Source organism: Sarcophilus harrisii, chromosome 4 (genome assembly GCF_902635505.1).
Source record: "Sarcophilus harrisii chromosome 4, mSarHar1.11, whole genome shotgun sequence".
NCBI lineage: Eukaryota > Metazoa > Chordata > Mammalia > Dasyuromorphia > Dasyuridae > Sarcophilus > Sarcophilus harrisii.
The window spans coordinates 325502550-325567022 of record NC_045429.1 but is presented as its reverse complement, the minus strand read 5'-3'; the positions used below and the strand labels follow the sequence as shown (position 1 = coordinate 325567022).

Below are 64473 nucleotides of genomic sequence, written 5' to 3'. Positions count from 1 at the left end.
CAAAGGAGAGATGATTGCTATTTATATTCAATCTGAGTCAGTCTAGACCCAAACAATGACCAAATGGAACTTGGCCTAGGATTTATTGGTGGCCAGTGAAAATCAGATTGGTTTGTGAATATTCTCAATATTCAATTTGGGAACATTATTTGGGAATACTATTGGAAATATGACAGTATGTCATACTACATTTTTATAATTCCTCGAAGCCTATCATGATGCTTGTACATTAGCACTTAATATGCAATGAATTATCCTTCACTAAAGCCATAACAAATTCTGAATCCTACCTGGGTATAGCCAATAGTCAATAGGTAATGTTTAAAACCAAAATAAATTCAGTAATGCTTTTTAAATAAGGGAGTAGGTGAGCTAGCCTGCTCTCTTATAACATCTACAAACTTTCAAAAATTGTAATACACATTTGTTTAAAGCATATTGTTTATTCAATCTACCAGATTTTGAGTTATTTATTATGCAAAATGGCTATTTAGATAGGGTATTGATACTCACTAGCTTGTATGATCCTGGGCAAATTACTTGATCTCTTTCTTTATGAGATAATTGTACCTACCTCCTAGCATTAAGGCTCAGGATTGGGACAAAATGACACTCAGACTATCCCATATGGGACAAAAAGGAAGTTTACCTGGAAAAGATACTCAGCAAAGATATAACATTGCTTCAGAAAGATATAATGCCCCTTTCTTATCTCCACACAGAAATGGATCTGGTCAGAATGATGTGTTGATTCATATGCCCACGGGACATTCATCAAGTTAGATGGGATTCCTTGTAGGCTAGATTTTTTTTTTCATTCCTTAAATTAATGCCTTGTCAATAGTTCAAATACCTTCTGGGGTAGCTTCTCTGCCTTTTATGGGAAAACTAGCCCAATCTACATGACAAGGACCCTAATAGAAATTATTTCTACGATATCAATCTTGACTCTATATTTAACCTATTCAGCTCCTGAATTGTGCCCCCTTGTCTTATTATCTTTCATTCCTTGACAAACTCCAACTCTGAATTATTCTCAGCATCTTCCTCCTCTGTTCCTAATTATGTATTTGCTAAATGGAGCTAAAAAAAAATTGCTCAACTTTCTCTCACCCCACAGAATTAATCAGTTGCCAAATCTTGTTTCTACCTCTATAAATTCTCTTGTATCCTTCTCCTTCTCCCTACTCACACAGCCATCGCCCTATTTCAGGTTATTGTTACTTCTCCTATGGACTATTCTAATAGCCTTTTAATTGGTCTCCTTGTCTCAGGTCCCCACTCTACTCCGTCTGCCAAACCTATACTCATATCCACATCCAAATGATTTTACTTATATGCAGATCTGACTGCATCACTCCTCTCCTCAGTAAACTCCAGTGACTACTCTTGCCTCCAAGATATAAATTCCTATGTTTAATTTTTAAAGTCTTTTCCAACCTGGATTCAACAAATATTTCTAGCCTCATTGTATTTTACTCCTTTTCCTTCACTCTATAACCTGTCCTGTGTTTCTTACACATGATTCTCAGTTTACTCATCTCTATGAACTAGCTATCCACTTACTTCTACATGAAGCCTTTCTTGATTCCCCTATAACTGCTAATGTTCTGTCCTCTAAATATCTCAGTTTTGCTACCTTATATTCATTTTGTATTTATTTTCTATTGCATTTTGTGGTATGGTTGGTATGTTTTCAATGCCATTTTCTTCTTTTTTTCTCTCTTCCTTGTTTAGCTTGTTCACACATGCTGTCAAGTTGGGGTACCTAGAAGGGGTGCTACAGATTACTCTCAGGATCCTAAGAGTAACCCTGGTGGGGGAAGCTATATTTCTACTATTCACAACTATAGCTATTGAACTCTCTTTCCTATACCTCATTCTGCATTTCACATTTAACAAACCAGGCAAGATGACACCATTAACTTTTATCTTCAATTTAGGAAATATTTCTGATTAAGCAAGAATAATGAAATTATAACCTTTCTCCCATAAACTTAGGACATACTTGCTCATCACTTCATCTAGCATTTGTGCAGGAGATGGGGTAGAGTCTTATAGAATCTTAGCAAGAAGGCATGTGCTCTCACAGAGCAACTCTCATTGATGGACAGAGACTGTTGATGTCCTTCAGATACATTCTCTATGATAATTCACTTATGGAGTAAGGCTGTTTTTCTTCTGGGCCTTGTCATTTTTTTCCTGAGACAAGCTAGGCTGCTTTCCTGTGGACCATTCTTCTTCTGGACTGCCAAAGGAATACTAAGCCTTTTCAGTAAAAGAGAAACACCAAATCTGAAATTTGCAGAGCCTTTCCTATTCGTTCTCTTGGTTGGGCTCTGAGGAGTCTTTTTTTCTCAAGTAATAGTTGATCATATCATCATAGAACTTGAGATTGGAAGGGAACTCCTAGGCCATCTATTCCATTCTAATATACGAGGGGATTTCCATTATAATATAATTGGTTGAAGATTTTCAAAAAGGTAGAGCCAATTTCCTCTTAAAGCAGTTCATTCACCTTTTGGATTGTTATTCAGTCATTTTTCAGTTGTATCTGACTCTTCGTGATTCCATTTGGGGTTTTCTTGTCAAAGAAACTGGAGGGGTTTGCCATTTTCTTTTTCATCTCATTTTACAAGGTAGACAAAGGCAAACAGAGTTGAATGACTTGCTCAGGATCATACAACTAAGAACCATGGGCCAGATTTGAACTCAGAAAGTTGAGTCTTCCTGACTCTGGACTGGGTAGTGCTCTGTGCAACATAGCTGCCCTACCCCTTAGCAGTTCATCCTAATTGTTATGAAGTTTTCCCTAAAAGAAGGAAATCTCTTTCCTGAAAGAGGAAGTTGGTGGCCTAGTGGGTAGAGCACTGAGTGGGATCAGAAAGATCCAAGTTCAAATTTGGCCTTAGACCCTGAGAAGTTTTATTTAATCCCTGATTTCCTTAATTTCCTCAAGATAATAATAGTACCTACTCCCAGAATTGTAAAGATCAACTGAAATAATATTTTAAAGCATTTAGAACAGGGTCTGGCACATTTTGGGGGCTTAATCAATGCTCATTCCCTCTTCCTCCCTTTCTGATTTTGAGCCTGAAATTTTTTATTGGCAATTTTTATCCATTGCTCCTAGCTCTTCCTTCTGGGGACAAAGACAGCAACACATTTAATTGCTTTTCACATACCTAAAAACTTATTTTTTCCCAGGTTAAATATGCCGTATTCTTTCAACCATTCTTATTTGTGATACACTTGAAGCCCTTTACCATCCTTGTTGGTTTTTTTTGTTTGTTTGTTTTGTTTTTTTGTAATTTAATGAACTAATCAATGAACATTAAGTACCTACTATGTACTAGTCACTATTAATGTCTTTTTTAAATCATGGAGTTCAGAGCTAAAGTATTCAAGATGAGATTAGATAAGAACTGAGTACTGTGGGACTGTTATCTCTGCCCCTCAACATAGTCCAAGATGACATTAACTTTTTGGATTGCTAGGTCACATTGCTGACTCATATTGAGCTTGTGGGGTATCAGGTGTGTTCAGGAAAGACCAGTACCTCTGTGGTGAGGGCTGCTAAGCCCTTTACAAAGCTGTTTTCTATCTTTGGTGATTCACCTAATGATCCACTTAACTCTCACCTATGGTTCTAAGAAGCTATAGCAAACAAAGCATATCCCAGAAAACCATTTTGGCACTTGGATTAAATCAGGTTGAGGGTAACCCGGGGATCTCAGACCCTATGGTGAATTAGGGGGATGTCTAACACAAGCATGTGAAGACTTTCCTTAGATGGAATGAGTGGATGAGAACAATTTATTCCAACGTCCATGAAGGCAGGGGAATCAGATGTTATGGAGTGCTTAGAACTTGGTTAGACATCGAAGACTCCAAGTTCCTCCACTGAACCTCCAGTCATCATCGGTCATCTTGACTCTATCCTGCCACTGAACAGTGGTGCTTTGGAAGAGAGAGCGAGGCTGCCAACTTTGTGCATTTCTGTCTCACTTAAATCCAATTTATGCAAGAATCAAAAGCTATCACCATAGTCCATTAAAACTTGTAGTCCTTTAAAACCCATGGGTATTTTTCATAACTACTGTTATCTAATCATCGTCTCCTCCACCTTATACTTAGGAAGTTACTTTCTTCTAACCAATTGTAAGATTTTACATTTAAACCTATTGAATTTCATCTTACTAAATTAAGTCCAGTACTCTTGCCCATATCATCTATTGTGTTTAGCTATCCCATCCAGCTTTATGTCATTTGAAAATGTGAGCACAAACATCTTATCCTTTTAGCTGTCTTTAGAGAGGGCAATGAAGGCAAAGGTGCAAAGATAAAAGATATTTTTCTCTAGTCAGCTCCTCCAAACAGCAAAGCTTTTCCTCTAGTTATTTTCTCCAAGAAACAAAGCTTTCCTTCAGTCAGTTCTTCCAGGGTCCATAGTGAAGTTTCTCAGGATGCCATTAGGTCAAACTTTAAGGACCCTTCTCAGACTCAGTTTGACCAGCTTTTCTACTCCAAAACAGTGTATCCTGTGAAGTGAACCACCTATTATCTTATGACTCTAAGTCAAAATTCACATTTCCATCAAGCACACACAAGTAAGCAATATTTGTAGTGACTATTGTCCCATTGAGGGCAGTTGGGTGGGGAAGTGGATGGAGTGCTAGGCCTGGAGTCAGGAAGATTCATCTTCCTGAGTTCATATCTGGCCTCAGATATTTACTGTGTGATCCGGGGCAAGTCACTTCACCTTGTTTGCCTCAATTTCCTCATCTGTCAAAAAAATGAGTGGGAGAAAAAAATGGCAAATCATTCCAACATCTTTGCCAAGAAAACCCTAAATGTGATCATGAAGAGTTGGACACGACTGAAAAAGTGACTGAACAGCAATGAAGTTATCTCCCTTGATGGAATATAAAGCATTTGAGAGGACAGATTGCTTCCTTTTGGGTTTTTTTTTTTTGCTTGCTTTTTGTATCTACAGTGCCTAGCATAGGAATTTACACACACTAGGTGCTTAATGCAGACCTGGTGATTAAATGATTGAGATATTGCTTCTTTGTAATAACTATCCTATTCTGTAGGCAGAGAACCATTGACTTAATTAGCAGAGCAAGGAGAGGCCTAACTCAGTCCAGCAATTCAGTCATTGGGTCAGAAAGTAATGAGACACTGGTAGACTATGAAATGAAATAAAAATGACTTTGCTAATAATAAAAAGAAAAAAAAGAGACATGGTTCCTAAGGTTAAACATGATAGTAATTCAGATAAAAAGGCTACTCCCTTTTGTCTCTGCATTTACTATGGCAAGCCACTATATTCTGCCAAAAAAGCAGTCCAATTTGGCAAATGGGAAGTCTGCTAAAATCTCTCAATACCTCATAAATTGGGCCCTTTATCTCTTAGATGTCAAGGAAGCCAAATCAATGATCATCCTAAGAATGGTCTCCCTATCTCCTAGTCTACATAAACTAGGTGACAATCTTTTATATATATATATATATATATATATATATATATATATAGTACTTCTTCAAGTCCTTTCAACTATTTTGTGACTGGCTCTAGTTTCCCATCTGATATTGTTTTAGATTTAGGCCCATCTCAAATGGGTATTAGTAATTTAAAGGAATTTTGCAAACAGATAGAAGCTGTGGAAATGCAGGATAACATTGTCATGTGCCTGTTCTGAATAGAAAACTTCTGTAAGTCCTTTGAATAATGATCATTTTGAGTATAAGTAGCAGCATGTTATGTATACACAGCTCTGCCATTAGTTTACTATTAGGCAAGTCATTTAAACTTTCTTCACCTCAATTTCCTTATCTATAAAATAGGATCACTAATACGTATTCTAGTTATTTCCAACATATTGGCAACTTATTTGCAATTTATGGTCCTAGACAGTTATTTGAGGCACTGAAAAACTAGGTGACAACTTCATTCCTAGAGTAAGTATGTGTCAGAGAAGGTGTGAGAATTGCAGGTTTTCCTTACTCTAAGCCCAGCCCTCTATGAAATATCCCATCAGAAAAATATGCATCAGATATAACTCCTTATTTTATGTAAATCCATATTTTTAATAATGGGCTTCATAACTGAAAACTTTAGGGAAAACCAAGATAAATATAATGCTGAAGAAGACTTTAGAAAATTGTCATTCCCTATATTAATCTTTTTCTCTCTTTCAGGTGAAGGAAAAGTGGATTTTAAAAAGTTTGTTAAAACTCTGATGAGTGAACGCTTGTTAGGCAAAAGAAAATGTAAGTAAAACCATGCTTTCTTCTTCTTTGTAAACCATACATTTCTTTTTTTTTTTTTTTTTTTTTAATTTAATAGCCTTTAATTTACAGGATATATACATGGGTAACTTTACAGCATTAACAATTGCCAAACCTCTTGTTCCAATTTTTCACCTCTTACCCCCCCACCCCCTCCCCTAGATGGCAGGATGACCAGTAGATGTTAAATATATTAAAATATAAATTAGATACACAATAAGTATACATGACCAAAACGTTATTTTGCTGTACAAAAAGAATCAGACTCTGAAATATTGTACAATTAGCTTGTGAAGGAAATCAAAAATGCAGGTGTGCATAAATATAGGGATTGGGAATTCAATGTAATGGTTTTTAGTCATCTCCCAGAGTTCTTTTTCTGGGTATAGCTAGTTCAGTTCATTACTGCTCCATTAGAAATGATTTGGTTGATCTCGTTGCTGAGGATGGCCTGATCCATCAGAACTGGTCATCATCTAGTATTGTTGTTGAAGTATATAATGATCTCCTGGTCCTGCTCATTTCACTCAGCATCAGTTCGTGTAAGTCTCTCCAGGCCTTTCTGAAATCATCCTGTTGGTCATTTCTTACAGAACAGTAATATTCCATAATTTTCATATACCACAATTTATTCAGCCATTCTCCAACTGATGGACATCCGTTCAGTTTCCAGTTTCTAGCCACTACAAAAAGGGCTGCCACAAACATTCGTGCACATACAGGTCCCTTTCCCTTCTTTATAATCTCTTTGGGATATAATCCCAGTAGTAACACTGCTGGATCAAAGGGTATGCACAGTTTGATAACTTTTTGAGCATAGTTCCAAACTACTCTCCAAAATGTAAACCATACATTTCAAAATCAAGACACATAATTATAAAAAGATGTAAGGATATATTCAAAGATTATGTCAATATGGTCTTTAAGCAAACAAACCAAAAAAAAAATCAACAAAAATCTTTGAGATAATTTGACCCTTGTTCTTCTCTAACTCTTAAGTCCTTAATCCTCGAATTCATTTCAAATTGTAAGAAATTAAAACATACACCTGTTAATTCTTCTACCTCCTAGCCATTTGTGGTTGAAACTGCAAAGTAAAGAACAGGAGAGAACAGGGTATTAAGAAATAAAGTGTGCTCATCAGTGTTAATTGGATAGACTGGAATCTGTTTTAAGGTTGAGAATCTAATGCCATCTAGTGGGGAAATAGCTTCGGTTTTCCAGTATGAAGGAACGCCTATAATGTGGAAATGGGATTAGACTGGCTCTGTTTGGAGGCAGATTGGAGAACTAGACTGAGTGGGTAGAAGTTTGTGGAAAGTAGTATTTGGTTAAATATAAAGAAGAATTTCCCAACATTTAGAGTTCTCTGGAAATGAAATGTGTTGCTTTTTGAAATAGGAAGTATGTCATTGAAGGAAATCAAGTAGACGGTAGACCCGCAACCTGCCATGGATATTGGAGTCAGAGGATCTGGGTTCTAATACTGTCTCTGCCATAATTATAAGTAAATCACTTAACTTTCCTGTGAAGTTTCCTCATCTGTTAAATGAGGTAGTTGGTCTAATTGAAATAGATTTCTCATTATTCTACATCTATGATACTGTGTTATTCAGAAGATTGATTAATTAGGTGGGTATGGAGTTAGACTAGATGACCTTTACCAATTCCAGAATCCTATGACATTGATAATGATATTGATATTCATAGATTCTGAAAGCATTGATAGGACTTTTAAGTTTCAGGCTTGTCTCTAAATTATTCTACAATTAGGTTTCTGGTCTCATAATTTTTTATGAGATAAGTTTTTGAAAAGTGTTTAAAATGAGATTATCAAAATCTTCATATCACATTAAGAGAAGATTGCATTTTTAGACTTTCAATTCGGCATCCTCTTTTATTTTTCTGGCACATGACCTTTCATCTCTCAATTCCAAGCATTTTGATTTTCACTGGCTTGGAATACAGGAGCAATTAGGTATATTCTTAGAGGAAAGGCACTAAGTATCTATACATACATACATATACATATATGTACATATAAATATATCCTGTAGTATATATAGCTATTAATATGCAAATATTATAATATAATAAATATATATAATATTATATTATTATATTATATTTATATATTATATATATTATTATATTATATCTCCCTCCCCACCTCTATCCTAAAGAAGGCTACAATTAAGTGAGGAGTTACATGTGTGTATGTATATACATATATATCTACATATACATATATATATATAATATATATAAATATATATTATATATAATATAATATAATAAATATATAAATATGTATATATTTAATATAATATATAATCATATATATAACATAAAATACATATATTTAGTACTCTGTGCGTACAGTTTATACATAGTTCTTTGCCTGTCATTTTCCATATTAGATTGTGAGCACTTTGAGATCAAGCCACCCCCTCCCCTAGACATCAAGTAATCCATCATATGTTAAATATGTGCAATTCTTCTATAGATATTTCCACAATGATCATACTACATAAGAAAAATCAGATCAAAAAAGAAAAAAATGAAAAAGAAAACAAAAAAGCAAGCAAATAACAACAAAAACCGGTGAAAACACTATGTTATGATCTACACTCAGTTCCCACAGTCCCACTCTCTGGGTTAGATGGCTCTCTCTGTCACAAGACTATTGGAATTGGCCTGAATCACCTCACTATTGAAAAGAGCCATGTCCATCAGAGTTGATCATCACATAATCTTGTTGTTGCTATGTATAATGTTCTCTTGGTTTTACTTACTTCACTTAGCATCACTTTCTGTAAGTCTCTCCAGGCCTTTTTGAAATCATCTTTCTAATTATTTCTTATAGAACAATAAATATTCCATAACATTCATATATCATAACTTTTATCCAGCCATTCTCCAACTGATGGGATCCACTCAGTTTTCAATTCTTTGCCACTACAAAAAGGCTGCTACAAACATAAAATCTTTTTATTCTACATAATTTAGAGATTGTGAGATCTAATATGAGTGAAATATACTAAAAATTATTTTTAAATTTTTATGTATCACTGCTATGTCTGAGTGATCATGGACAACAATATGGTATATAATGCTTTAATTCTAGTTAACTTTATTGGTTGAGTTCTTCAGTGATATTTTAAGGTCCATATTTATAGAATGAAAATTTATCATATCAATTTAGGCTTATCTCCAGTTGTCCTGATCTATATCTGGCCACTGGACCCAGATGGCCCCAGAAAAGAAGTGAGGTTGGTGACTTTGCATAGCCCTTCCTCATTTGAATCCAATTCACTTGAATACTATGCATCACTTTTCTGAATTCATGGTCCTCTTGGAGAATGAAAGACAAACAACAACCCCCAGGAAAGACAGTGAGCTGGTGATGTACACCACCAGATCATATTTTTCAAAATATTTTTGTATATGCTAAATTATTATAGTTAGCTTTGATGTATTACACAATCTCTAGTGTTTCCTTTTATAATTCAATTTGAATCATTAAGTCAAAGCTCAGTAAGACTTATTCCTTCTTTATTTTTTAGTGACAATGACCTGATACTTAATTACCATCATAATTCCTTCCCTTTCTACAAACAGATCCTCATGACTTTGTCATTTGTTTAATGCTGCTTTATTAACATATTGTTGGTTGAATTCATAAGGATGTCATCCAGAAAAGTCATTTTAATTCCATTTTTGGATCTTAGCCATTTTATACATGTACATGTTATTAGCTTTACTCTTACTTGGTTAGGTGATATTTGCTTGTCTCAAAAGTGTTTGTCTAAATTTTTGTCCTGTTCATCATGTTCTCTAATAACATCTGTCAATTCTCTTCCTCCTTTCTGAAGAGGTACTCTCAGAAGTGACAGTACTATTGACAAAAGAAATAAAGGAACCCAGTGTTAAACCTTTGCTTTTAACTAAGATCCATTTCCAATTTTGTTATGATATAATGTAGATACATAATGAAAGTGTATTTGATCCAATTCATGTACACTTACTTTATTGGATAGTACAATTCACATCAAAGTATTTCCAACAAGTAGCTTACTTATATTTGTAACTTGTTTTAATGTCTTACCTCTTAGTGGTACCAGAAAACTATTCATTATATAACTTTTCATATCAAACTGATCATAATTATAACTTTGAGTAGGCCCAGCCTGTAAATCTATGATGCTCTATCTGTTTCTTAGATTCATGGGAATAGTTTTTTTTTTTTCACCCTGATTAGGATACTAATCCAATAACTGATTTTGTCATAAAACTAATCAATGGTTTGTCAGAATAGGTTGTTGAAGGTCTTATGGTACTCTGAGGGAATATAGAGATTCTGACATACCATCATGGATGATAGCTTGGGATTTCAGGGTGATATTATTATCACCAAATTTATTCTCATTATTTCTAAAGAGATTTAGATTGAATTAGTCTTGGAACAAACCCTCTTATCTCAATTATTTTTTATATTTAGTTTAATTTATGCTCTATGGACCATTGCCCAGTGAGATAAAATAATTTCTTTTTATAATTTATTAAAAGCACTAAAAACTTAGCCTCTTGAGGCTCACTGTAAGTATGCTCTGTACAACTTCAAGAGCAGACAGGCCAATATTATTACTGTTGTTGTTGTTATTTCCCCAGACAGTATGCTAATCATATTGTCCTTTGAGCAAGGGACTATTTCTAAAGCTGAACTGTTTGTGAATAAGTCAGATCTATACAGCTTGGTTAATTTGGACCTGAGATCTGACTATTTTATGTGTCCCATTATTTTGAGATCATCTTAAAAATGAGAAGAGCAGAATGGGTATTCCAGCTTTCTTGATGCATGTAAATCTACCATTAAAGCACAATTCATTAGATAGGCTGAATGTTTTGGCATTGTCAGATTTGGCCATACTTATTACAGACTCAGACTGATATATAGTGAAAGCTGATTTATCAAAAGTTCCATTAGTTGACAAGGCATTTATGTATATCTATAATATATTTGTTACAATAATGGCCTTGAACTACAAAATTCCTGAAGTGTCTTCTGAATAATTTAAAAAAGGATAAAATTCAATTCAGTATAATCTTAATAGATTATACTATACTTAATCTCATTAGAGCCTATTTATTTGAAAAATGGTACTTTATAAATGGAAAAGTGATTAACTCCAATGGAAAATATTGCCAAATAGAAATAAATGACTGATGACGACTTAAATGCATTAAGTTTTTGGATCAACATAATGAACCTTTTTTTCTCTCTAAATCCATAGCAACAGAAGAAAGTCTTAAAAAAGTAGAAACATTCAAGGGCAACAAGGTCCCAGTGAATGATTTATGGGTCCCTCTGCACACATTAGATCCTGATTTAACAGAAGAGAAATTCCAACAGGCACTGAAGACAGTGCCAGTAGATGGTTGGTATTTTAAATATAAAGTCAATCAGTAAACAATTACTAGATACTTATTATGTGTTGTGTATAGAATTACTATGAGAAAAGAACATGGAGTACTGGACAGCAGAGCTTCAAAGATCTTTCCTCTCTTGGCAGATTCAGGGCTAAATTCTATCAAAATTGTAATTTTTTAGCCCAGTTCAATGAGAAGAGCTAGAAATTCCCTGATCAGATTCACTCCTTTTTGGAGGGACCAGTTTCACCCCTTTCCCTTCCCCCCAAATCTAAGAGTTAAGCTGCAAGCCAGAATCATAAGTCAAGTGCAGTGTAAAGCCAGGGTGCCAGGTACAGCCAATGGAGCTGTAGCTAAAGTGATGAACAGAAGTCTTGAGTTCAAATATTGTCTCAAGACACTAAGTTGTTTGATGATGTTCTTTTGTAAAATGGGGTGAATAATAACATCTACCTCACTTGTGAGGATCAAATAATCCTCACAATGAAATAACATAAAGCACTTTGTGAACCTTAATGTACTATATAAATTACAGCTATTATTATTATTTCCTTATTACATCTGACTCATTATGTTTCTGATCTTGTCTTAGGTTGACTTTGTTCTCTGTTGTTCTTAACTTTAACTTGGGATTTTGTTTCTTATCTTCTGTATATCTGTTACCCCTGTTTACAATCCCAGATTGGTACCTTGATTCCATCTTTAATCAGAAGGACTTGGCATGAAAGGATCTGAGTTCCTTTCTTCTGATTGTGGAATGAAGGAGATAAAATATTCAGAATAATAACTGATGATTTTGAATTGAACAATTAATGGGCTTAAACAGGTTCAACAAATCAAGAACAGAAATAGAATCAAAGAATCAAAGAGCTGGAAACAATCTCTAAAGGTCATGTGATCTAACCTCCCTAGCCTCTTTAGACAGGTGAAAGGCTAAACCAAAATTGATGATTGTTTCTCTTATTTAAAAACGAAACAAAACCCGATAGACAAGAATCACTATTAGGCATATAATCAATTAAACACACAAAGTAAAATATAATCAATGAAAACATACCAAAGTAAGGAATACAATCTATTTAACCAAATACATTAGTGTAACAAACAAGGAGAGAGAGAGGATGCTTTTATTTTGTATTTCTTTCTAGACATGTCTGAAATGCTATCTTTTTCATTCCCACCCTTTCTCCTCTTTCTCCTCTTTGTCCTCCTCATTATTTTCTTCCCCCTTCTATTTTCTTTCCCTCCCTGTTTTTTTCTCTTCAAAAATATTTTTATCAAGATGAATACGGTTCTAGTTCTAATGACTTCACTTTCTATCACTTCATATAGGTCTTTCCATATTTATTCTTTTGCTTTACATTCATCATTTTTGATCATAATGTGCAATATAAAATTTAGCTAAGGTATAATTGTTTGGTAGATAGGGGTTTCCCTCATTTTTCTATTACAAAACAAGTATCTGTGAATAGTATATATATATATATACTATTCACAGATACACAGATATATATATATATATACATATACATATACATATATATATATACACACACATATACATATTTACAAATAGTCTTTTTTCATAATGCTATTTTGGGATAAATTTTGGAAATGGAAATTGTTGACCCAAAATATGGATATACAGAGTAGGTGCTTAATAAATGCTTGTTGGCATTTGTTTCTTTATGATTTTTTTGTGATTATTATAGTACATTGTCATATTGCTTTTCAAAATGCTTGCATCAGTTATAGTCCTATGAACATTATTTTAAGGGTGCCTATGGTCTACCCGCAATAATTTTTTTTCCAGTTTTTGTCATCATAAGGGGAGATACCTTAAAATTGTTTTGATTTACATTTCCTTGATTATTAGAGAGTTTTTCTTTCTATTAAAGCAAGGGGATTTCATTGCTTCCCTTGCCCAATGAATTAAAACATTTCTACTCAGGAAACTTCTAGGATTATCACAGGCCACTCCAGGATTCATGTGTTTCTGTGAGCTGATCTCCAAATCTCACTTCAATATTATAGTTCACTTTGGTTGGAGAATGAATCTTTTATTACCTAGTCTCACATGACATATTTTGATACAGTCATCCCACAAAAACAGATAATATATGAAAAGTACTTTGCAAGCATTATATAAATGTTAGTTATTAGTAGTAATAGTATTCTTTGATAATATAAACTTTGAAAAAAGTAATCTGGTTTTGCAGATCAACTTAGTTGCTCATTAATGACAGAGAAACTAGTATAATAATGCATAATGTCTTTATTATACCACTGATCTTTATTTATTAAGACTATTTAAAAAATATTTTGTACCCAAATATTTTACCTTGCAGAAAATAAAAATGTAGATTTTGACAAGTTCTATAAGGCTCTAGAAGATACAAGACAACAAGCACAGGAAACAATAGGTAAGAAATGTACTATGATTGATGAAAATTTGCTTTTATTGTTTAGAAACTTGGAATATATTATGGAGCCAACATTCTCAATAAACTCATCTTAGGAATGCAAATGGATATACAACAACAGAATTTGTGCTTGGCTAATGATTGGAAGTCTTGACTTGGAATCTAAGGGTCTTTTGCAATGAAAATAAGAAAGTCCTTTCTCCAGAAAAGATATGTATTTAGAAATGAATTAGTTTTGGAAACAGTTAGCTCACATGGGTACATCTTTTGTATTCTCAGACCTTGTTTTTCTGATTTTCCAGGGGTGAAGACCCTGCATATTCTTAAGTCTTAAGATTAGAATCCTATCCTGTGGCTCAGTATTTGGCATTATTTCCCATAATACTCTGAACTGCTTCTTTCAGAAACCTATCCCTTTTAATGATTTCTTTAAGAAAGCACAGGAATAGTCAACTGTGAACTTTTAATTTCCTGTTTTTATATGACAAGAAAGTATAACCATAGACAAAAGGACCTTACAGAAGGCCTGCTTGTTTCTTAGTAAGGAAGTTATAAATGGTCAATTGGCTAAAGAGAGAGTGTGTAGATGTTTAGTTTGGACAAGAAAAGATTAAGTTGGGGTTGCAGCAGTTTTTCCCAGGTATTTGATCCTCATGTTGAAGTAGGATTGGACTTGTTTTTCTTGGACTTAGGGAGAAAAACTAAGAACTAATAGACATTTCAAAGGCTGGCTTATATATAGTATGAGGAAAAACTCTGTAGTGATTACAGCTACCTAGATATAGAATAGACTACCTTGGAAGACTTGGTTTTTCCTCCCTGAAGTTTTTCAAGCAATTAGCTTGGTATAAACATTTGTCAGGATTATTACAGAGGGGTTTTCTAATTGGATAATCTTTTGAGATACCTTTCAACTCTTAAAAATCTATGGTTCTATGAAACTATTATTGTGCTAATTGTATTGAGTGACATTGTCATTAATGCACAAGACTAATTGATCATTTTGGATTGGGAAACAAAAAATGATATCCTGAAGGAATGGCTATGATCTATGACCTCTAATTTAAAACAGGCAAACTTTTCATAGATCAGGTTAAAAGGAAAGCTCTGAAATTTGGGCCATTGCTGGAACAGAGGACAAGTTTGGGTAAATGACATGGGGATGGATGTTATGAAGGAATGATGAAATTTGTCAGTCTAGGGTCAGCTGGAGAGAACTGGCTACCTATAATCAGAAATCTGGAGAAGGGCATGCCAAAAAGTGATGGAAATGCTGAAGAAGGAAATGGGAGGTTACAAAACTTCTCTTATCTGAATCATTTTGTCCAGGATAAGTTCTATTAACAGGCCTTAAACATATCTTTAGTCAATTAAACACCAATAGAATGATATAGGGAGTGATTGAGCTAAATATCCTACAAGGTCAAATCAAAGACATTTCAGATGCATCTGAAGTTATCTCAAGGGTTGGATAAATTGTTTACTTGAGGATATTTTTAGGTCTTGTGTTCCATACTCTTGCCTATATTCATAAAATATCTTAGTTTAGGTTTGAATTTAATCTGTTTCTTTTTGGCAAGATGAAGGCAAACAAAGGCTTTGAACTTTTTACATTGAAAGAATAAGAATTTACTACTATTGGTACATTTTTATCAGTAGAGGAAATGCTGGTAGAACCTTGGTAATAAATTAGTATGGGTTCCTGAATAATGTAGAGTAAATTCATGGCTAGTTTGATCTTCTTGCTATGCCTTCTTTCTTACCATGCCTACATAATGTGATAATTAGCTACAGAGTGCCATTTATTTATTAGCCCAGTATTACGAGAAGTATCTTCCCCCTTGTTTTTTTTTTTAAGTAAATTTAAGTTACTCTGCCAAATAATTACCATTTGTTTGTTTCTAGAACCATCTGAGAGAATCCTTGCCTTAAGTATGATCACAGATGACAAGGTAGCTAAGAAGGACTTGGATTATGTCTTGAAGAACATGGGGATTGATTTGCCTAAAGAACAGTTGGAAAAATTACTTACATCTACAGGTATTTTATTTTCACAATGTGTAATTTTATTTTATGGGTGCTTTTAATTTTTATATCACTAATCCCCTGATATAACCCTCCCCTTACTTCTTTCCTAGCATTGAAAACTCCTGTGACTGAGACAATTAAGCAAAAATAACTTGAGACCTTCTCTGACACTATATGCCTCCACAGTCCCACATCTCTTTGTTGAAGGGAGAGAGGTGTATTTCATTCATTATCTTTTCCCCAAGACCAACATTGGTTATTATAATTACTTATAGTTTGGGTTTTGTATTTTTTTGATTCACATGATTGGAATCATTGTGCATAATCTTCTCCTGGTTTTACTTAATTTATATTGCTTTATCCAGTTGTTGTTCCTTTATTTCTCTGAATCCTCAGAGTTCTTATTTTTTAGGAATGGGGATTGGAATTGGATCTGTGATTTCATTGATCTAAGGAACTCTTAGGTAAGGGAACTTCCCTTATTAAATAAAGCAAGTTGGGATTTCCTTTGGAACTATTGACTGTAGAGGACTGTCCGAAAGGTTGGGGACTCAAGTAAATTGCCCACATAACCAGCATGAGTCAGAGGCAAGATGTGGGCCCAGCTGGCTCATCAAACATGCTGTAATTTTTAACTTAGTTCTTTAGAAATTTTTTGGGAATTTCCCTTTGAGTGAGGGCCTCTTTTCTTAGTTGAACTGACTTATATCACTCCTAATGGGAGTTCTGTATATTGTCTGACAAGGGTTTGTTCTTTTTCTTTTTTGTTTCTCCTTGAAGAAACAGTAAGAAAAGATGTCTCTCTTTCCACAGCTTTCATGTCAATTATCCCCCTCATAGACACACACCATTGAGTCAGCATTCTCTTCACAATGGAGTTGAGAGGATTTTTGTTTTTTTAATTTTTAATGTACATGCTTCTGCTTGAAGCCAGGGTTATTAACTTTTAAAGGAAACTGCTGGGTAAGGAAACTTCTGGCACTTTTTTAGAGTTCTAGAGTCTTGAGAAGCTAAATGACTTGACCAGTACAATATAACCAATGTGTGTCATTGCCAGCTCTTGCTGATTTCAGGGCTGACATTCTCTCCACTACTCCAAGGAAAATCTTCCAATAGCTAAATTAGTGATAACTTAGAACTGAAGCAAAATAATAGTTTAGCAGTTTTGCTGTGTAATAGTCTGTTGACCTCATTCACTCAACTTTAAAATTTCTATTTGCTTGTAATAAAGATCAGGAATGGTATGCCTACTTTCTGGGGTTGTTGGGATAGCAATAAAATGAATTTCAAACACTCAATAAATATACAAAGTCCCAGAGAAATGAAAAAACTAATTAAACGTCTGTTTTAGTGGTTAATAAATGGGCCAATAAATGCTTTGTCTATAGATTTTGCTCTGGCTCAATCTGTCTCTTTTCTACCTTGCAGATGATGATTCAGTGAATATCAAAGACTTTTTGTCAACTTTAAGGAGCAGTGACAGTTTCTCCAATGTTGTTGGTAAGAGTTTTGTCAAAATGATTATGGGAGGATACCCAGCCCCGTGAGTCAGAGTGGTATTGAGGGATAGTGTTGGGCTTGGAATCAGCAAGTCCTGCATTTTAATCTCAGATACTTGCTGACTTTTGTGGTTTCACTTGCCTGAGGCTCAGTTTCCTTTTCTGTCAAATGAGGAGGATAATAATATGTCATAATAACCTTAGAGAGTTGTGAGAATCAAATGAGGTAGTATATAGAAAGTGTTGTAAACTTTTTTTTTTTATTTAATAGCCTTTTATTTACAGGATATATGCATGGGTAACTTTACAGCATTAACAATTGCCAAACCTCTTGTTCCCATTTTTCACCTCTTACCCTCCCACCCCCTCCCCTAGATGGCAGGATGACCAGTAGATGTTAAATATATTAAAATATAAATTAGATACACAATAAGTAGACATGACCAAAACGTTATTTTGCTGTACAAAAAGAATCAGACTGAAATATTGTACAATTAGCTTGTGAAGGAAATCAAAAATGCAGGTGGACATAAATATAGGGATTGGGAATTCAATGTAATGGTTTTTAGTCATCTCCCAGAGTTCTTTTTCTGGATAGCTAGTTCAGTTCATTACTGCTCCATTAGAAATGATTTGGTTGATCTCGTTGCTGAGGATGGCCTGGTCCATCAGAACTGGTCATTATATAGTATTGTTGTTGAAGTATATAATGATCTCCTGGTCCTGCTCATTTCACTCAGCATCAGTTCGTGTAAGTCTCTCCAGGCCTTTCTGAAATCATCCTGTTGGTCATTTCTTACAGAACAGTAATATTCCATAATATTCATATACCACAATTTATTCAGCCATTCTCCAACTGATGGACATCCATTCAGTTTCCAGTTTTTAGCCACTACAAAAAGGGCTGCCACAAACATTCGTGCACATACAGGTCCCTTTCCCTTCTTTATAATCTCTTTGGGATATAATCCCAGTAGTAAGTGTTGTAAACTTTTAAAGAGCTATGTAAAGGACAGTCACTAATGATATTTTTGCATGGTAAATGCTTAAATAAATGCTCATTGAATAAATGACAAGTTATAAATAGATATGTAATTCTGCTCAATTTGACAAGGGGAAACTAAGTATACATGGAGGGTTTATGCAACATTGTTAAAAGATAAGTTCAACAAGAGGGAATGGGAATTTAGTAGCAACTTGAGCAATCAAGAAAATCCTCATGTAGAAGATGGCATTTGAATTTGAGCCTTGAAAGAAGTTAAGGATTCTGAGAGGTAGAGGTAAGAATGGAGTGATTCTAAATATGTTCTCCATAGGACAGGATGGAGGGAAGAACATCCAGTACAAAGGCATAGTGATGGAAAATAGAATGTCAAGTGTGATTAGGAAAGATTAGTTTGACTAGATCCAGAGTCTGAATAACAGGGAACAATAAGTAATGAAAAAAGGAAAAGTAAGACAGGATGAAAATGTATATTATATTGTACTATACAGTTGAATGAGAATATAAATTTACATAGTCACAATAATAGAACCTCAAAGTTATTGAGTTATCAGAGGTCATATAGTTCAATTTGTATCTGAAAAAGTAAGTCTTTTTCTATAATAAACTCAACAGATGGATCTTGAGTCATTGCTTGAAAAACTTCAGTAGGGCGAGTAAATTTGTGCTTCCCTAAACTGGTCCATCCACCATGAGTTAGCTATATTTGTTTGCCTCTTTGTACTTTTTAGTCATTACTCTTAGCTCTACAAATCAAAACAAAAACAAATCCCTTCATATGGCAACACTGTAGACAACTGGAGACAGCTATATTCTACTCCCATCTCCTTATCCCTCAAGTTTTCTCTGGATTAAATATCCTAGATTCCTTCAGTGGGTCTCATTAAGGGCAGGGAGAATTGAATTTTTGTCTTTGTATCCACCACCTAACATTTATTGTTATTCAGTTGTTCCAATCTTATCTGACTCTCTATGACCCCATTTGGGGGTCACATATATTGGACATATACTGGAGTGGTTTGCTATTTCCTTCTCCAGCTCATTTTATAGAAAAGCAAATTTGGGCAAATAGGGATAAGTGACATATCCAGGGTCACATAGCTAGTAAATGTCTGAAGTCAGATTTGAACTCAGGATGGTGAGTCTTTCCATTTTTAAAGGGGTAAGGGAATTTTTTAGTAAAAAAGAAAAGTGTGTTTAAATTTTAAAAAGATTTTTCCTCAGGGTTTCCTTTATTCAAAAAAAATAACTTTATTTTAAAATTTCAAAAAACATTTAAATTTCCCTTTTTTAATTTTGAATTTTAAAAGTTTTTCCCACCCTTCCCTTTTAATTACTAAAATTTATTATAGTACTTTTAAGTTTAAATAAAATTTAATAGTTTCCCCAAATTTCGGGTTTAATGAGTTTGGGCAAATTCTTTTGTTCTGAAAGTAAGCTTTTCTTAATTAAGGGTCAGGGGATGTCCCAAAGGTTTCCTAAAGGCCACCCCCTGAGTTGAAATTTTGTTTGTTCTTGTTAAAAATTTTGGTTTAAAAAAAAAAACATTTTTCTTCCCACCGAAAATAAAATTTCAAAAAAATTCTTTTTTACCCTTTTTTGGAAATATCAGATTTTTCCCCTTCTTAATTTTTTTTTCCCCACCCTTTTAATTTTTTCCTTTGTTACTTAGGTCTCATGGGCCCAAAAAAAATATTGAATTACAAATTTTCTATCTTCCCATCTTTTTTTAAAAACAATTTCATTTAAAAACATAATTTTAATAAATTTGAAAATTTTTCTGGGGATTTTGATTAGAGACTTTGGGAAAAGAAAATTAAAGGGGATAGTTTTTGTATTTAAAAAAATTTAGATCCTTTGGCTTTCCCATGCCTCTTTTACTTTAAAAAATTTTTTAAAAATTTTAAATTAAAAAACCATCAAATTAAAATCAACCCTTAATTTTCTTTGGTTTTAGAATTTTTCTTATGGATTCATAAAACTAGAACAAAAAAAAATTTTTTCCGGGTCAAATAAAAATGATTTTCCCAAATTTTTGTACCTCCCTTTTAGAAATACCTTCCAAGTTTTCCTGTTTTAAAATCTTTCCCACTTCCATGTTTTTCTTTCCCTTTAAAATTCCCTTTTTTCCCCCATGCCCTTTTATTACTAAATCATCTTTTTTTTTTTTTTTTTTTTGTTAAATTTTTTTTTTTTTTAAAATTTTCAATTTCCATTTATTTTTACAAAACCCGAAGGGAATACCCAATATAGAAAACTATCAAATGGAATGGAATTGTTTGTCATTGAAATTTCAGGATCAAGAATTTAATTTAAATTTTTCCAATCATTGGGCAATTTTCCCATCCCTTTCTTTCTTTAGTGTAAATTTCCTAAAACATCTAACCAAAATTCAGAAAAATTTTTCCTTCAATTCTTTCTTCTAAAACATAATGTGTTTACTTTTTGGAATGTTATATCCTTTTAAACCTTTATCTTTTAGCAAATAAGAAAAGGCAAAATTCTGGGCTTTTAATTCAGTCAAGTTTAAAACCTATCTTTTCCCTTTTTTCTTTTTTTGGGGGGGGAGCAATTAGTTAGGGGATGAGGGTAACAATTAAAATGTTATGTCTGGGAATTAAATTCGTTTTAAGGGGTAAATCCAGGTTTTAATTTTATTTCTCCCCATTTAACTTCCCCAACCTTTTTCTTTTAACTTTAACCTTATTGGAGAACTAAAATTTGTTAAGAAATTTAAATTGAAAACAGGCCCTTAAAAGCAAGTTTTAATTTTTCCCTGGGTAAGGTTTCCCATTTTCTTTTTGTTAACCTTAACTATAAATTTTTAAATTTTTAATTGTCTTATTCCTATGCAAGTCACTAGTTTTAATATCAAATTATTGAAACATTTTCAAACTTAAAAGTTCTTTCAATGTTTCTTTCCTTTCTAACCACTACAAAACTTTGGTTAGGATTCATTTTTAAGGACCTTTTATTTTTTCTTAGTTACATAAAAAAACATTACTAAACTTTAAAAACATGACTTTGCCAAATTTTTATATCTTTTGAAAGTCCCAGGCATTTAACAACAAAAATTATAGTCCTAATTTTGTACCCAAAATTCCTTTGGGTTTCCCCAAATTTCCTAAGATAGAAATAAAAAATACTCCCCTTTAGAAAGGCCCAATCTTTTCCTCTCCAAATTAATTTCTGAATCTTCTAGGTTTGAAGCCTCCCCTGAGGTTGGGAACCTGGTTGATTTTTGGAAAACTTAGGATAAAAAGACCCTCCAATAAATGTGAACTCTAATTTTTCTTATGCTGTGGCTCCCCGACTAAACTGTTTCTCAAAGATGGCTAGAGAACGGGGATCTCTAAACCCTTTTTAATCTAAATTAAAAAATAATTTTTATTTTTAATCTGGTAAATTCTATAAATAGAATCCAGATAAAAAAAACTTTTTTGGAGAAGATCCTCAATTTTTTTAGGTAAAATATAAAAAAAATTTAAACCAATTAAAAATCCCATTTTCTACTTGTTTTATAGTGGGACTACGCCCCTTTTCTGGAAATAGCGGGTTTTGGAATTTTTGGGTTTCATTTAAAGAGTTCGTTGGCAAAGCCTTTATTTAGAAAACTTGAAAGTTTCCATGGAATTCTTTTCCTTCCTCCCATTTTTTTTTGTGTAAAGGGAAAAAAATTCCTTTTTTCCTTGGATTTCATCATTTTTTTTTTTTGTTATTTTCTTTTGGTTAGGAAAGGGGCCCTTGATTTTCTCTTGCTTTTAGAAAAAAATCTTAAATTATATTCCTATTTTCTTTCCTTTTATGTTTGTTTTTTTAAATAATTTCTTTTTACATCCTCTGATTTGGTTCCATTTTTTTTTTTTTATTACCATTAATTTACCTTGGAACTTAATAAAAAAAAAAATTATTTGTTACTTTTAGATCATTAATTAACAAGAATTTTGTTTGTTCTTTTTGAGGCCCCGAAAAATTTTGCTTAAATTTGAAGATGGAAAATTTGGGCCTAAATTCGACAATTTGAAACAATTTCCAAAGAAACCTTAAAATTTCTTTTGCCGGGTAAATTTTGAGTAGGGTTTTATTGTTTTATTCTGGTTTGAATAATAATTCTTTCAAAGTTTTTTGGTATTATTTTTAATTTCTCCCAAATCCCCAATTAATCCTTATAAATCCATTAAGCGACCTTTTGGGGATCAAAGGAAGTAAACAATTTTTTCAAAGAATTTCTATTCTTGGAACAAGTACGTTGAATCCAAAAGCTAAAAAGGAATAAAATACAAATATGTAAAAATTTTTAAAAAGGTGTGCTTTTGGGTTCCCAGAAAATTTCAAAAAAATGGGAAATTCCATCAAAGATGTTCTTAAACTTGTTTTAAATAAAAAAAACGTAACTTTAAAACCAATTAGGGAAATTTAATATTAAAAGGAAATTTTCAAAAACATGTTATCAAATTGAAGAACAAGAGGTTAAAAGTGCGGTTATTAAGAATGAAAGAAATTCTTGGGGTATCCAATTCTTTACTTCAAAATTCATAAGGAAAAAAGGGTTAAGACCGGGTCCGGGGCAGGGAGGAGAATTTTTGAAAAAGATGCCATCATGGAACTTTTTTTCTTGGGGTTTAAAGGATTAAAGGGAATGAAAGATAGGGAATAGAGGGAAAAAAGGCAAAAATTTATTTATCCAACGTATTTGTTATATAAATAGAAAAAAAAATTTTTGGAAGTCCCAAATATTAAAAGAACCCAAATTTAAAACAGATAAAAAGTATCCCCTTTTATTATTACTGGATAGCCTTTCTAGCAGAAAGGTAATACAGAATGTTGGAGGACTTGGGAAAACCTAAAGCCCTGGAATTTTTTTCTTCTTCCCCTTTTTGGACAAAGGGGGAAAGGAAAATTAATTTTTGGGGGAACAGCTGGCTAAGAAAATGGTTTGAGAGTGGGTTTAATTCCATTGCTTAAGATAAAAAATGCAAATTCCGTTTCCTATAAAAAAATTTAGTCAAAATGGGTGTTTTCAAATAAAAGTAAAACCTTTAACTAAAAATTTTAAAAATACTCCTATTTCTTTGGCACATATTTTAAAAAAATAATTTTGTTTTTTTTCAACTAAAAAATGTGCAATAGAAATAAAACAATAAAGAGCTAATAATTTGAAATCAAAATTCACAAGAAAAAACAAAAGGGAACCAAACTCATGGCTTAATTATTTGGGAAATAAAACAATAAAAGTCCTAACTCAAGAAACAAATTCAACCTTTAACTTGAGACTTATAGATGAAACCCAAATACGGATCAGGTTCTTATAAGATTTTATTAAAAACAAAGAAAAAAAATGAGGGGATTTAATTAAAAATAAAATGGAGGAAATACAAAAAGATGGGGTTTGGGGAAGAGATTTTCAAATAAAAACAGGAAAAGGGATTCCTTGGGAATTTCATACCACTTATAAAAGAGTTGAAAGATAAGAGTTTAAATGGATCACAAGGTTTCCCATAACATGTATAATAGAAGAGGAGAAAAAATTTTATATTCTGTTTTGTGGTCTTCAAATAAAAGCTTTGGGGCGAAAAGGTCGACAACCCGAGGAGGAAAGGAATTAAAAGAATCAGAAAAGGCTTAGGATTTAGGATAAATGAACTAGAAAATCAAAAAGAGTGTTATCCAGGTGGGAAAATTAGGGGTTTCGTTTAAAGAGGCAATACAAGAATACACAAAAAGTTAAAAGGGAAATTTATTCTTGATTCCAGGATAAATATACAGCAAAAGTTAAAAAGCCCAAAAATGAATGGGGCCCTTGGAGGAAGATGATTTTTTCAAGGCTTTAGGGAAGGTGGGAGATATTTGGGAATAATACCTGTAAAGGTTACTAAAGGAACCTTAAAAGAAAAAATGAAAACCTGAAATTTTTAATACCTTTAGCTATTTTTCCTCAAGAAAAAATTACCCCAAAAGGGGAGCTTTTTAATTGAAAAAAAAATATAAGAATGTAAAACATAACACTGAGAAAAAAGCACAAAAAAGCCAAAAAGAAGTCTTCCAGTTTAAATTAAAGGAAAATGGTCTTTCTTTTGGGTGAAAAAAAACCTAATCAAAAAAAAACAACCTAAAACTGTAATGGAAAAAGATTTTTTGAAAAATGGGTTTTTTAAACAATATTTAATTTTGACCCTAAGAAATGGGGAAAAACATTAAAAGATTTAATATTTAAAAAGAGACCAAAAGTGGGATTCCTTGGTAATAAACCATTTGGAAAAAAAGGGTTAGATAATTTAAATACTTAAACCCAATTTTTGTAATTTTAATTTTTGGGAAATAAAATTTGTTCTGGAAATTTCCACTGACCCCGAAAATTGTTATAATTGTGAAGGGACATTTCTTAGTTAGAGCATCAAAAAGACTAGGAATAAAAGTTTAATTTGTTTTAGGGAAACAAATATCTTTTAACAAGTAAGGAAATAGTCCCTAACCAGGAGGAATCAATGACCCAAAGTGGGAAAATTTTTCTTATATTCAAGTGCACTTAAAATTTCCAAAAAATGAAGGTTTGAAAGAGTTTTGGAGAAAATGTATATTTTTGTTTTATTAATTATATTTTGGGGAAAAAAATTAACTGTTTTTTAAATATTTTTAACTAAATATATTAATGCCTTTGGGGAAAATACAGCCCTTGGAAAGACATTACTGGAAATTTAAAAACCGGGTTCTCCAAGTTCTAAATTAAATATATGTCCCTGGAAAAATTTAAACCTTTTTATCTGAAAGGAGATTGAAATAAATTAAAGGATTTTAAAATTTGTTGGTTCATTTTAATTTTATAGAAAATGATTTTAAATTTTCTTATTTAAAAGAAAGAAAATGGTTGGAATTCCGTTAGTGTTAAAATACTTTGCTCAGACAACAAAATATATTTAATTTTCATTCTTTTAAGAAATTTTTGGTTTAACCCTTTACTATAAATATAATTTTATATTTTAAAGATTGAATTTTTCCAGTAGGGAATTAGAGTCATTTTTTTAATGTTTTAAAATCCTTTAAAAACACAAATGGCAACCATTTTCCACTAAATAAAATTTTTATAATTAAGTTTTCAGTCAATTAAATTTAGATTTGGTTAAAAATGTTATTTTCTTAATTTAATATTTTTTGATATTTGGAAATTTTCTATTATATTTCTTAAAAAAGATAAAATTTATAATTATAACCCCCTTCTGATTTTACCCTCAATCAACTGATTTTTGTCATGTGTTTTTATTTTAAGCCCTTCGTAAAAATGTGTATTCATTGATTATATGAACCAAGAATTTGAAAACGGGTCTTTATGCAAGTAAGGTTAAAAATTTTTGAGCTTTTATAGGGAATATTTTGAATTTTTAAAAATTTTGGAATTAAACTTTTTAAATTTTTTTAAAAATTAATTTTATCATAAAATAATTTACTGGTTTTAAAACATTGTGAAAAAAATTTTGGCAAATAGCCTTTTACTAGGTTTGGGGAGAAGTTGTTATATAAAATTTCAAAGAGCCCCTTTTATTCTTTTGGGGACAATTTCAAATATCATGGAATTTAAATAATTCTGAAGTGGTTTAAAACAAATATTTTTCTTTTTTAAAAACAGTCTAGGGAAAATGAAGGGTTAAAGAAGTCCAGGGAAAACGGGTTTTATAAAGTGAGGGGAAAAGATTTAAAAAATTTGAGGGTTTGGGAATTTTATTAAACCGAAAGGGATTTTAAAATAAATTAATTAACTAAATATTATTATTTTAATCAAAAAATTTTTGTTAAAAAAGAGCCTTGATTAGCAGAATTTTAATCTACCCGGAACATAAATAGTTTGAGGGATGAAAACCCCCTTGAATTTTGTCTTTATTTCATTTCCTTGCTTTGAAAAAAAAAATTTTGTTAAATTTTTTTAAATTAAAAAATCAAAAATTATCCCGTTTCCTATTTCCTTTTATTACTGACAGGACAATAATTGAACAATTTATTGTTTAAAATAATCAAAAATTTTAATTAGCTTTCAAAAAGGAAACAAAAAAGTGAGAAAAATTTTCTTTTAAATTTTGTTATCAGTTCTTTCTTTTGATGATAGTTTTTTACATACTTAAATTTCATGGTTTTTTATTAATCTACTAAGCCAAGTTGATATCAATTTTTGTTTGTGTAAAATACTGATTTTATTACTTTTCCAAAGCAATGGATCTTTTCCATTTTTTTAATCAGTCTCCCCATTACTTTTTTTATAGATTATTAATCCATTAAAATTTAAGCCACATTTGATCTTCCTCAAATTTTTTCTTTTTTAAATAAGATTGTTTAAATATTTTTATCATAAACTTCTTTTTTTTTTGATTTCATTATCAGGCATAAAAATTATTCTTAAAATTTTATACCTTTTAGGCATTTCCCAAATTGTTTCGAAGGTTTTATAAAACCCAAAATTTTTTTTCCTTTTTTTATCCTTCCAGATTTGTATTTCTGGTAAATGTAATACTTTTAATTTTTAAATTTCTTAAGAATAAAGTATTTAGAAATTTTTCTATTTTTTAAAATCTTTCATTTTTCTTCTGAAAATTTGAAGCCATTCGTTTTAACTATTTTTTATTTTTAGAATTCATTATTTTAAAAAGATACTTTCAACCCGAAAAAAAAATTCCCCAACATTTTTAATATTTAATTTATGGTTAGATTAATTAATTTTCAAAATGATTTTTGGCACAGGTTTGAATAAAAAAAGAATTTCATTAATAAAAATTACTTTTTTCTAATCCTAATCAATTTGCCAATCTTCTAATCTTAATCATTTAATTTTTTTCAAGAAATGATTAGTGGGTTTTTTTTTTTTTTTTTTTTAGATTTTAATTATGAAAAAGTCTGTGCACACTGAGAGTTTTCAATAATTTTTAGTTACAAGTCTTTCTAAAAGTCTTTCTATTTTCTGAGGTTAATTGCTTTTAAATTGTTACGTTCTTAGCATTGTTTTTTTTTTCTTGTTTTAATTCAGCTGATCCTATTGCATTTCAAACCCATAATGTAATAGGGGATTATCTGAATTAAAACAAGAAACAAATTAATTCTTTTTAAAAAGATTTATTTTTAAAGGGTTTATGAACTGTTGGGAGAAAAACAAAAAGGGAAAAACCGGGCAGAGAAAAAAAAGGCAGAAAAAGAAAGTGAAATAAAGGGATTTTAATTCAGTCTCTATAATTTTTTTCTGGTGGAACTATTGGGATTGTTTTGCATCACTGAATCACTGAGAAAGACCAAGTCTGCTCGGTTGCTCATTGCACAATCCTGCTGTTTCTATGTACAATGTTTTCATGGGTCTTCTTGATTTGTTCAGCATCAGTTTGTGTAAATCTTTGCAGGTTTTTCTCAGATCAGCTTGTTCACTTTTTGTGAACAAAAATTCCATTATCTTCATAACCAAACTTATTCAGCCATTCCCAATCGATGGGCATCTACTATTTTCCAATTTTCTACACAAAAAGAGCTGCTACAAACATTTTTGATGTGTGGGTCCTTTTTATTTTTTAGATTTTGAACAGACCTAGGGCACTGGGTAAAAAGAACAGTTTGATAGTCCTTGGGATAGTTCCAGATTGGTTCCATTTGGTTGGATCATTTTTACAATGCCACCAACAATGCTTGTGTCCCATTTTCCCATATCCCCCAAATTTATCATTTCTTTTCCTGTCTCTTGGCCAGTTGGAAGAGGGGTCCCCAGAGTTGTTTTAATTTGTATTTCTATAATCAATAGGGATTTGAAACATTTTTCATATGAATATAGGTGGGTTTAATTTTGTCATTTAAAAGTTGTTCATATCCTTTGACCATTAAAAAACTAAGACCTTTATTAGAAACACTGGCTGTAAAGATTTTTTCCCTAGCTTTGTACTTTCCTTTTAATCTTGTTTCTGTTACTTTTGTTTTATGCAAAAACTTTTAAATTTAATTTAATCAAAGTTGCCCATTTTGCCTTTTAAAATGTTGTCTAGTTCTTTTGTGAATCCCATCTCCAAAGATATCTGATAGGTAAACTATTCTTTGCTCTCCTAATTGGCATATCATATACCTATTTCAATCTTATTTTTTGGTTTTAGGGGGCAAATTATCAAAGTTTCTGAACTATTATTTTCCAGTTTTCCCAGCAATTTTTGTGAAATAGTAAGTTCCATTTGTTTAGCTCTGACTTTACTTGTGTGAAAAGTTTTTTGTAATTGTGTTCATATACTTCATGGGTTTTTCATGGCAGGGAAAATTTTATTTTGTCTACAATTATTTTAAATCGAATTTCTCCTTCTATCTCTTGATGATGGACTTTTTCACTAATATATAGAAATGCTGATGATTTGTATAGGCTTATTTTACAATCCTGCAATTTTTCTGAAGCTGTGAATTGTTTCAAGTAGGTTTTTGGATGATTTTCTGGACTTCTAAGATATCATCATAATATATGCAGGGATATTTTATCTCCTATTGCCTATTCTAATTTTTTTTCTTATTCAGTAAACTTAAAATGTTGAATAAAAGGTCAATATCCTTGTTTTCCCGATTGAAAATAAAGTTTTCTTACAGAAGCTTGTTGTTGGTCTTAGATAGATGCTGCTTATTTATTTTAAAGACTGTTCCCTTCTTTAAATGTTTTTTAGGTTTTTTTTTTTTTTTTAGTATTTTTGATAGTAATAGATGCTATATTTTGATAGAAGCTTTTTCTACCCAAGGTTATTATATGATTTCGATTGGTTTTGTTATTGTTGATTATGGTAATGTTTTCCCATTAAACTGGCCCCAAAGCCTGATATAAACTTATAGGTCATAGTATATTATCCTGTGGTAATTTTTTAATCTCTTTGTTAATATTTTATTTAAAATTTTTACATCAATATTCATTAGGGATATTGGCCTCTAAAAGAAGGAATTTGGCAGGACTCCTTCTCTAACTATTTTTCCAAATAGTTTTATGGTGTTGGAATTAATTGTTCTTTAAATGTTTGAGAATTCACTTGTGAATCCATCTGGCCCTGGGAGATTTTTTCTTGGTTCATTAATGGTTTTTTGTTTTCTTTTCAAAGATGGGAATAGGTTTTTTTTCTTTCTAAATCCAAATTATATTTTGAATGTTCATTCAGTTCAATTAAAATTGTTGATTTGCCCATAAGTTCAAAATAACTCCTAATTATTACTTTAATTTCTTTTTTCATTGGGTAAATTCACCTTTTACGCTTTTGGCTGGTGATTTGGTTTTTTTTCCTTTAATAAATTAATCAAAGGTTTATCTATTTTTGTTGTTTTTTCAAAAACCAATTCAGTTTTATTTATTAGTTCAATAGTTTTCTTTGCCACTTTTATTAATCTCCCTTTGGTTTAAATTTCTAATTTGGTATGTAATTGGGAGTTTTCAATTTGTTCTTTTTCTAGGTTTTTTTTATTGCATGTTCAATTCATTGATCTCCTCTTTCTCTATTTTATTCGTGTAGCTACTTAGAAATATAAAATTTCCCCTAGGAACTGCTTTGGCTGCATCCCATAGGTTTTGATATGTTTTCTCCTTATTTTATTCTCTTGGATTATTGAATTATGGATTATGGATTGTTTCTGTGAGTTGTTTTACCCACTTACTTTTTAGAATTAGATTACTTAATTTCCAATTGATTTTGTCTATCTTTTGTTGTCCTTTATGAAATATAATTTTATTGTATTGTTTCGACAAGGAATTTTATATTTCTGCCTTTTTTGTACTAACTGTGAAGTTTTTATAGTAATATATTGGTCATTTTGTGTAGATGTATTCGGGAGGATGCATTCCTTTCTGTCTCTATTCAATATTCATGAGTGCTTTTGCTCTTTTGTAGGTTGGTCTTTAGGTTTCTGCTGAGCACATTTTTTAAACTTTTATCTTTTCCCCCCTTTCATTCCCTCCACTTCCTGGAAGCAGGCTATAGTTAAGGTGGCTTGAATGCAAGTGTACACACACACACACACACACACACAGCAATAGAGCAAGAGAGGGAGGAGAGAGAAAAGAAAAGAGAGAAAGGGAGAAAGATATACACACACATAAAATAAACAATTTAATCTTTGGCACCAGTTGGAGTTAAAAAGTTGATTGATCCATTCCACCAGCTGAATTTTCTTCCTGTTACAGAGCAAGGCAAAATAGAACCCTCTGAATTTATGAGCGTCTTATCGAAAGTGCTGTCCATTCCTGAACCTTCTGGTAAGTTTTTTTTTTTAAGATTTCCAAACAGAAAGAAATGAAGGTGGCTAGCTCTACCAGATCTAAAACTATATTATAAAGCAGTGGTCATGAAAACCATTTTGTTACTGGCTACGTAATAGAGACATTGATCAGTGGAATAAGTTAGAATCACAGAACAAAATAGTCAATGACTATAGTAATTTGGTATCTGACAAATCTGACCAAAATCCGTTGGGAAAATTGGAAACTAGTATGGCAGAAAGTAGGCATAGACCCACACTTAACACCATATACCAGATAAGGTTGAAATGAGTTCTTGATCTAGATATAAAGAATATTACAAACAGATTAGAAATGGATAGTTTCTTCCAGATTTGGGGGAGGGAATTTGTGCCCAAAGAACTAGAGATCATAATTGATCCCAAAATTGATAATTTTGATTATATAAATTCAAAAAGTTTTTGTACAAATAAAACAAATGCAGACAGGATTAGAAGGGAAGCCATAAACTGGGAAAACTTTTTTACATCCAAAGATCTGATAAAGGCTTCATTTCTAAAATATAGAAATTGACTAAATTTATAATAGTTCGCCATTCCCAATTGATAAATGGTCAAGGATATGAATAAAATTTTCAGATGAAGAATTGAAAACCATTTGTAGTCGCATAAAAGGCTCCAAATCATTTAACAGAAAATGCAAATCAAGACAACTCTGAGATACCACTATACACCTGTCAGATTGGCTAAGATGACAGGAAAAGATAACATTGAATGTTGGAGGGGATGTGGGAAAACAGAGACACTTATACATTGTTGGTGGAACTGTGAACGGATCCAATCATTCTCGAAAGCAGTTTGGAACTAAGTTGAAAAAGTTATCAAAGTGTGCACAACCTTTGATCCAGCAATGTCTCTACTGGGCCTACATCCCAAGGAGATCTTAAAGGAAGGAAAGGGACCCATATGGGCAAAAATGTTTATGATAGCCCCTTTAGTGACAAGAAACTGGAAATTGGTGGTCCCATCAATTGGAGCATGGCTGAAAAATTATGGTATATGAATGTTAGAAACTATTATTCTGTAAGGAGCAGGATAATTTCAGAAAGGTTAAGAGACCTAATGAACTGATGCTAAGGAAATAGAGCCAGGGATCATTATAAAACAACAACAAATATATGACGATCAATTTGATGGACAACTCTTCAAAAGGAGAATTCAAACCAGTTCCACTTGTAAGGGATGGAAGGCCATCTACACCCAGAAAGAGAACCATAAAGTTGGGGGAAACAAATAGATTCTCATTTCTGTTGTGATTTGTTATTTTTTTTTTCAGTTTTTCCTTCCTTATCTGATTTTTTGTGCAGCAAGATAACTGTATAAATATTGTAATATATTGTTTAACATTATTTCAACGTATTTAACATATATTCGACTACCTGCCAACTAGGGAAAGGAGTGGGGGGAAAGACGGGAAAATTTGGAACAAAAGGTTTTGCAAGGATCAGTGTTGGAAAAATTACCCATTTATGTGCTTTATAAATAAATAAATAAAAAATACTATACTCTCTCTTTCCAAGGGAATTTGATGGTTTTTAAATTTTGATTTGGGGAACAGAATAATGATTTCCTTCGTATAGGGAACTGCCAGTGAGAAAATGCTCTCTACCAGTGTAGAACCACATCTGCTCTCCAATTTGATACCCAAAGCAGCCGATGTATCAGAGAAGAGCTTGAAACTGCTTCCAGTGGCTCTGATTTATAACCCCCTATCATTCTCTCCCAAGCAAAAGTAAGTAGAAAATAAAGACATTTCTCCACAATGTTTGGGGAAAAAAGAAAAGACTTGGAGGAAAAAACATTTGAAAACAGGACACAACACTGAAGCAAATTTATATGGTGGTTTCAATGATGAAAGGCAAGAATATAAAAACTCAATTTAAGCCCAATGCTTCTCTTTAACAGAATCCCAACTCCAAGCACTGGACTTTGTAAGATCGATGAGATAATATAATTCACTTTGAATTTGTATAGCATCTAGGTATTTTTTCTGAAATTCACTATTATGGAAACATAAATTGTGCTATTGTACTAACAATATAGCAAAATATTCACTCTCTCCCTCTCAATTTGGAAAGTCTCTATTTTTTCTAATTAGTAATCAGATTACCTGATGTTATATTTTCCAGCTAATTATTTTCTTTCAATTAATTGGATTTATTTGATTATTTTTCATCGATAAAAGTCTCTCTGTCCCTGTTTTTTGGGTCCAGCCTTAGTCTGAGAAAGGGTCTTAATCCCTATTTCTTGGATAATTGGTATGCATTGCTTAATTGCTACATGCTAAGAAGCTCAAAACTTTTCTTCCTCAGTCAGTTCATCTTTTGCTTGCCACAATAGCAACTTATTCTAGAACAGAATTCTACCTGAACCCCATCAAAACAGAAAAGAATAAGATAAACAATTGTCTTTTAAAAAATTGTATATATCACTCCAGTTTGTAAAAAATGGTAAGTAAGAAATAATCTTGTGACCAGAATCATTCATGAAAAATCCACTATCTTTTGTAACTTAATGGATAACAAATGCACACAATAAAATATTTCTGAGAATTAAAAAATTATTTTGCAAGAATTAGAACATTATGTCATAGACAAAATGGTTGCCAATTTATGTTGATACAAAATTAAAAATATTTTAAAATATGATTCTTACCAAACCCTCAAAATTTAACACGGGATGAAAAGCCAAAATGTAGAAACATAGTGGAAGAAATTAAAATCATATAGAATAAAGAATTACATTATGATGAGACTTAATCAAATGAAATAATATACATAAGACCCTTTGAATACTCTCTCAGGGTCCTCAAACTTTTTAAATAGGGGGCCAGTTCACTGTCCCTCAGAGTGTTGGAAGGCCAGTATAGTAAAACAAAAACTTTGTTTTGGGCCTTAAACAAAGAAACTTATAGCCCTGGATATGGTTAATAGCCCTTTATTAAGATACAACTTAACCAAGTTTCATGATTCTTAATACTTTAACCTGCCATTCCTTCTTCCTGTGTGAATAAATTCTAGTTTTCTTTCATGCCAGTAATATTTAAATCAGTCTTTTTTTTTGTAATACTAATTTTTTCAGGTTCAGGATAAACAATGCATTTTAGCCTTTTTCAGAGCAAGAAGCTTCCTGTGGAAGATGGAATTTTTAAATATGAAATTTATCAAATGGCTAATGGATATGTCTTTGTCATTGAAATTGGGTCAGGATCAAGAATCTTAATTTATAACGTTTGTTACCAGTCATCTGGGCGAATGAGCTTTCTCTTTGATCTTCTGTTTTCTTCCTTGTTCATGAGGATAGCAATACCTTGAAAGCTCTAACCCAAGAAATAGTAGATGAACAGAAAGATGATTATTTGCCTAGCTCAGATTCTATTACAATGAATCATGAGGAAACATCCAATGTATTTGACTCTTTTAGGAATGCTTGATCATCCATTGTTACCTTAGTCAAACTTTGTTTGAAATGGAAGATCAAAGGCAAAACTCATGGGACCATAATTAAGATCAAAGGTATTAGCAAAACCCATCTTTCCAGACTTTCTAACATTCTTCTTTTTTTGGGAGGGGTGAGGCAATTGGAGTTAAGTGACTTGCCTAGGGTCACACAATTAATAAATGTTAATGTTGATTGAATTTTCCAGGTCCCCTGACTTCAGGGCTAGTATTTATCCATATTTAATTTTTATTTCTCCCCATTTAACTTCCCCCGTTTCTATTAACTTATACACTGTATGTGGGAGAACTACCAATTGTTCAAGACACCATTCTCGATTGAACAACAGTGCCCATACAAAGGAAGTTTTAGCTCTCTTGTCTCCTGGCCTCCTAGATCTGTTCTTGCCCATTGTTGCTTTCCCTTGTTGATTTACTCCTTAACTAGCCGAAGTTGCATTTATATTTAATTGTTTATTCCCTATACAGAATCCTTACTTTTACCAAAAGGTTCAATGGTTAAAATTTTACCACAGACTTAATTGTGGGCTATATTGTTTGCTTGCCTTTCTGACCACTACAAAACTGTGTTATTTTTGGATTCATTTATATATGAATCTGCCTCATTTTTCTTCAGTTCAATACAAAACATTACCAGGTAAACTTTAATACACACTGACTTTAGCCACTCACTCCCCTTCTGTACTTCTTGTTCAAAGCTCCCAGGCACTCCCTTGCAACAATTATATGACATTCAGCAGGTCCCTGACCATTTTCCTGATATCCCAAATATTCCTGTGTTACCCCTTAAAGTGGTTCCATTAAGATAGAAGATGAAAATAATACTTCCCTCAGAAGAGGTATCCCAATTCGTTTCCTTTTTCCTTAGAAACTTCAATATCCTGAATCTTTCATAAGAATTTTTAAGCTATCCCCTGATGTCCATGGGAGGGTAGGTTGATTTTTTGGGAGATTCTTATCGGTGATCCCGTTCCTTAATACCGGATGCGAATCTAACTTTTTTTATGCTGTGGCCCCCGATCTAAAAGTGGTTTTAAAGTATGGTCTAAGAACCTGGGACTTGAAACCCTTTTAGGGCTAAATTCAAAATAGTTTTTATTTCCAACTGGTTGTCTATAAAAGAATCCAGATAAACAAAAACCTTGGAGAGATCCTCAATAATTTTTAATAGGATAAAGATAGGAAAAAAAGTTTGAGAACCACTCTAAAGAGTGCATAATTCCTGCTCTTGTATAGTAGCCTACTGGTACTCTCTTTCTGGTCTGCTAGGTCAGGTTTTGGATTTATTTTTAGGTTTCCCATTACTAGAGTTCATGTTGGCTTATAAGACCATTTATTTAGAAAACTGGATGATTTTAAGTCTTGCCAGCTGGAATTTTTTTCCTTGCCTCCACCAGTCTTTTGGTACAGATGTAAGTGGAATAGAAGAACTTCTATTTTTTCCTCTGGATTTCTTTATCATTGGCCTTTTTTGGAGTCTTTTTTAGTTATTTTTAGGATTTTGTGGAAAAGGGGTTTCATGACTTTTCTCATTGTTACTTTTGATAAAAATCATTATTAATTACCCGGTATTTTCTTTTCCTTTATTTTATTTTAATATGGAATTTAGGTTTTGCATACTATCCTCTGCATTGGTTCAAGTTTTGTTATTAACAATTTATTACCATAGTAATTTACCTGTTTGAACAATAAAAAATTTAAAAAAATTATCTTGTATACTTTTGCATCTAATTATCAAAATATTTTGTTTGTTCTTTCTCCATGTAGCCTTGAAAAGAGTGTTGATGTTCCAACATTTAAAGATGGAAAGATTGGTTCCAGACCTGAAGGAGTGCCTGACTAATTTGAAATCAATTTACCAAAGGAAACCATGGATGAAATATTCATCTTTTCCCTGATGGTGAGCCTTAGAGTAGGGTTTTTGTATTGTTTATTCAGGAAGTATTAGAATAATAATTCTTCATAAGGTTTGCTTTGGAGGTTGATGGTTTGTAATTTCCAATTGAGTACCCCAAATAACTAATCCTCATATAACCATAAGGATGTACAAACCCTGGGGATAAAGTGTCAAGAATGAAAAACCCTTTATTTCAAAAATTTCTATTCTAATGAAGAAACAACAATACATGTTAAGTCCATATAACAATAATGAAGGGAATAAATACAAATATGTACAAAATAGTTTTAAGAAGGAGGTAGTAGCTATTAATGGGTATCAGAAAAGATTTCAAATAAAAAATCAGGAAAGATTCCATACAGAAGATGTTCTATAAACTGTGTTTTAAATAAAGAAAGAGACTCTTGTGAACCTTAGGGCATAACCACAATTAGAGGGAATGTTAAGGGTGATGATCCAGCAAAGGAAATTTGTCCAATAAAATGTTATACAAGTAGAAGAAGAAGAGAATTAATAAAGCTAGCGAGTAATGGGATTAAGAATGATAAATTAGGTTGCTTGAGGGGTGTATCATCATCATCATTATCACATGTGCTAAAGTCTCATCAGAGAAGGGCAAGAGAGAGGAGGTTAAGCAGACTGTGATCCAAATGTCATGCTTGAGGAACGAGGAGAATTATAGACAAAAGATGCCATTATGGATACTCTTCTTGGTTTCTGTGGGAGGATTTGAAAGGATTAAGGGGAATGAAAGCATAGGGGTAATAGAGGGTCAGAAAAAGGAAGAGTGGCAGTGGTTGATGACCAAGACAGCTATATGTTTGTTTGATAACAGTGGAGAGAAAGAAAAGTCTTTTTGGAGATTGGATATTCAAAGAACTTTCAAAGTTATCAAAAGATAAAAGGCCATTTTGATTATTATATGGATAGTATTATAAGAAAGGAAAATAACCAATGATTAAGGGGACTTGGAAAGAACCTAAAGACCCTGAGAACTTATCATGTTTCCTTACTACTGCCTATTGAAGACAAGGGTGCAGAAGCGAAAAATTAATTTAAAGTGAACAGTTAAGAAAATGGACTGAGAGGGGATTTAGACACGAGCTATTGCTTAAGATATAAAAATGACAAATTCCTGTTTACAAACAATATAACTAACAAAGTTTAGTAACAGGATATGTTCTGGGTGTCTTTCAAATGAAATAAAAAACCTTTCAACCAAAAAAATTATGGAGAGGGAGAAAACTGGCTATTTCTCTATGTAAAACAATATTTTAAAATACATACATATATATGTAAATTTTACATAATAACAAACTAGATGCAAGAGAAAGAACAATAAAGAAACTAAAATTGAGAGAGTCAAAAGTTCACAGTAGATAAAATCTAAGAACGGAACCAAACTCATGGTCTTCAATATATTGGTAAGAAATAAAAGCAGTAAAAGTCCTAACTCAAGAAAACAAATTCAACCTTTATATCATTGAGACTTGATGAGATGAAACCAATGACTGACCGGATCATGGTTCTTGATGAATGTATTTTATTAAAAAAAAACAGGATAGATAAAAAAATGAGGGTAGCATTGTACATTAAGAGTATATCATCGTGAGGAAATACATAAACCAGAGTAGGGAAGCATTGTGGAGAGTATTTGTCAATGGAGACAGGAACAAGTGGTTATGTCCTTGGGATATATTACATACCACTTGGATAAAAAGAGGTGAAAGATGAAGAGTTTGGGAAATGGATCACAAGGCTGGCCCATAGACATGATGATAATAGTAATGATGGAGAAATTCTTATATTCATGTATCTGCTGAAGCTCTCTGCCAAGAGCAGAGCAGTAAATGACTTCATTATTGTCTTGATAAGGTCTGACATGTACCCTAGAGGGTAGGAAAGCAGACTTCAAAAGAGTCAGAGAGAAGGTAAATAGGATCTTATGGACTATAATGCAACTAGAAAAATCAGCAAATGGATGCTTATCCATGGTAGAAGGAATTAGTTGTGTTGGCCAAAGGACAAACAGAAACGGACAAAGTTGCAAGGAGACAAGTTTATTCTTGATGTCAGCGATATAGATATACAGACAAACAGTTAAAATTGTCCCAAAGAAATGAATGGGCTCCTTGGAGAGTTTCGAAGATGATTTTTTCTTAAAGGTCTTCTAGGGAAGGTGGGATGATCATTTGATAATAAGTATCCTGTATATCAGGTTACTAAAAGGACACCCTAAATAAGGCCAAGAAATTGAATTAATTTCCCATGATTAATTTTTTTAATCACTCTAGCTAATTTTTTCTTACCTCAAGAAATTAAATTCACTTCCCCCAAACAGTGCCTGAGCTTTCAGAGTTGTTACAAAAAGTTACTGAAGGGCACCTGTAAGGAAGACATAATTTTATCTGAGAAAACAAGCACAATAAAAAGCCAAGAGTATAGCCTCTCTTTCTTCAGTTCTAAATTTAATAGAAGTAATTGAAGTCTTTTCTTGTTTGAAAAATAAACCTCATATCAAATTGGAAAAGGCAGACCAGAAACGTAAAAAAAAATTTTAAAAAAATGGGCCTGTGCTTGAATATCAATATTCAATTTTGTACCACAGAAAATGGGAATATACAGTTAAAAGATTTACAGTGATTTAAAAGAGATTCCAAAATTTGCTGATTCCATAGGTAAGTGAAGACCAGTTTGAAGAAACTTACGGGGATAACCCACCATATCACTGTAATATCCCAATTTTGTAATTTTCCAGATTTTTTGGCTGGGCATCAAAGAAGTTTTGAAAAGGCAACATTTCATGATCCCATATTGTTATAATTTGGACCAGGATAAGACATTTCATTCAGTTACAGCATCAGTAAAATTGACATAGGAATAAAAGTTTGATTTGTTTAGGAATAGCAAATCATCTATTTAACTTAAGTCACAGGAGAATAGATCACCTGAACCAGGATCTTGGAATCACAACTGGACTCCAAAGTGGGACAAATAATTTTTACATTATACTTCCTAAGTGCTATCTCTAAAGACTTTCCTAAAATGGAGTGAAGAGTACTTGAACAGAGTTTGTGTTGAGAAAACTGTATATTTTTCTGGCTTTTATTGAATTATATTTTTTGGGGTAAAGTAATATAACTGTTTTTTGGGTAAATGATTTATTAGGACTATACATATTTTAATGCCTGTGGGGAAAACCCAACATTGGGAAATTGGATGAAATTATGAAAACTTTTTGTTCTAAATTAAAATATGTCCCTGGAAATCAGATCCTGAACCAGTTGTTCATCTGTAGAAGGAGGGTTGAAATAAATTACTTTTTGGCCCATTCGTTAAAAAAAAATTGTTGATTCATTTTTCTAATAATTTGAACCTCAAATACAGATTTTGGAAACCTTGGTCTTCAAAAAAAAGACCAAGGTTCAGTTTCGTGTGTTAAAAACTTTGCTCTCAGTACTAAGAGGCAAAATATATTTGCATTATTCATCTACTTCTTAATGAACATTTGAAGCTATTATTACCCTTATACTATAATATAATTTTATATTTTCTAAAGATATGATACATTTTACCATAGTAAAAATTCAGAGTGCTATTTTTTTACATGTTTTAAAGATCATATGTGAAACTACAAATGCACACCACATTTTCCCATCTAGTCTTGATTATAGATTAGAAGTTTTCAGTCAGATATAAATCAGATTTCAGGTTATTGAAGTATGTCTATCTGTACCTCTTAATTCAATATTTTTTAGATATTTGTGACATTTCTATTATATATCTTAAACAATAGATAATTTAATTTATATATGTATCAGACCCCATTTCTGCCACTGTTACCTACTACAATCAACTGATTTTTGTCATGTGTTTTCAGCTTTGCAACTAGCCTCTTCTGGCCTAGAAAATGTCCAAGATGATATCATTGATTATGATGAACTCAAGAATGCATTGAATGAACAGGGTCTTTATGCAGCAAGTGAAGCGCTTACACAAATGTTACCTGAGCTTGCCATAGGTGAATACTTGCAATGTTTTGGTGAATTTTGGGAATTCAAGATGCTTTCTGAAGGATTTTTAAAATTGAATTATTATCATAAAAATAATTTACTGGATTTTAAAATCATTCAGTGCAACAAATTTTTTGTAGACAAAGTCAGCCATTGTACTAGGTACGGGGAGGAAAGTGATGGTTATATAAAATCTTCAAAGAGCTCCTATTCTGTTGAGTGGGCACAATGTCAATATAGTCATGGAGGGATGGTGGTAAGATAACTCTCTGGAAGTGGTTTGGGGAAAACAAGAAGTATTATTTCCTTTATTTAAAACTATGCATAGGGAGAATGGAAAGGGCTGTAAGAGATTTAGTGTCCTTAGGGAAGAACTAGGTTTCTACTAAAGTGAGTGGGAAAGAATATTCAAAAAAATTTGAGGTTCTAGTGGAATTTATTCATAACAGAACAGGGATCCTAAAAATACAATATAATTAACTGTACATATTGATTCATTATTAATCATGAAACCATATTTATCATGTTAATATATTAAGCATGCCTCTGATTAGCAGTACATTTTCCCACATCTAGCCTTTTCAATGGAACATAAATCAGGTTTGCAGGCCACTGAAACATTCCCCTCCCTTGCCATCTGTCTGTCTTTATTTCTGTCTCTTTCTTTTTGAAAAAAAATATTGATTAGTTATTTTTTAACATTAAAAAACTCAAATCTCCATCCGCTTCCTCCCTATTTCCTTTTCCCCATCTACTGAGCAGACAGGCAAGTAATGTGATATCAATTATATGTGTAAAATAATACAAAAATTTCCATATTAGCTTAACAAAAGCAAGAAACACAAAAGTGAGAAAAGTACATTTCAATTTGTACTTATTGTTCATCAGTTCTTTCTTTGGAGGGGGATAGCTTTTTTCATCATGAGTCCTTAGGAATTATCATGGATTTTTGTATTAATCTGAGCTAAGTCTTTCACAGTTGATCATCACTGCAATATTGTTGTTCCTGTGTAAAATGATCTGATTCTGCTTACTTCACTTTTCCTTAGTTCATATGGATCTTCCCATGTTTTTCTGAAATCAGTCTCCTCATCACTTCTTTTATAGCATAATATTAATCCATTACAATCATGTGCCACATTTAGGCATCTTCCCTCAATTTCCAATTCTTTGTTATCCCGAAGAGTTGTTATAAATATTTTTATACATAAACATTCTTTTTCTTTTTTTGATTTCATTGGGATACAGGCATAAAAATGGTATTGCTGGGTCAAGGGAATGCATGGTTTTATAGCCTTTTAGGCATAGTTCCAAATTGCTCTCCAGAATGATTAAATCAGTTCACAACTCTACCGGAAATTTAGTTTACCTATGTTTCTCTCATCCTTTCCAGCATTTGTCATTTCTGGTAAATGTGAAGTACTATTTCAGCATTTTTTTAATCTATTTTCTTTAATGAATAGTGATTTAGAGCATTTTTCATATTATTAACAGATAACTTTGATTTCTTCTTCTGAAAATTCTGAAGCCATTCTGTTTATCAACATATTAATTTATTTGTTAGAATTCATTATTCCTTCAAAAAAGATGACTTTCAGACCAACTAGAAGTAAAAAAAAATTCCCCAAAACATTTTTGGGTCAGATATTTCACATTTTATGAAGTTGCCCAGACTTAATTGAACTTCTTCTAACAATGATTTTGGCACAGGTTTGAATAAAAAAAGAATTTCATCAATAAAAATTACTTTTTTCTAATCCTAATCAATTTGCCAATCTTCTAATCTTAATCACTTTGCCAATGACAGCTATTTTTCTTTACAGAAATGATTAGTGGGTTTTTTTTTTTTTACTGTTTTTCTTAGATTTTCCAATTATGAAAAGTCTGTGCTACATTGTAGAGTTTTCAATAATTTTTAGTTACCAAGTCTTTCTAAAAGTCTTTGCTATTTTCTGAGGCTTAATTAAGCTGTTTTGCAGCAATTGTTAGTCAGTTCTTAGCATTGTTTTTTTTTTCTTGTTTTAATTCAGCTGATCCTATTGCATTTCAAACCCATAATGTAATAGGGGATTATCTGAATTAAAACAAGAAACAAAATTGGCATTCTTTTTTTAAAAAAAGATTTATTTTTTGATACATATTGGTTTATGAATCATGTTGGGAGAGAAAAATCAGAGCAAAAGGGAAAAACCGGGCAGAGAAAAAAAAGGCAGAAAAAGAAAGTGAACATAACATGTGTTGATTTACATTCAGTCTCTATAATTCTTTTTTCTGGATGCAGAATCTATTGGGATTGTTTTGCATCACTGAATCACTGAGAAAGACCAAGTCTGCTCGGTTGCTCATTGCACAATCCTGCTGTTTCTATGTACAATGTTTTCATGGGTCTTCTTGTTTTGTTCAGTATCAGTTTGTGTAAATCTTTGCAGGTTTTTCTCAGATCAGCTTGTTCATCATTTTTGTAGAACAATAATATTCCATTATCTTCATATACCACAACTTATTCAGTCTTTCCCCAATTGATGGGCATCTACTCATTTTCCAATTCTTTGCTACCACAAAAAGAGCTGCTACAAACATTTTTGCATGTGTGGGTCCTTTTTACTTCTTTATGATTTCCTTTGGGATACAGACCCAGTAGTGGCACTGCTGGGTCAAAGTGTATGAACAGTTTGATAGTCCTTTGGGCATAGTTCCAGATTGCTCTCCATATTGGTTGGATCATTTTACAATGCCACCAACAATGCATTAGTGTCCCAGTTTTCCCATATCCCCTCCAACATTTATCATTATCTTTTCCTGTCATCTTGGCCAGTCTGGAAGAGGAGGTGGCACCCCAGAGTTGTTTTAATTTGTATTTCTCTAATCAATAGGGATTTAAAACATTTTTCATATGACTATAGGTGGTTTTAATTTTGTCATTTAAAAGTTGTTCATATCCTTTGACCATTAAAAAACTGAGACCTTTATCAGAAACACTGGCTGTAAAATTTTTTTCCCCAGCTTTGTACTTTCCTTTTAATCTTGTTTCTGTTACTTTTGTTTTGTGCAAAAACTTTTAAATTTAATTTAATCAAAGTTGCCCATTTTGCCTTTTAAAATGTTCTCTAGTTCTTTTGTGATAAATTCCTCCCATCTCCAAAGATATCTGATAGGTAAACTATTCTTTGCTCTCCTAATTGGCATATCATATACCTATTTCAATCTTATTTTGGTATGGGTTGTTAGGCTGCAAATCTATCCAAAGTTTCTGACATATTATTTTCCAGTTTTCCCAGCAATTTTTGTGAAATAGTAAGTTCCATTTGTTTAGCTCTGACTTTACTTGTGTGAAAAGTTTTTTGTAATTGTGTTCATATACTTCATGGGTTTTTAATGTCAGGGAAAATTTTATTTTGTCTACAGTTATTTTAAATCGAATTTCTCTTTCTTTCTCTTGATGATGAACTATGTCAGTAATATATAGAAATGCTGATGATTTGTATAGGCTTATTTTATAATCCTGCAATTTTTCTGAAGCTGTGAATTGTTTCAAGTAGGTTTTTGGATGATTTTCTAGGATTCTCTAAGTATATCATCATAATATATGCAGAGTGATAGTTTTATCTCCTCATTGCCTATTCTAATTTTTTTTCTTATTGCTAAAGTCAACATTTCTAATAAAATGTTGAATAATAGTGGTGACAATGGGCATCCTTGTTTTGCCCCTGATTGAATACGTAAAGCTTTTCATTACAGTTAATGCTTGCTGTTGGTCTTAGATAGATGCTGCTTATTTATTTTAAAGAAGGTTCCCTTCTTTAAATGTTTTTTAGGTTTTTTTTTTTTTTTAGTATTTTTGATAGGAATAGATGCTATATTTTGATAAAAGCTTTTTCTGCACGAGATTATTATATGATTTCAATTGGTTTTGTTATTGTTGATTATGGTAATAGTTTTCCTGTCATTAAACTGGCCCTGTATGCCTGATATAAATCCTATATGGTCATAGTATATTATCCTGCTGGTAATTTTTGTAATCTCTTTGTTAATATTTTATTTAAAATTTTTACATCAATATTCATTAGGGAGATTGGCCTCTAAAAGAAGGAATTTGGCAGGACTCCTTCTCTAACTATTTTTCCAAATAGTTTATATGGTGTTGGAATTAATTGTTCTTTAAATGTTTGGTAGAATTCACTTGTGAATCCATCTGGCCCTGGAGATTTTTTCTTAGAAAGTTCATTAATGGCTTGTTTGTTTTCTTTTTCAAAGATGGGACTAGTTAAGTAAATTTTTTTCTTCTTCTATTAATCTGGGCAATTTATATTTTTGTAGATGTTCATTCAGTTCAATTAAATTGTTGGATTTGCTTCCATATAGTTGGGCAAAATAACTCCCAATTATTACTTTAATTTCTTTTTCATTGGTGGTAAATTCACCTTTTTCGCTTTTGATGCTGGTGATTTGGTTTTTTCTTTCCTTTTCCCAATCAAATTAATCAAAGGTTTATCTATTTTTGTTGTTTTTTCATAAAACCAATTCTTAGTTTTATTTATTAGTTCAATAGTTTTCTTGGTTTCACTTTTATTAATCTCTCCTTTGAGTTTCAGAATTTCTAATTTGGTATGTAATTGGGAGTTTTCAATTTGTTCTTTTTCTAGGTTTTTTTTATTGCATGTTCAATTCATTGATCTCCTCTTTCTCTATTTTATTCGTGTAGCTACTTAGAAATATAAAATTTCCCCTAGGAACTGCTTTGGCTGCATCCCATAGGTTTTGATATGTTTTCTCCTTATTTTATTCTCTTGGATTATTGGATTATGGATTATGGATTGTTTCTGTGAGTTGTTTTACCCACTTACTTTTTAGAATTAGATTACTTAATTTCCAATTGGTTTTTTGTCTATCTTTGCTTGTCCCTTTATGAAATATAATTTTTATTGCATTGTTGTCTGACAAGGAAGCATTTACTATTTCTGCCTTTTTGTATCTAACTGTGAAGTTTTTATGCAGTAATATATATGGTCACTTTTTGTGTAGATGCCATATGCTGTGGAGAAAAAGATGCATTCCTTTCTGTCTCTATTCAATATTCATGAGTGCTTTTGCTCTCTTGTAGGTTGTTCTTTTGTTTCTGCTGAGCACATTTTTTAAACTTTTATCTTTTCCCCCCTTTCATTCCCTCCACTTCCTGGAAGCAGGCTATAGTTAAGGTGGCTTGAATGCAAGCATACACACACACACACACACACACACACAGCAATAGAGAGCAAGAGAGAGAGAGACAAAGAGAAAGAGAGGAAAGAGGAGAGAAGAGATACACACACACATACACACATAAACACAATTTGATCTTTGTGCTATCCAGTTAGGTAGTTAACAAATGTTTGATTGATTCATTCCAACAGCTGAATTTTTCTTCCTGTTACAGAGCAAGGCAAAATAGAACCCTCTGAATTTATGGGCGTCTTATCGAAAGTGCTGTCCATTCCTGAACCTTCTGGTAAGTTTTTTTTTTTTAAGATTTCTATACAGAAAGAAATGAAGGTGGCTAGCTGTACCAGATCTAAAACTATATTATAAAGCAGTGGTCATGAAAACCATTTGTTACTGGCTAAGAAATAGAGACGTTGATCAGTGGAATAAGTTAGAATCACAGAACAAAATAGTCAATGACTATAGCAATTTGGTATCTGACAAATCTGACAAAAACCGCTGGGAAAATTGGAAACTAGTATGGCAGAAAGTAGGCATAGACCCACACTTAACACCATATACCAGATAAGGTTGAAATGAGTTCGTGATCTAGATATAAAGAATATTACAAACAGATTAGAACATAGGATAGTTTACTTCTCAGATTTGTGGAGGAGGAGGGAATTTGTGCCCAAAGAACTAGAGATCATAATTGATCCCAAAATTGATAATTTTGATTATATAAAGTTAAAAAGTTTTTGTACAAATAAAACAAATGCAGACAGGATTAGAAGGGAAGCCATAAACTGGGAAAACATTTTTACATCCAAAGATCTGATAAAGGCTTCATTTCTAAAATATATAGAGAATTGACTCAAATTTATAATAGTTCAAGCCATTCTCCAATTGATAAATGGTCAAAGGATATGAATAGACAATTTTCAGATGAAGTAATTGAAACTATTTGTAGTCGCATGAAAAGGTGCTCCAAATCACTATTAATCAGAAAAATGCAAATCAAGACAACTCTGAGATACCACTATACACCTGTCAGATTGGCTAAGATGACAGGAAAAGATAATGAGGAATGTTGGAGGGGATGTGGGAAAAGAGAGACACTGATACATTGTTGGTGGAACTGTGAACGGATCCAATCATTCTGGAAAGCAGTTTGGAACTAAGTTCAAAAAGTTATCAAACTGTGCACAACCTTTGATCCAGCAATGTCTCTACTGGGCCTATATCCCAAAGAGATCTTAAAGGAGGGAAAGGGACCCATATGTGCAAAAATGTTTATGATAGCCCTCTTTGTAGTGACAAGAAACTGGAAACTGAGTGGATGCCCATCAATTGGAGCATGGCTGAATAAATTATGGTATATGAATGTTATGAAATACTATTATTCTGTAAGAAACGACCAGCAGGATGATTTCAGACAGGTTAGAGAGACCTACATGAACTGATGCTAAGTGAAATGAGCATACCAGGAGATCATTATAAACAGCAACAACAAGACTATATGACGATCAATTCTGATGGACATGACTCTCTTCAACAATGAGAGGATTCAAACCAGTTCCACTTGTTCAGTGATGGAGAGAGCCATCTACACCCAGAAAGAGAACCATGGGAACAGTGTGTGGAACACAACATAGCATTCTCATTCTCTCTGTTGTGATTTGCTTGCATTTTGTTTTCTTTTTCAGTTTTTCTTTTCCTTCCTTATCTGATTTTTCTTGTGCAGCAAGATAACTGTATAAATATGTGTACATATATTGGATTTAACATGTATTTCAACATATTTAACATATATTGGACTACCTGCCAACTAGGGAAAGGAGTGGGGGGAAGGAGGGGAAAATTTGGAACAAAAGGTTTTGCAAGGGTCAGTGTTGGAAAAATTACCCATTCATGTGCTTTGTAAATAAAAAAATAAAAATTTCTATACTCTCTCTTTCCAAGGGAACTTGATGGTTTTTAAATTTTGATTTGAGGAACAGAATAATGATTTCCTTCGAATAGGGAACTCCCAGTGAGAAAATGCTCTCTACCAGTGTAGAACCACATCTGCTCTGCAATTTGATAGATCCCTGAGGCACAGCAGCCAGTATGTATCAGAGAAGAGTCTTGAAATCTCGTCTTCCTGATACTGGCTCTGATTTTATAACCACTATATCATTCTCTCCCTAAGCTTAAAAGGAAGTAGAAAATAAATGACTATTTGGCTCCACATGTTTAGGATGCAAACAAGAAAGACTTGTGAGGAAAACATTTAAAAGATTTCACTGTGGTTAAAAGAGATTCCAAAATTTGCTGATTCTATAGGTAAGTGAAGACTCAGTTTGAAGAAATCTTATTGACTAGATAACTTTCCACCATATCATTGTAATATCTCAATTGTGTACTTTTCCAGATTTTTTGGCTGGGCATCAAAAAAGCCTTTGTTCTAAAGGCAACATTTCAGGGGATCCCCAAAATATTGTTATAATTTTGACCAGGATAAGACATTTCATTCAGTTAAGCAGCATCAGTAAATATTGACGATAGGAATAAAAATTTAGACTTGTTTAGGGAATAGCAAATCATCTATTTAACTTAAGTCACAAAAGAATAGGTCACCTGACCCAGCATCTTGGAATCATAACTGGACTCCAAATTGGGCCATATAATTTTTACATTATACTTCCTAAGTGCTATCTCTAAAGACTTTCCTAAAAATGGATGAAGAGTACTGAACAGGGCTCGAGTTGGAGAAAACTGTATATTTTTCTGGCTTTTATTTAATTATATTTTTTGGGGTAAAGTAATAGAACTTTTTTTTGTTAATTCATTTATTAGGACTATACATATTTTCATGCCTGTGGGGAAAATACAGCTATCATTGGAAAGAGCATTGGACTGGAAATTATGATAACCTGGGTTCTCCAAGTTCTGAAATTAAATATATGTCCCTGGCAAATAAGACCTCCTCTCTCGCACTCAGTTGCTTCATCTGTAGAAGGAGAGGTTGAACAATTATTTTTAAGACCCCTTCAAGTTAAAAACTTATAATTCAATTTTCTAATAATAGATTTAGATACCTCAGAATACATAGATTTTGGAAACCTTTGGTTCATTTCAAAAGAACAGAGCAAGTGGTTGGTAATTTCTTGTGTAGTGTTAGTAAATACTTTGTTTCCTAGTACTAAGAGCTAAAATATATTTGCATTATTCAACAATTGCTTATTTTCTTTTGTCTCTTTATAATTATAATATAATTTTATATTTAAAGGTATGATACTTTACCATAGTAGGAATTCAGAGGGGTATTTTTTTTATGTGTTTTAAAGGTCATATGTGAAACTACAAATGGCACGCCACATTTTCCCCATCTAGTCTTGATTATAGATTAGAAGTTTTCAGTCAGATAAATTATATTTCCAGGTTATTGAAGTATGTCTATCTGTACCCCTTAATTCAATTTTTTTAGATATTTGTGACATTTCCATTATATATCTTAAACAATAAGTAATTTAATTTTTATATGTATCAGACCCCACATCTGCCACTGTTACCTACTACAATCATCTAACTATTTATCTTTGTCATGTGTTTTCAGCTTTGCAACTAGCCTCTTCTGGCCTAGAAAATGTCCAAGATGATATCATTGATTATGATGAACTCAAGAATGCATTGAATGAACAGGGTCTTTATGCAGCAAGTGAAGCGCTTACACAAATATTACCTGAACTTGCCAATGGTGAATACTTGCAATGTTTTGGTGAATTTTGGGAATTCAAGATACTTTCTGAAGGGATTTTATATATTGAATTAGTATCATAAACCTAATTTACTGGATTTTAGAATCATTCAGTACAATACAACAAATTTGTTGTAGACAAAGTCAGTAACTGTACTAGGTACGGGGCGGAATGTTATAGTTATATAAAATCTTCAAAGAGCTCCTATTCTGTTCAGTGGGCAAAATGTCAATATAGTCATGGAGGGATGGTGGTAAGATAACTCTCTGGAAGTGGTTTGGGGAAAATAAGAAGTATTGTTTCCTTCATTTAAAACTATGCATTGGTAGAATGGAAAGGGTTGTAAGAGATTTAGTGTTCTTTGGGAAGAACTAGGTTTCTATTAAAGTGAGTGGGAAAGAATATTGATTGAAAAGTTTGAAGTTCTAGTGGAATTTATTCATAACAGAACAGGGATCCTAAAAATACCATATAATTAACTGTACATATTCATTCATTATAAATCATGAAACCTTATTTATCATATTAATATATTAAGCATGCCTGTAATTAGCAGTACATTTTCCCACATCTAGCCTTTTCAATGGAGCATAAATCAGGTTTGCAGGCCACTGAAACATTCCCCTCCCTTGCAATCTATCTGTCTCTATTTCTGTCTTTTTGAAAATAAAATATTGATTAGTTATTTTTTAACATTAAAAAATTCAAATCTACATCCACTTCCTCCCTATTTCCTTTTTCCCATCTACTGAGCAGGCAGGCAAGTAATGTGATATCAATTATATTTGTAAAATATCATGTACCTATATTAGCTGTATCAAAAAGCAAGAAACAGTTAAAAGTGAGAAAGTATATTTCAATTTGCGGCTTATTGTTCATCAGTTCTTCTTTTGGTGGGATAGCTTTTTTCATCATGAGTCCTTAATTATCATGGATTTTTGTATTAATCTAAGCTAAGCTTCGTTGTGCTGATCAGTCAGCAATATTGTTTGCCCTTGTGTAAAATGATCTGATTCTGTTTACTTCACTTTTCCTTAGTTCATATGGATCTTCCCATGTTTTTCTGAAATCAGTCTCCTCATCACTTCTTTTATAGCATAATATTAATCCATTACAATCATACGCCACATTTAGGCATCTTTCCTCAATTTCCAATTCTTTGTTATCCTGAAGAGTTGATATAAATATTTTTGTACATAAACGTTCTTTTTCTTTTTTTATGTCATTGGGATACAGGCATAAAAATGCTATTGCTGGGTCAAGGGAATGCATGGTTTTATAGCCTTTTAGGCATAGTTCCAAATTGCTCTCCAGAATGATTAAATCAGTTTACAACTCTACTGGAAATTTAGTTTACCTATGTTTCTCTCATCCTTTCCAGCATTTGTCATTTCTGGTAAATGTGAAGTACTATTTCAACATTCTTTTAATCTATTTTCTTTAATGAATAGTGATTTAGAGCATTTTTCATATTATTAACAGATAACTGATTTCTTCTTCTGAAATTTCTGAAGCCATTCTGTTTATCAACATATTAATTTATTTGTTAGAATTCATTATTCCTTCAAAGAAGATGACTTTCACACCAACTAGAAGTAAAAAAAATTCCCCAAAACATTTTTGGGTCAGATATTTCACATTTTATGAAGTTGCCCAGACTTAATTGAACTTCTTCTAACAATGATTTTGGCATAGGTTTGAATAAAAAAAGAATTTCATCAATAAAAATTACTTTTTTCTAATCTTAATGAATTTGCCAATCTTCTAATCTTAATCACTTTGCCAATAACAGCTATTTTTCTTTACAGAAATGATTAGTGGGTTTTTTTTTTTTTTTTACTGTTTTTCTTAGATTTTCCAATTATGAAAAGTCTGTGCTACATTGTAGAGTTTTCAATAATTTTTAGTTACCAAGTCTTTCTAAAAGTCTTTGCTATTTTCTGAGGCTTAATTAAGCTGTTTTGCAGCAATAGTTAGTCAGTTCTTAGCATTGTTTTTGTTTCTTGTTTTAATTCAGCTGATCCTATTGCATTTCAAACCCATAATGTAATAGGGGATTAGCTGAATTAAAACAAGAAACAAAATTGGCATTCTTTTTTAAAAAAAAGATTTATTTTTTAATACATATTGGTTTATGAATCATGTTGGGAGAGAAAAATCAGAGTAAAGGGTAAAAACCTGGGAGAGAGGAAAGAAAGGCAGAAAAATAAAGTGAACATAGCATGTGTTGATTTACATTCAGTCTCTATAATTCTTTTTTCTGGATGCAGGATCTATTGGGGTTGCTTTGGATCACTGGACCACTGAGAAAGACCAGATGGCAGGATGACCAGTAGATGTTAGATATATTAAAATATAAATTAGATACACAATAATTATACATGACCAAACCGTTATTTTGCTGTACAAAAAGAATGAGGCTCTGAAATATTGTACAATTAGCTTGTGAAGGAAATGAAAAATGCAGGTGGGCATAAATATAGGGTTTGGGAATTGAATGTACTTGTTTTAGCCATCTCCCCAGAGTTCTTCTGGGCGTACCTGGTTCAGTCTATTATTGTTCCATTGAACTGATTTGTTGATCTCATTGCTGAGGATGGCCTGGTCCATCAGAACCGGTCATTATATAGTATTGTTGGAAGCATATAATGATCTCCTGGTCCTGCTCATTTCACTCATAGCATCAGTTCGTGTAAGTCTCTCCAGGCCTTCTGGAAATCATCCTGTTGGTTATTTCACAGAACAATATTCCATAATATTCATATACTACAATTTATTCAGCCATTCCAACTGATGTAAGTATCCACTCAGTTTCTAGTTTCTAGCCACCCAAAGAGGGCTGCCACAAACATTCATGCACACATACAGGTCCTCTTCTCCCTTCTTATGGTCTCTTCGACAGGCTTCCAGTAGTAACATCAGGATCACATGCACAGTTTGATAACTTTGAGCATAGTCTGGAAAACTACTCTCCAGAATGGTTGGATTCGTTCATAACTCCACCAACAATGCATCAATGTCCCAGTTTTCCGGGCATCCTTGAACAATCATTTTCTCGTCATCTCAGCCAATCTGACAGGTGTAGTGGTATCTTGTGAGTTGTCTTAATTTGCATTTCTCTGATTAATAATGACTTGAGCATCTTTTTCATATGACTTGAAGTAGTTTCAATTTCATCTGAGAATTGTCTGTTCATATCCTTGACCATTTTTCAATTGAGAATGGCTGATTTTTATAAATTAGAGTTAATTTATATATTTTAAATGAGGCCTTATCAGAACCTTGACTGTAAAAATATTTTCCCAGTTTTATTGCTTCTCTTCTAATCTTGTCTGCATTAGTTTTGTTTGTACATAAACTTTCAGTTTGGTATAGTCGAAATTTTCTATTTTGTGATCAGTAATGATCTCTAGTTCTTCTTTTGGCCATAAATTCCTTCCTTCCAAGCAGGTCTGAGAGTTAAACTATCCTTTATTCCTCTAATTTATTAATACCTCCTATTCCTTTATGCCTAGGTCATGAACCCATTTTGACCTTTATATTCGTGTATGGTGTTAAGTGTGGATCAATGCTTAGTTTTGCTATATTAATTTCCAATTTTTCCAGCAATTTTGCTGACAGTAAGTTCTTATCCGGAAAAGCTGGGGTCTGTGGGTTTGTCAAAGACTAGGTTATAGTTGTTGACTGTTTTGTCCCTTGAACCTAACCTATTCCACTGATCAACTAATCTGTTCCTTAGCCAATACCAAATGGTTTTGGTAATCCGCCTATAATATAATTCTTAGATCTGGTACAGTTGCTTGACCTTCATTTGATTTTTTTTCATTAATTCCTTGAAATTCTTGGACCTTTGTTTTTCCACAAGGAATTTTGGTTATATTTTTTTCTAGGTCATTAAAATAGCTTTTTGGGAGTCTGATTGGTATAGCTAAATAAATAGAATAGCTTAAGTATTGTCATGTTTATTATATTTGCTTGCCCTATCCAATAAAGTACATTTAATATTTTCCAATTGGTTGTGATCAGACTTAATTTGAAAGTAAAATGTAATTTTGCTCATAAAGTTTCATTTTCCTTGCAGATAGATTCCAAATATTTTTATTATCAGTAGTTACTTTAAATGGAATTTCTCTTTGTAACTCTGACTGTTGGATTTTTGTTAGTGATATATAAGGATGCTGATGACTTATGTGGGTTTATTTTATAACCAGTAAATTTACAGTTGTGGATTATTTCAATAACTTTGCAGAATCTCTGGGTTCTACATACCATCATATCAAAGGATAAAGAGTGATAATTTGGTTTCTATTGCCTATTTTTAATTCTTTAACTTTTCTCAGCTTTTTATTGCCAAAGCTAGCATTTCCTAATACTATATTAAATAGTAACGGGTGATAGTGGGCAACCTTGTTACACCCAGATCTTATTGGGAATGGCTGCAGTTTGTCTCCATTACATATGATGCTTACTTATGGTTTTAAATAGATGCTGCTGATTATTTTAAGGAAAAGTCTATTTATTCCTATACTCTCAAGTGTTTTTATGAGGAATGGATGTTGGATATTGTCAAATGCTTTTTCTGCATCTATTGAAATGATCATATGGTTTTTGTTAATTTGGTTATTAATATGGCCAATTATATTGATAGTTTTCCTAATATTGAACCAGCCCCGCATTCCTGGTATAAATCCTACTTGATCATAGTGTATTATCTTTTTCCAGGTTTTTCTCAAATCAGCTTGTTCATCATTTTTGTAGAACAATAATATTCCATTATTTGCATATGCCACAACTTATTCAGTCAATCCCCAATTGATGGGCATCTACTCAATTTCCAATTCTTTGCTACCACAAAAGGAGCTGCTACAAACATTTTTGCATGTGTGGGTCCTTTTTACTTCTTTATGATTTCTTTTGGGATACAGACCCAGTATTGGCACTGCTGGGTCAAAGTGTATGAACAGTTTGATAGTCCTTTGGGCATAGTTACAGATTGGTCTCCATATTGGTTGTATCATTTTACAATGCCACCAACAATGCATTAGTGTCCCAGTTTTCCCATATCCCCTCCAACATTTATCATTATCTTTTCCTGTCATCTTGGCCAGTGTGGAAGAAGAGGTAGCACCCCAGAGTTGTTTTAATTTGTATTTCTCTAATCAATAGGGATTTAAAACATTTTTCATATGACTATAGGTGAGTTTAATTTTGTCATTTAAAAGTTGTTCATATCCTTTGACCATTAAAAAACTGAGACCTTTATCAGAAACACTGGCTGTAAAGATTTTTCCCCAGCTTTGTCCTTTCCTTTTAATCTTGTTTCTGTTACTTTTGTTTTGTGCAAAAACTTTTAAATTTAATTTAATCAAAGTTGCCCATTTTGCCTTTTAAAATGTTGTCTAGTTCTTTTGTGAATCCCATCTCCAAAGATATCTGATAGGTAAACTATTCTTTGCTCTCCTAATTGGCATATCATATACCTATTTCAATCTTATTTTGGTATGGGTTGTTAGGCTGAAAATCTATCCAAAGTTTCTGACATATTATTTTCCAGTTTTCCCAGCAATTTTTGTGAAATAGTAAGTTCCATTTGTTTAGCTCTGACTTTACTTGTATGAAAAGTTTTTTGTAATTGTGTTCATATACTTCCTGGGTTTTTCATATCAGGGAAAATTTTATTTTGTTTATAGTTATTTTAAATCGAATTTTTCTTTCTATCTCTTGATGATGGACTTTGTCATTAATATATAGAAATGCTGATGATTTGTATAGGCTTATTTTACAATCCTGCAATTTTATTGAAGCTGTGAATTGTTTCAATTAGGTTTTTGAATGATTTTCTAGGATTCTCTAAGTATATCATCATAATATATGCAGAGTGATTGTTTTATCTCCTCGTTGCCTATTCTAATTTTTTTTCTTATTGCTCAAGTCAACATTTCTAATAAAATGTTGAATAATAGTGGTGACAATGGGCATTCTTATTTTGCCCCTGATTAACTACGTAAAGCACTTCATTACAGTTAATGATTGCTGTTGGTCTTAGATAGATGCTGCTTATTTATTTTAAAGAAGGTTCCCTTTATCCCAATGTTTTTTAGTATTTTTGATAGGAATAGATGCTATATTTTGTTAAAAGCTTTTTCTGCATCTATTAAGATTATTATATGATTTCGATTGGTTTTGTTATTGTTGATTATGGTAATAATTTTGCTGTCATTAAACTGGCCCTGTATTCCTGATATAAATCCTATATGGTCATAGTATATTCTCCTGCTGGTAATTTTTGTAATCTCTTTGCTAATATTTTATTTAAAATTTTTACATCAATATTCATTAGGGAGATTGGCCTGTAATTTTCTTTCTCTCTTTTGGCTCTTCCAGGTTTAGATATCAGTACAATATTTGTGTCATAGAAGGAATTTGGCAGGACTCCTTCCTTCTCTAACTATTTTTCCAAATAGTTTATATGGTGTTGGAATTAATTGTTCTTTAAATGTTTGGTAGAATTCACTTGTGAATCCATCTGGCCCTGGAGATTTTTTCTTAGAAAGTTCATTAATAGCTTGTTTGTTTTCTTTTTCAAAGATGGGATCACTTTAAGTAATTTTTCTTTTTCATTAATCTGGAAAGAATCATATTTTCAGAATGTTCATTCAGTTCAATTAAATTACACTAAGCCCCATCAAAATAACTCCCAATTATTACTTTAATTTGTTTTCATTATGCTAAATTCATCTTTTCTTTATGCTCAAGTGATTTGGTTTTTTTCTTCTTTCCAATCAAATAATTAAAGGTTTATCTATTTTGTTGTTTTTCATAAAAACCAATTTGTTTTATTTATTAGTTCAATAGTTTTGGTTTCAATTTTATTAAGCTTCCTCCTTTGAGCTTCAGAATTTCTAATTTGGTATTAATTGGAGTTTTCTAATTTGTTCTTTTCTAGGCCATAGTGTTCAATTCCTTTATCTCCACTTTCTTTATTTTATTCGTGTAGCTACTTAGAGATATAAAATTTCCCCTAAGAATTGCTTTGGCTGCATCCCATAGGTTTTGATATGTTTTCTCCTTATTTTATTCTCTTGGATTATTGGATTATGGATTATGGATTGTTTCTGTGAGTTGTTTTACCCACTCACTTTTTAGAATCACATTACTTAATTTCCAATTGGTTTTTAGTCTATCTTTCCTTGTCCCTTTATGGAATATAATTTTTATTGCATTGTTGTCTGACAAGGAAGCATTTATTATTTCTGCGTTTTTGTATCTTACTGTGAAGTTTTTATGCCCTAATATATGGTCACTTTTTGTGTAGATGCCATATGCTGTGGAGAAAAAGATGCTTTCCTTTCTGGCTCTATTCAATATTCCTGAGTGTTTTTGCTCTCTTGTAGGTTGTTCTTTTGTTTTCTGCTGAGCACTTTTTTTAAACTTTTATCTTTTCCCCCCTTTCATTCCCTCCACTTCCTGTTAGCAGGCTATTCTTAAGGTGGCTTGAATGCAAGTGCACACACACACACACACACACACACACACACACAGCAATAGAGAGCAAGAGAGTGAGCGAGAGACAAAGAGAAAGAGAGAAAAGAGGAGAGAAGAGATACACACACGCATACACACATACACACAATTTGATCTTTGTGCCATTCAGTTAGGCACTTAACAAATGTTTGATTGATTCATTCCAACAGCTGAATTTTTCTTCCTGTTACAGAGCAAGGCAAAATAGAACCTTCTGAATTTATGGGTGTCTTATCGAAAGTGCTGTCCATTCCTGAACCTTCTGGTAAGTTTTTTTTTTTTTTTTTAAGATTTCTATACAGAAAGCAAATGAAGGTGGGTAGCTCTACCAGATCTAAAATTATATCATAAAGCAGTGGTCATGAAAACCATTTGGTACTGACTTCCGGCCAAGATGGCAGTGAGGAGGCACACAGCTCTGTATGCTCCGCATTTTCTCTCAGAATCTATCTCATTACAAGCCTCTGAATTGATGCCTGACTGAAAAAAACCCCACAAACAGTTACCAAGAGAAGACATCCTTGAAATTCACCAGGAAAGGTCTAGTTTTGCTCGAGGGCGCGACAGTTTTAGATCGGGCACAGGCTGAGGGCAGGCAGCGGCAGCAAGAGCTCGGCTGGCAGCTCACAGCTGAGCAGACCAGAGGGGGTTGGGATCTCAGCCGTCTCTGCAGGGAGAGCTTCGCTATAGGATTGGATACTTTGCCCTGGCAGCAAGTCAGTAGCCCAGCAGAGAAGCTAAAACACTGCGGTTGAAGAATACAACCCTAAACAGCTGGAGTTCCTTGGGACCGGCCACCCCTCCCCCACAGCATCTCAGTACGCTCTCAGAGTCTCAGAGTGCAGGTGCAGCACAGTCCTGCTAATGCCTCGCTGCTGCCCCCACAGTCTGTAGAGGAAGCTCCGTAACGCCACCCAGCCCCTCCCCCAAAAAGGCAGATTCCATTTGCGGTTTTTTTTTCCTTTTTTTTCTTTGCTAGTTTGTCTCTGATTGTTCTCTGACAAAATGAGCAAAAAGTTAAAAAGGACTTTAACCATTGACAGCTTTTATACAGAGAGAGAACAGACTCTAAACCCTGAGGAGACTAAAAACAGACTGTCTCCAGATGAATCCCCACAGGAAGAGATCATCTGTTCCTCAGCACAGATGAATCTCATAGAAGAAATTAAAAAGGCTGTCACAAGAGAGCTACAAGAAAAATGGGAAAAGGAGAGGGAGGCTGGCAAGAGAGTCTGATAGTCATTCCACTCATTTAACGACAGAGTGGATAAAGAAACAAATCCTTGAAAAAATAGGGGATTAGTGAAATCCGAAACAGAAAATAACCTACTAAAGAATAAAATTACGAAATCGAAAAACATTCCATAGAACAAATTGGACAATTAGAAAAGATATAAAAAAGTTAGTGAAGAAAACACTCATTGAAAAAAATAAGAATAGAACAAATGGAATTGAATGGACTGAGGAGACAAGAACAATCAGTCATGCAAAACCAAAAAAACCAAACAATGGAGAAAATGAACACTTTGGGGAGAAAAACAACACCTGGAAAATAGGTCTAGGAGAGACAATCTGAGAATTATTGGACCCCAGAAAAATACGTGATGAAAAAAAAAGAGCCTGGACACTATTTTCTAGGAAATTATCAAAGAGAACTGCCCAGAAGTCATAGAAACAGAGGGTAGAATAGACATTGAAAGGATTCATCGATCACCCACTGAAAGGGATCCGCCAAAATCAAAAACACCAAGAAATATAGTGGCCAAAATGCCAGAACCTACAAACAAAGGAAAAAATACTCCAAGCGGCTAGAAAACCCAATTCAAATATAGAGGAGCCACAATATGACTCTACCCAAGATCTAGCAGCATCCACATTAAAAGATCGAAGGGGTTGAATATGATATTCAAAGGCTAAGGACCTCGGTATGCAACCAAACCAGCTGAGGATGAGCATCTTTTCCAGGGAAGAAGATGGTCATTCAACGAAATAAGTGAATTTCACCCATTTGGTGAAAACCAGAACTTAACAAGAAGTTTATTCTGCAACATAGAACTCAAGAAACTTCCAAAAGGTAAAAAAGAAATCTTGGGAACTATATTTCTGCTGTAAAGATGTATAAAACATGTATACCTTGTTCAGGAAATTAGAGGTGGAAAGGACATTGTATCAGAAAAAGGGTAAAGTGTGGGGGGGTACTATCTCACAAAGAGGCAAAGGAAACCTATTATATTCAGAGAAAGAATGGAGGGGATGAATATAATGGCATTTCATAAGAATTGACTTAAGAGAAAATTTTAGACATATTCAATATATGGTGAAACTTCTTCCATCTCATTGAAAAGTGAGAAGGGAAAGTGAAAAGGGAAGGAATAAGCTACAGAAGGGACACAGAAACTGTGAAGTTAAGGGAGCAAGATAGGAGGAGGAATCAAGGTGGGAGGAGGGATACTAAAAGGGAAGGCTGTGAGAAGCAAGTGAAGCCTACAAGTTTAATATCACTGGGAAGGTGGGGTAAGGGGAAAGAAGGGAGAAAAGCATAAATAGGGGTTAATAAGATGCAAGTAACACAGAATTAGTAATTTAACCATAAATGTGAACGGGGCAAACTCCCCTACAAAGAGGAAGGATTAGCAGAATGGATAAAAGCCAGAATCCTACAAATATGTTGTTTACAGGAACACCTGAAGCAGGGAGATACATGCAGAATAAAGGCAAAAGGATGGGCAAAATCTACTATACTCAGGTGAAGTCAAAAGCAGGGTAGCTATCCTGATCTCAGATCAGTTGTAAAACAAAAATTGATCTAATTAAAAGAGATATGAAGGGCGCTATATCTGCTAAAGGGCAGTATAACACGAAGCAATATCAATATTAAAATATATGCACCAAGTGTAGCGTCTAAATTCTTAAAGAGAAATTAAGAGAGCTGCAAAGAAGAAATAGACAGCAAAACTATATTAGTGGGAGATCTCAACCTTGCAGCACTCTCAGAATTAGATAATCAAATCACAAAATAAATAAGAAAGAAGTCAAAGAAGTAAATAGAATACTAGAAAAGTTAGATATGATAGACCTCTGAGAAAATGAATGGAGACAGAAAGGAGTACACTTTCTTTTTCAACAGTTTATGGAACCTATACAAAAAATAGACGATATATTAGGACATAAAAATCAAACTCAAATGCAGTGCATAAAAGAAAATGCATCCTTTCAGACCACGATGCAATAAAATTACACTCAACAAAAGCCAGGGGAAAGTAGACCAAATATAATTGGAAAACTAAATAACTTACTAAAGAATGATTGGGTGAAACAGCAAATCATAGACATAATTAATAACTTCACCCAAGAAAATGACAATAATGAGACATCATATCAAAATGTGATGCAGCCAGTGCTATATTAGGGGGAAGTTTCATATCTCTAGAGTGTTTACTTGCATAAAGTAGAGAAAGAGTATGTCAATGGAATTAACAATTAAAAATGCTGAAAAAGGAACAAATTAAAATCCTCCAGTCAAATACTAAACTTGAAATTCTAAAAATAAAAGGAGAGAGATCAATAAAATTGAAAGTAAACTAATTAATTATCAACCAAGAGTTGTCTATGAAAACCAACAAAATAGACAAACCCTTAGTAACTATCAAAAGGAAAGAGGAAAATCAAATTGTTAGTCTGAAATGAAAAGGGAGAACTCACCACTAATGAAGAGGAAATTAGAGCAATAATTAGAACTACTTTGCCCAACTTTATGGCAATAAATCTGACAACTTAAATGAAATGGAAGAATACCAAAAATATAGCTTGCCCAGAATAACAGAGGAAGAAGTAAATATTCTAAATAGTCCCATCCTAGAAAAAGAAATAGAACAAGTTATTAACCAACTCCCTAAGAAAAAATCCCCAGGACCGGATGGATTTACATGTGAATTCTACCAAACATTTAAAGAACAATTAACCCCTAATGCTATATAAACTATTTGAAAAATAGGACTGAAGGAGTCCTACCAACCTCCTTTACGACACACACAGACATGGTACTGATACCTAAACTAGGTAGGCTGAAAAACAGAGAAAGAAAAAATTATAGACTAATCTCTAATGAATATCGATGCTAAAATCTTAAATAAAATATTAGCAAAAAAGATTACAGAAAATCATCCCAGGATAATACACTATGATCAAGTAGGAGTTATACCAGAAATGCAGGGCTGGTTCATTAGGGAAAACTATTAGCATAATTGACTATATCAATAAGCAAACTAACAAACCATATGATCATCTCAATAGATGAAAAGCATTTGATAAAATCCAATATCCATTCCTAATAAAAACACTTTGAGTATAGTAATAAAATGGACTTTTTCTTAAAATAGTCAGAGCATATATATTTAAACCATCAGTAAGCATCATATGCAATGGGGAAACAGGAATCTTTCCTAGTAAGATCTGAGGAAGCAAGGTTGCTCACTGTCACCATTATTATTCAATATTGTATTAGAAACATTAGCCTCGGCAATAAGAGTCGAGAAAGAGATTAAAGGAATCAGAATAGGCAGTGAGGAAACCAAACTATCACGCTTTGCAGATGATATGATGGTATACTTAGAGTACCCTAGAGATTCTATGAAAAAGCTATTAGAAATAATCCATAACTTTAGCAAAGTTGCAGGTTATAAAATAAATCCCCATAAATCCTCAAAGCATTTTTACATCACCAACAAAACTAACAGCAAGAGATACAAAGAGAAATTCCCATTCAGAATAACTGTCGACAGCATAAAATATTTGGGAATTCATTCACCAAAGGAAAGTCAGGAATTATATGAGCTAAATTACAAAAACTTTCCACACAAATAAAGTCAGACTTAAAACAATTGGAAAAGAATAAGTAGTTCTTGATAGTCTAGCGAATATAATAAAGATAACAATACTCCCTAAACTAATTCCATTTATTTAGTGCTATACCAATCAGACTTCCAGGAAAATATTTTAATGATCTTGAAAAAATAACAACAAAATTTATATAGAATAATAAAAGGTCAAGAATCTTAAAAGAATTAATGAAAAAAAGTCAAATGAAGGTGGCCTAGCTGTACCTGATCTAAAACTATATTATAAAACAGCAGCCACCAAAACCATTTGGTATTGGCTAAGAAATAGCTGATCAGTGGAACAGGTTAGGTTTACAAGATAACAGTCAACTATAGCAATATAGTGTTTGACAAACCCAAAAGATCCTAACTTTTTGGGATAAGAATTCATTATTTGACAAAACTGCTGGGATAACTGGAAAATTAGTATGGCAGAAATTAGCATGGACCCACACTTAACACCATATACCAAGATAAGACTGTACCGGGTCCAAGGATTAGATAAAAAGAATGAGATTATAAACAAATTGGAGGAACATAGGACAGTTTATCTCTCAGACTTGTGGAAGAGGAAATTTGTGACTAAAGATGAACTAGGAGACCATTATTGATCACAAAATAGAAAATTTTGAGTACATCAAATTAAAAGCTTCAAACAAACCAATGTAAACAAGATTGAAGGGAAGCAACAAACTGGGAAAAACATCTTCACAAAGTTAAAGGTTCTGATAAAGGCCCTCATTTCCAAAATATATAGAGAAGACTTAATTTATAAGAAACCAAGCCATTCTCCAATTGATAAATGGTCAGTTGATATGAACATACAATTTTCAGATGATGAATGGTAAAATCATTACCACTCATATGAGAGTGTTCCAAATCATTATTAATCAGAAAATGCAAATTAAGACAACTCTGAGATACCATTATACACCTAGCAGATCATTAAGATGACAGGAAAAACAATGATGATTGTTGAGGATGCGGGAAAAACTGGACACTGATACATTGTTGGTGGAGTTGTGAACGAATCCAACCATTCTGGAGAGCAACGGAATTATGCCCCGAAAGTTACTAAACTGTGCATACCCTGATCCAGCAGTGTTTCTATCAATATACCCCAAAGAGATACTAAAGAAGGGAAAGGGTCCTGTATGTGCCAAAACAAGTCGGTGGCAGCCCTGTTTAGTGGCTAGAAGTTGAAACTGAGTGGATGTCATCAATTGAGAATGGTTGGGTAAATAGGTATATGAATGTTATGGAATATTATTGTTCTGTAAGAAATGACCAAAGATGAATACAAAGAAGCTTGGACAGAATTACATGAACTGATGCTAAGTGAATGAGCAGAACTAAGAGATCATTATATATGTCAACAACGAGCTGTACGAAGATGTAATCTGATGGAAGTGGATTTCTTTGACAAAGAGACCTAATTCAGTTTCACTGATCAATGATGGACAGAAGCTACAACACCCAAAGAAAAAAAACACTGGGAAATGAAATGTAAACTGTTTGGTATTTTGTTTTCCTTCCTGGGTTATTTTTACCTTCGAATCCAATTCTCCCTGTGCAACAAGAAAACCGTTTGGATCTGCACACATACATTGTATCTAGGATATACTAGGACATTCAAATATATATAGGACTGTCATACATCTAGGGAAGGGTGAAGGTGGAGGAGAATCAGAACAGAAGTGAGTGCAAGGGATAATGTTGTAAAAAAAATTACCCTGGCATAGATTCTGTCAATAAAAAGTTACTGTATAAAAAAAACCATTTGGTACTGGCTAAGAAATAGGGACGTTGATCAGTGGAATAGGTTAGATTCACAGAACAAAATAGTCAATGACTATAGCAATTTAGTATCTGACAAATATGATAAAACCCGCTGGGAAAATTGGAAAGTAGTTTGGTAAAAAGTAGGCATAGACCCACACTTAACACCATATACCAGATAAGGTTGAAATGAGTTCGTGATGTAGATATAAAGAATATTACAAACAGATTAGAACATAGGATAGTTTACTTCTCAGATTTGTGGAGGAGGAGGGAATTTGTGCCCAAAGAATTAGAGATCATACTTGATCACCAAATTGATAATTTTGATTATTTAAAGTTAAAAAGTTTTTGTACAAATAAAACAAATGCAGACAAGATTAGAAGGGAAGCAATATTCTGGGAAAACATTATTACATCCAAAAGGATGTGATAAAGACCTCATGTCTAAAATATACAGAGAAGTGACTCAAATGTATAATCGTTCAAGCCATTCTCCAATTGATAAATTGTCAAAGGATATGAACAGTTTTCAGATGAAGAAATTGAAACTAATTGTAGTTGCATGTGCTCCAAATCACTATTAATCAGAAAAATGCAAATCAAGACAACTCTGAGATACCGCTATACACTTGTCAGATTGGCTGAGATGACAGGAAAAGATAATGAGGAATGTTGGAGGGGATGTGGGAAAAGAGAGACACTGATACATTGTTGGAGCAACTGTGAACGGATCCAATCATTCTGGAAAGGAGTTTAGAACTAAGTTCAAAAGTTATCAAACTGTACACAACCTTTGATCCAGCAATGTCTCTACTGGGCCTATATCCCAAAGAGATCTTAAAGGAGGGAAAGGGACCCATATGTGCAAAAATGTTTATGATAGCCTTCTTTGTAGTGACAAGAAAACTGAAACTGAGGATGCCCATCAATTGAGAATGGCTGAATTGGAATATACAGTTAAAAGATTTCATCAGTGGTTTAAAAGAGATTCCAAAATTTGCTGATTCTATAGGTAAGTGAAGACTCAGTTTGAAGAAATCTTATTGGACTAGATAACTTTCCA

The 64473-nt window shown here is 32.7% G+C and overlaps 1 protein-coding gene across 1 annotated transcript; it reads left to right on the top strand.

Moving 5' to 3' along the window:
- Nucleotides 1-3830: 3830 nt before the first annotated feature.
- LOC116423620 (EF-hand calcium-binding domain-containing protein 13-like) lies at nt 3831-47523 on the top strand. Its single transcript, XM_031968647.1, has 10 exons — nt 3831-3873; nt 6205-6276; nt 11589-11732; nt 14073-14147; nt 16053-16187; nt 17604-17718; nt 38937-38974; nt 40177-40317; nt 45723-45794; nt 47510-47523. Exons 1-10 carry the CDS (start codon nt 3831-3833, stop codon nt 47521-47523), a joined length of 849 nt encoding a protein of 282 aa, XP_031824507.1.
- Nucleotides 47524-64473: the final 16950 nt, after the last annotated feature.

What these genes read in the sequence shown, in the direction of transcription:
- LOC116423620 (XM_031968647.1), top strand. Translation starts at nt 3,831, where the DNA reads ATGAAGGCAGGGGAATCAGATGTTATGGAGTGCTTAGAACTTG. An exon ending in CTTGTTAGGCAAAAGAAAAT is followed by an intron (nt 6,277 to 11,588) that starts GTAAGTAAAACC and finishes CTAAATCCATAG; the next exon opens with CAACAGAAGAAAGTCTTAAA. An exon ending in AAAATTACTTACATCTACAG is followed by an intron (nt 16,188 to 17,603) that starts GTATTTTATTTT and finishes TCTACCTTGCAG; the next exon opens with ATGATGATTCAGTGAATATC.